The sequence below is a fragment of the Balaenoptera acutorostrata genome, chromosome 1, assembly GCF_949987535.1.
Source record: "Balaenoptera acutorostrata chromosome 1, mBalAcu1.1, whole genome shotgun sequence".
NCBI classification, from domain to species: domain Eukaryota; kingdom Metazoa; phylum Chordata; class Mammalia; order Artiodactyla; family Balaenopteridae; genus Balaenoptera; species Balaenoptera acutorostrata.
Genome location: NC_080064.1, coordinates 69,087,405 through 69,159,493, shown reverse-complemented (window position 1 = coordinate 69,159,493; position 72,089 = coordinate 69,087,405). Strand labels below are relative to the sequence as shown.

Sequence of the window (72,089 nt, the reverse complement as noted above, 5' to 3'; positions counted from 1 at the left end):
AAAGATGATCCAAAATCTTGGAAATGGAGAAAATACAAGAAACGTTTAACAAGGACCTAAAAGAACTAAAGAGCAAACAAACAATGATGAACAACATGATAAATGAAATTTAAAATTCTCCAGAAGGAATCAATATCAGAATAACTGAGGCAGAAGAACGGATAAGTGACCTGGAAGATAAAATAGTGGAAATAACTACTGCAGAGCAGAATAAAGAAAAAAGAATGAAAAGAATTGAGGACAGTCTCAGAGACCTATGGAACAACATTAAATGTACCGAGATTCAAATTATAGGGGTCCCAGAAGAAGAAGAGAAAAAGAAAGGGACTGAGAAAAAAATTGAAAAGATTATAGTTGAAAACGTCCATAATATGGGAAAGGAAATAGTTAATCAAGTCCAGGAAGAGCAGAGAGTCCCATACAGGATAAATCCAAGGAGAAACATGCCAAGACAAATATTAATCAAGCTATCAAAAATTAAATACAAAGAAAAAATATTAAAAGCAGCAAGGGAAAAACAACAAATAACATACAAGGGAATCCCCATAAGGTTAACAGTTGATCTTTCAGCAGAAACCCTGCAAGGCAGAAGGGAATGGCAGGACATATTTAAAGTGGTGAAAGGGAAAAACCTACAACCAAGATTACTCTACCCAGCAAGGATCTCATTGAGATTTGATGGAGAAATTAAAACCTTTACAGACAAGCAAAAGCTAAGAGAATTCAGCATCACCAAACCAGCTCTACAATAAATGCTAAAGGAACTTCTCTAGGCAGGAAACACAAGAGAAGGAAAAGAGTTATAATAACATACCCAAAACAATTAAGAAAATGGTAATAGGAACATACATATCGATAATTACCTTAAATGTAAATGGATTAAAGGCTCCAACCAAAAGACATAGACTGGCTATATGGATACAAAAACAAGACACATATATATGTTGTGTACAAGAGACCCACTTCAGACCTAGGGACACATACAGGCTGAAAGTGAGGGGATGGGAAAAGAGACTCCATGCAAATGGAAATTGAAAGAAAGCTAGAGTAGCAATTCTCATATCAGACAAAATAGACTTTAAAACAAAGACTATTACAAGAGATAAAGAAGGACACTACATAATGATCAAGGGATCAATCCAAGAAGAAGATATAATAATTGTAAATATTTATGCACCCAAACATAGGAGCACCTCAGTACATAAGGCAAATGCTAACATCCATAAAAGGAGAAATCAACAGTAACACAGTCATAGTAGAGGACTTTAACACCCCACTTTCACCAATGGACAGATCATCCAAAATGAAAATAAATAAGGAAACACAAGCTTTAAATGATACATTAAACAATATGGACTTAATTGATATATATAGGACATTCCATCCAAAAACAACAGAGTACACTTTCTTCTCAAGTGTTCATGGAACTTTCTCCAGGATAGATCATATTTTGGGTCACAAAGCAAGCCTTGGTAAATTTAAGAAAATTGAAATCGTATCAAGTAACTTTTCCGACCGCAACGCTATGAGACTAGATATCAATTACAGGAAAAAAATCTAAAAAATACAAACACATGCAGGCTAAACAATACATTCCTTAATAACCAAGAGATCACTGAAGAAATCAAAGAGGAAATCAAAAAATACCTAGAAACAAATGACAATGAAAGCACGATGACCCAAAACCTATGGGATGCAGCAAAAGCAGTTCTAAGAGGGAAGTTTATAGCAATACAATCCTACCTCAAGGAACAAGACACATCCCAAAAAAACAACCTAACCTTACACCTAAAGCAATTAGAGAAAGAAGAACAAAAAAAAACCCAAAGTTAGCAGAAGGAAAGAAATCATAAAGATCAGATCAGAAGTAAATGAAAAAGAAATAGAGGAAACGATAGCAAAGATCAATAAAACTAAAAGCTGGTTCTTTGGGAAGATAAACAAAATTGATAAACCATTAGCCAGATTCATCAAGAAAAAAAGGGAGGAGACTCAAATCAACAGAATTAGAAATGCAAAAGGAGAAGTAACAACTGACACTGCAGAAATACAAAGGATCATGAGAAATTACTACAAGCAACTCTATGCCAATAAAATGGACAACCTGGAAGAAATGGACAAATTCTTAAGAAGACACACTTCCAAGACTGATCCAGGAGGAAATAGAAAATATAAACAGACCAATCACAAACACTGAAATTGAGACTGTGATTAAAATAAAGGCCCTTCTGACAAATAAAGGCCCAGGATGAGGTGGCTTCACAGGCGAATTCTGGCAAGCATTTAGAGAAGAGCTAACACCTATCCTTCTCAAACTCTTCTAAAATATAGCAGAGGGAGGAACACTCCCAAACTCATTCTACAAGGCCATCATCACCCTGATACCAAACCCAGACAAAGATGTCACAAACAAAGAAAAATACAGGCCAATATCACTGATGAACATAGATGCCAAAATCCTCAACAAAATACTAGCAAACAGAATCCAACAGCACATTAAAAGGATCATACACCATGATCAAGTGGGGTTTATCCCAGGAATTCAAAGATTCTTCAATAGACCCATATCAATCAATGTGATACACCATATTAACAAACTGAAGGATAAAAACCATGTGATCATCTCAATAGGTGCAGAAAAAGCTTTCAAGAAAATTCAACACCCATTTATGATAAAAAAAAAAAAAACCCTCCAGAAAGTAGGCATAGAGGGAACTTACCTCAACATAATAATGACCATATATGACAAGCCCACAGCCAACATCATTCTCAATGGTGAAAAACTGAAACCATTTCCTCTAAAATCAGGAACAAGACAAGGTTGCCCACTCTCACCACTGTTTTCAACATAGTTTTGGAAGTTTTAGTCACAGCAATCAGAGAAGAAAAAGAAATAAAAGGAATCCAATTTGAAAAAGAAGAAGTAAAGCTGTCACTGTTTGCAGATCCCGTGATACTATACATAGAGAATCCTAAAGATGCTACCAGAAAACTACTAGAGTTAATCGATGAATTTGGTAAAGTAGCAGGATACAAAATTAATGCGCCGAAATCTCTTGCATTCCTATACACTAATGATGAAAAATCTGAAAGAGAAATTAAGGAAACACTCCCATTTACCATTGCAACAAAAAGAATAAAATACCTAGGAATAAACCTACCTAAGGAGACAAAAGACCTGTATGCAGAAAACTATAAGACACTGATGAAAGAAATTAAAGATGATACAAACAGATGGAGAGATATACCATGTTCTTGGATTGGAAGAATCAACATTGTGAAACTGACTATACTACCCAAAGCAATCTACAGATTCAGTGCAATCCCTCTCAAGCTACCAATGGCATTTTTCACAGAAGTAGATCAAAAAATGTCACAATTTGTATGGAAACACAAAGGACCCCGAATAGCCAAAGCAATCTTGAGAAAGAAAAACAGAGCTGGAGGAATCAGACTCCCAGACTTCAGACTATACTACAAAGCTACAGTAATCAAGACAGTATGGTACTGGCACAAAAACAGAAATATAGATCAATGGAACAGGATAGAAAGCCCAGAGATCAACCCAAGCACATATGGCCACCTTATTTTTTATAAAGGAGGCAAGAATATACAATGGAGAAAAGACAGCCTCTTCCATAAGCGGTGCTGGGAAAACTGGACAGCTACATGTAAAAGAATGAAATTAGAACACTTCCTAATGCCATACACAAAAATAAACTCAAAATGGATTAAAGACCTAAGTGTAAGGCCAGACAGTATAAAACTCTTAGAGGAAAACATAGGCAGGTAACCACACAATCCAAAATGGTAGGAAGAGCTTCAGTCATCGTGTCTGAGTTGCAGAAGGAGGAAAGGTATAACGGGAAATAACGGACTCCAACTAACTGTAGTAACTCCTTTCAGTCAATTTTTCTCAAGTCCTACAAAACACTTCTACTGATATCCATGGACCAGAATTTACTTATAGGACTCCCACTAGTTGAAAGGAATTTGGGGCAGCATACTCTTTTAGTGAGTACTGCGTATTAATTTTGAAGTGATTGGCTAAGAAGCCAATTCATTCCCTTAATGAATCTGATACCATATTACTCTATTTTAGTTAGACCCTTTAGAATACAGCTAATGACATGTTTTAAATCCCACTGAACACTGAGCTTCAACAGCAGAAACATGAGAGAAAACAAAGTAATTATAGATCTGTACTTCATAGCCACTCTTTTATAAATTTACTGTCTGTAAAAAGATTCTGATGCCTGGGGAACTTTTCACTTAATTCATCATTCTTATTTACAGCAATATCACATATTTTATTTGCATTTAAAAAGAAGAGCTCAGTGGAAATTTCAGGTTTTTTTCTGGTACATTAACTTTTGTAACATGCATATTTTTGTACCACAGTTGTAGTTGGCACTATGGTTTATTTCACAATGGAGTCTTTTTTTTTTTTAACATCTTTATTAGAGTATAATTGCTTTACAATGGTGTGTTAGCTTCTGCTTTATAACAAAGTGAATCAGCTATACATATACATATATCCCCATATTTCCCCCCTCTTGCGTCTCCCTCCCATCCTCCCTATCCCACCCCTCTAGGTGGTCACAAAGAACCGAGCTAATCTCCCTGTGCTATGTGGTTGCTTCCCACTAGCTATCTATTTAAATTTGGTAGTTTATATATGTCCATGCCACTATCTCACTTTGTCACAGCTTACCCTTCCCCCTCCCCGTGTCCTCAAGTCCATTCTCTACATCTGCATCTTTATTCCTGTCCTGCCCCTAGGTTCTTCAGAACCTTTTTTTTTTTTTTTTAGATTCCATATATATGTGTTAGCATACGATATTTGTTTTTTTCTTTCTGACTTACTTCACTCTGTGTGACAGACTCTGGGTCCATCCACCTCACTACAAATAACTCAATTTCATTTCCTTTTATGGCTGAGTAATATTCCATTGTATGTATGTGCCACATCTTCTTTATCCAGAATCCTTTAATAACTTTTAAATAACATCAGACTAATGGAATTCTTAATAAAGGTTTCAATGTCCAGTCCTATAAATTAGGTAATTCATGTGGCTCTTTAATTATACCACCACATTAAAAATTATTTTTCACAGCAGCAATGTAGCCTCAATTTTAAGAGACTGGTGTTTTAATCCTCTCTCTGTGCTCTTAAGCAAATGGTTTCACCAAGCTATAGACTTTGTCTATTTAAAATGATGTAATAATATAATGGAATAATAATACCAAGTAAGGATCAAATTAAATCACTGATAAGCTTATGAATCTAAAATTTCAGGCAAGAGAATCCGATTTTCAGAACTTGATAAAGAGGTCTACTTGTGGTCAGATTCAATTAGTCTCAGAGTACAAGAATAGTTATTGGTAAAAACCTATGAAAATGATAAAAGGAGACTCAGAAATCTCAGCGAAGGGAGGATGGTTTATAGGATTGCTCAGACTCTCCAGAAAAGATCCACTATAGACAAGATAGTGAAGAGCTTTGTTTGTCATGCTAAGTAGTTTGGACCAAATTTGAAGGCAAAGACGAATGGAAATAATTCAAAAGCAGGTAGGTAAAATAGTCATAGTTATTTTTAGGAAGAAAATTCCACCCTCAGTGTAAATGGTCAAAGTGGTGACTCTTTGGGAAACAAAGTGTTTTAAAAAAAACCAGCTAGGCAGCTATAGATCAGGTAAAATGTGATACTTGACTTGCAGTGGTAATTGTAATGAAGAGCAAAATTTAAAAGCTTACATGTTGGGACTCAGCAGCCATCCACCCTCTCTTAATCATCAGAGAAAGAATGATTTATATCCATAAAGAAATGTGTCATTGGGCAAGTGAAGGTCGAACCACACAGGCTCAGATGGTATTAATAGTTACAAATTTAATAATGACACTCTTACCTACTTGCAAAATTTACTCAGCATTACAAGTGAAATGCTGAATTTCAGGGGGGTGGTCATAATTTTATAAAGAATTACTGGCAGTGCTTATGAGAGTTGAATTATTTCCAAGAGCAGTGTTGTAATGTGATGGTGCATCATCTTCCATTCTTGCAGATGTTTTTCTTCTGAAGCTAGAGACATTAAAATCATTCTTTTCCCCTCATGCTTACTCCCCACAAATCAAAATTATGGGAAGTTTCTAAACACGTACAGGTGAATGACTACAATGCCAGCCCGTAAGCTAAGTGGTTGATGCTGCTTCATTAGGTCAGATTGAATTGCTGAATCAGTTCTGAACTGAATCACAACCGATGATAGGTTCTCTTGCCAGGTAAAGGCAAGCTGGTCCAAAATGTATTACTATTTTAGTTGGACATAAGCTATATTGGGCTTAAATCAGTAGAGGGCCGACAACTTGCCCTCAAAGCCAGTTGATACCTCTTTATTATAGCACAAAACTACAACCACCACACAGGTCCAAACAGCTTTTCACCTCAAGGCCCTGGCACATGGAGTTCTTCTTGGAACACTCTTCCCAAACACCACAAGTTTCTGATTAGTGCAATTAATAAGGGCTGGGAGGTGTGTACCACAAACCAGAAAGAGGGTAGGATCCACAGGAGCCTCAGCTAGATCATCTGGCAAATGCTACCTCATGGGAAATGCCACTGTTTCTTAAGGCATTACTGAAAGCATCACTAAATGACAATTTTAATATCTGCCCAACCACAATTTGGAAAGCAAATAGCTATGTAGTGCTTCTAACTTTAGCTTCTTTAATTCTCAGGACATTTTTAAGCTCTCTGTTTTGCATTTTCTTTTCAGCATTGCTGTGAGGAAATCACTAATCTTATAAAACCAAAATAATAAAGTGATGACAAATGTCACAGTCTTCAGGAAACTATATCCAGTTGCTGTTTTCCACTCTTTTAATAGTCCAAGTTTTATAAATTAGTACATTTGGCACTGAGATTTCAGAATGATATATTTATTTAAAGAAGTAGCTACTTAAAACATTTTTATCTGTGTTTATGTTTGATATTCTTTGTAAGTCTCCCAGTAACCAATGATATATTATTCTTAAGAGGGAGAGGAACTTTCCTAGGTAGAACTGTGTTTTGAAAAAGCACAGCCTGGGCTTTTGCTTCTGTAGCTTTTTTCTCCTTTACCTTTGAAATACCATTTATTTGGACTTGTATAAAAGACCTTGTATTTTAATGCCTTTAGAATGAGATTTTGTGTTCAAGTGTTTTGGTCCATTTATTGTCTACTGTTATTCTAATTGTTTTTTAATAAAAACCACTCTAATAATTTACTTGACCCAAAAGTATTAATGTTATATTTTATTTAGAAATTGAAAAGTCTCAGTACCCCTCTGGGAAGCCAAAAACTGACTGAAGGTTTATTTTACCAGAGCAGGGAATTATTTTAAGATCAACTGGACTCAAGCAAGAGTGGAAAACACAAGGATCAGAGAAGATTATAAACACTGAAAGTGTGGGGAGGAAAATATAAAATTTATCCCAATAACCTTGTTAAACGCTTTTGGTTAGAATTAAGAGGTAAGCAATATTTTCAGACTATGGGAATTTTGCCAGTCTACAACATAACACAAAAATTCCTTTGACACCAGTAAGAAATGTATAGCCATCTAAACCGTGGCCTCACTTAGGTCTGCTTTGGCTTTTTGTATACAATTTTTACTGTCAATCTGTATTATCCCATGTTCTTCTAGCCACTTTCTGGATAGTTCTTACATTTTTCAGGTCAAATTTGTTTGGGGTTGGAGCAAAAAAAGTGTTTAGGAAAAGAATTAAAATGCCAGTACTAAAACAGTGGTACAGTTTTGCACTGTCAAAAAGCTTCATGGTTCTTTGTATGTTTCATATCATGCCATCTGTGGCTGGTTAGCCTAGTTGATTAGGCCAGTGGTTCTCAAAGTGTGTTCCTCAGACCAGCGTTGCCTAGGGACCTTCCCCTGGGATCTTGTTAAAAATGTAAATTCAGTGGTTCCTCCCAAGACCTACTGAATCAGTCACTGGGATGGGGCCTGGCAATCTGATTTAGCAAGACCTCCATGTAAAAGAGATGCATACTAACATTTGAGAACCGCTGGATAATAAACCTGAGGTAACAGATTCAACTCTTGTATGGTCCATCTACCATAACTTTATCTTAATGTCTCAGACTATACTCTTGTTGTGGGCTGAATTGTGTCCCTCCAAAATGCATATGTTGAAGTCCTAATTCCCCAGTCCCTCAGAATGTGGCTGAATTTAGAGATAGGGTGGCTAAAGAGGATCATTAAGGTTAAATGAGAACTCTGAGGTGGGCCCTAATCCAATATTACAGGTGTCCTCATCAGAAGAGGATATTAGACACAGACAAAAGACCATGTGAAGATAAAGGGAAAAGACAGCCATCTACAAGGCAGGGAGACAGACATTAGTAGAAATCAACCCAACTGACACCTTGATCTCAGACTTCTAGCTTCCAGAAATGTGAAGAAATAAATTTCTGTTGTTTAAGCCACCCAGTGTGTGGTCCTTTGTTATAACAGCCCCAGCAAAATAATACACCTCCTCATTAACCCACTTAACCTTAAGCTGCAAACTGTTGATGGTCACAGAAAACATATGGCAAACAGGAAAAATGGCATTACATAAAATTATATTCTTCACTGGGAAAACAATTGAAAGGCTGAGTCCTACTAGTGATAGGTCTTAGTGGTATTGTTGAATACTAAGGGTAGTATTACTTTTGTGTGGTTTAGACAACAGTTTTCCATCCTGAGTTAATAATAGAGGCCAGGTGAGCTGAGTGCAATATTTCAAAAAGCCTAATGGAAATCTACCCAAGATAAGACTTCAAGAATATAACTTTAAAAAAAAATTCTGAAATTGCTAGCATGATGTTGGATCTATTGGTTATACATCTGGGATTTAAAAAGAAAAGTTAGATACCCATCTCACATGACATAAAAATATAAATTCCATGGAAACTACACAATTTAAAGATAAAATACAAAACTTGAATTGTAGAAAATGACATGGGGGATATATTTATAACCTTTGAGGACAGAAAGTCTTTCTAAACAAGAAACAAAAGAAGGAATCCATAAAAGGTTAGTTCTACCTAAGTAAAAATGTAAAATTCTTGTATAGTGAAAGACACCGTCAATGCAGAAGAAAATGGCAGCCTTGTAGAAAAGTATTTGTAACATATGTAGAAAAGTATTTGTGACATATATAAAAAAAGTATTAATACCTGCTATGGACTGAATTGTGTCTGCCCACCCCCCAAAATTCCTATGTAATGGTATTTGGAGATGGGGCCTTTGGGAGGTAATTAGGTTTTGATGAGGCCACAAGGGCAAGGTCTTCATAATGGGATTAGTGCCCTTATAAGAAGAGACCAGACAATTTGTTCTCTCTCTCTCTCTCTCTCTCTCTCTCTCTCTCTCTCTCTCTCTCTCTGCCATGTGAGGATACAGCAAGAAGATGGCTAGGAAGAGAGCCCTCACCAGTTATCTAATTGACTGACACCTTAACCTTGGGCTTCTCAGCCTCCAGAACTGTGAGAAATAAATTTCTGTTGTTTAAGTCATCCAGTCTATGGTACTTCATTAGAGCAGCCCAAGCTGACAAAGATAATATCCTTAATATACACAGTCTTCCTGCAAGTCAAGAGGAAAAAATGAGTGTATTAAAAATGGATAAAGGTCAGGCACAGGAAATTTATAGAGGAAGGACAAATGACTAATAAATGTATGAAAACATGCCCATCTTCATTAGTAAAGTGAAATGCAAGTAACCTAAAGGGTGACTTAAATATGCGTTATTTTTGCCAATAAGATTGGTGACAATAAAAAGATTGCTGGAATACACAGTAGGTGATGTCAGGAATAAGGCATCTTCTCTTAGACGAGAATGGCTGTACACACTGCACAATTTAACAATGCATATGAACATTGAAAATGAGCATGTCTTAAGCCAGCAATTCCACAACATACACACACACAAATTATAAAGGTGTGCATATCAAAATAGCATTGTTTGAAAAAGGGAAATAACTGGAAACAAAAACAACTCTCCTTCAATAGGAAAATTGTTTAAGTTATGACACATTTATATTATGTAATACTATTTAGCTGTTAAAGAAGAGTATTCTGAATATATTGACATGGACAATTGAAATTAAGAAGTGCAGAACACAGTAGATGTCTCATATGATCTCATTTTTTAAAGCTAAGATGATGTTGGTGTATACTAGTGTTGAATTGCCTCCTTTAACGTGGGAAAGGTAGCACTGTAACAGCAGGATGCACTTTGTTAATTTGGACTTTGCCAATCAGACATTAAAAATAATTCAAATGAAATTAAATACGAAACTCTAAGACTGAGTTTACATCCTAAGTAAAAATGTAAAGGGCACTTCAAATCCAAAATATAGTTCCTTTAGATTTCAATAATTCTACCTTTCCTTTTTATGAATAAGATGTATATAAAACAGTATTTTCATTATTCTTTCATAAACTATCTAGATTATTAACTAAAAAGTATACTTTAACAAATATGAGATTTTTGATAATGTAAAAACCTTCCAACTACTTTTTCATAATTGCATATCATAACTTTATCATATTACTTTCAGTTGATATTTTTGCAGGGCAGAAACACAGCTCTGCCGGAAATTCTTTGCAATAACTCCCTACAGAATCTTTGAACAGGACACTTAGTATATATGAACTTACATCTCAAGATTCCTAAGATTTAAATTTAGCCAAGTTTCTGATTCATTTCATATACTGTCATGTTTGGGTTCAAAATGAAGAGACTTGGAGAAAAAGAAAAGAAATGTAGTTTAATCTTGTTCTAGTGCTATTATACTACTTTGGGTTTTCTGACAGTTTGATAAAATTCAATGGCAAAGAGTATATCAAGGTATCAAGATATTCAATTATAAGGAGACTGAAAATGCAAAGGCAAAAATAAATTTCAAATATCCTCATTTATTAGAAAAGCAACCATTTCAGACAGTGTTGCAACTAAGCTATTCTTAGGCATTGTACACAAAAGTCCCACTGCCTGCATTTTTTTTTTTTTTACTTCTTTATTGGAGTATAATTGCTTTACAATGGTGTGTTAGTTTCTGCTTTATAACAAAGTGAATCAGTTATACATATACATATGTTCCCATATCTCTTCCCTCTTGCATCTCCCTCCCTCCCACCCTCCCTATCCCACCCCTCTAGGTGGTCACAAACCACCAAGCTCCCTGCATTTTTAAGAACCAAGTTTTTCTCTTTTTATTCTATGGTGTTTTGTTTTGTTTTGTTTGTCATCTAAAATTTCTATTAATTGCAAAAAGCTTGTGGAATATATAATGGCATTCATTCTGTCTTATCTTTATAGATTACAAGATTCTTAGGTGAATGAGACCTAAATGTTTTTAATCCCACGGTGTTTCTAAATTAAAAAAAAAAATTTTTTTTTTAAACCTGGTTCCAGTTTGAATGCCATTAGAAAGGCAATAATGAAAAAAAATTACCTAATGTGGAAATCACTAGTGCTATCTACCAATTATTTTCAGTTCTCCTCCTGGACATTTTATAGTATTGCATTTACCTGCCCCGCTTGAAGTTAGTGGGGCCATATTACTTGCTTTGGCCAGAAATGTGTGAGCAAAAGTAATATGTATCACCTCCAGGTGTAAGCTCTAAGAGCCAGTGCATGATTCACCAGGCTGTTGTTCCCTTTAGCACTGCAGACAGCAACATATAAGATGATGGCTGCTTTGTCCCCTGAGGTCTCTGAGTGGTTACAGTGAACAGAGCTCCCCTTCTGAGTGGACAGCATCCACAGGTGAGATACAAACCTTTCTGGGTTTATGGCACTGAGATTTGCAGGTTGTTTGTTATCACAGGTATACTTGGGCCACTGTGTTTTGGAAATGATCAGATTCCCATCAGAATTATGACCTACCTACATAAAATGAGGCACAGGAAAAAGAAAGAAAGCAGATGTCACAGAAGAGTGGACAGGAAAGGGATAGCAAAAGGTAATAATGGAAAACAAGCTGAAATTCTTCCCATCTAATAGCAGGTAACAATGGAAGTTTAGGTAGGTTCAAGAGTTCCAAGTTTTATATGATCTTCCTAAAAATAACCACTCTTGATAAACATCAGTCCAAGTTTATTTTTTAAAAATCATTTGTTTAAAGCTTTAAACTAGTCAAAGCACTAAAATTACATGAGTTGCATACTGATGGTAGCCACAAAATACACATATCACTCTTTACTCTCTTATGCAATCCAACAAGTATGAAGAGAACAAAATACATTTATTCACGTAACACATTTCATCTACTGTTAAAATATGTCAATAACAAGTTGAAGTCCAACACTATTCTTTACCAGGTGGTAAAATATTCTGACCTCCAGATGAAGAAGGAGGAAAATATACACTCCCATCCTTTATACTCTCACCTTAGACAATTAATTTAGAGCAATAATGGTGATATAGGTGACGCTAGCAATAAGTTTCACAAAAAGTTCACTTTATTTATTTAACAAATAATCTTATTTGGATTCTAAACTCAGATTAGCACAAAACTAAAGTAGGTTTTTCATTTTAAGACTGAAAATGATCAAACAAGACCATCTGTTTTACAAGACAGATATATCTATGTATATATATATGTGTGTGTGTGTGTGTGTTAACTTTTAAGTATTTTCCACTTCAGCAATACAGATAGTTAGAAGCAGCTTTCTGCCTTTAGAAAAAATGTTTAAAGAACATATTTCTATCATCTAGTTAAATCCATCAGCAAAAAATCTGATGTTTTGGGATACACTTACAGGTAATTATGAATCAGCATTACCTGTCTCTGCATTCACAAGCATAAAAACCCATGTGCTGTTGGGGGTTTTCTGGTCTCATTTTTTTTAAAGTTCACTAACATCAGGAAAAGTCTGGTATTTTCAAGTAATTTGCCTAGAGTAATATAATTCCCCAGAAATGATTTGATCAAACTGCATGTGAAGTTGCCTAGCTACTACTTTATCCAATGAGAAGGGAAATTCAATTACTCTGATGGTCTAATGATAAATTTTAAAATAGAGTATAAAACTTCAAAACTGGTAAACTTGCTGAACACTATTTACTTCCAGTACTTTGAACAAATATATGAAAATTATTGGTAGATGCTCCATTTATTATTCCTTATACAATAAATTGTCAAACTACACTGAAATACATATAATAACAGAAATACAATTAAGTCAGATATGCATATTGTTGTGTTCACTTTATTTCACTTTCTGTGGACAAAAAAGCCTAACACAATGTAAACACACATATTCTTTGACTAATTTTTTTTTCAATTTTTGGTGTTTATTTTTTGAGTTTAACAGCATCATAAAACCAATTTAGTTACCCTAAACCTACTCTCAGATAATAGAGATAACCCTTCCAGGTTGTGCAGAGAATGACCACCCTGTCACTCCCCAAAATCTTGCATGCTAAGCTCATACTCTCCCACACATGGTCATGTCACAATATCTCCTCAAGGCAGACACACATGGCCAGAGTGACATCATGGCAATAGAGCAACAATTCTGTCATTTGAGTAGAAGCCACAAGGAGATGAGGCCTAAAACTCTGAATGAGGGTTTCTCCTCCACATCTCTCCCAGATCAGGCTCTATGGGAGTGTTCGCTGCAGCGTGCTACCCAGCCTGAGGAGAAAGGATGGAGCTTTGGTTCCTTGTGCCTCATCTCACAATATGTCAACACTCTCTCAAGCAACTGTAGGAAATACATATCTCCTCTAAACCGTCTACAAGTTCTTTTAGTCTCTAAGTGCTCCTAAAACAAACACATGAGAACATTTATGTAATACAACAATGATAACAAACTGCAATGGCTTTTTTTTAAGTATATACACTGAAGATATATATATATGTATATCTTAAAATAACCAGTATGTAGTTGCCAGTTTAAAAATGCACAAAAACTTTGCACATCCATGCTCATTTGCACCAAGAAATTCTTTCCAGTTTTGGCAAGTATCAAGCACCTACTCTGTACTCTATATATGAGAATGACCTGCATTTGTATGATTCATCATTTACTGGTCATAAACTAAGAATATCATATGCCAGTGTGTATATGTATGTTGCCCTACTTTAAATTCATTGGAAAAAAAGATAGTTGTCTTTAAATCTTCACTGAGGCTATTTGCTTAATTTCTTTTAATGTATTCATTAGAATTTACCAACATTGACCAAAGTTAACAATAACTTCCAACGTAAATTACCAGTCAAAAGCAAAAATTTGTGAAAATAATAATTTAAGTCTAATTGAACTGCACAGATTTCCTAGAGAATCTAAAATCAGTCTCACAGGGAAGATTAATTTTAAAACAGACCCCAGTTAATGAAGGGACTCTTTTTACAGAAATGCATTTCCCTATTATAAAGCAGAACTAGCTACCCTATGCTGTGATAGACCCATGACATTTTGAATGATTGCTAAAATTCTTTGGGTTAAGTTACACAAACAAGCAAAGATAAAGTTTAAAATATCACTGAGAAATTTGGGGAAAGATTTCAACCCTTGATCTCTTGGTTAGCCATTATAAGGGTCTCAAAATGCCTGCTAATTGCCAACCCTCTCCTTGGCATTGGTAGCACAGGCTTTAGAAGATGCCACATTACAGATTTAAGGAGCCCTCTTCAACTGAAATTTCTGATGTTCTTTGTGTGTGTGTGAGAGTGTGTGTGTGTGTGTGTGTGTAAGTGGAAAGAACCACACTAGCGGCAGATGGTCTTTGAATATTATTCTCTAGAGGTTGTGTTTCTTTTGTTCCCTGACATAGAAATGACACCGTGTCAATGACTCTGAAGGTAAAGCTCATTTGCCAATGTTCTTTGCACCTATCACTTGGGGTTTAAGTTCTACTTGCTTGCATTATCCATGGCAGAGCTTCTTAGGAACTGATATAATGCATGTCACCTATACACGTGCTCACAGAGCCTTTGTTTCTCTAAAAATTATTGACTATACGCTAGAATTTTCAGAGGAAATGGTGATTACTTGAAAACTATGGCTTAACAAGAATATCTTCAAACAACACTTGACCTCCGTAATAATAAATGCAAGCAGTCGTATCTGTCAAATATGACAAGGATAGGCTCATTCTAAACAGGCTCACAAGACCAGGCAAACTGACAGCCACACCTCACGTACGTGGAAGTCATTATAAAAAGCCACAGTGAATCCACTGTGACGTGACAACACACTAATTGAGGCTACATAATCTGGGGTAAAACAGACCAGATCAAAAGAGGGCGCTCCGCTTCACTGTGCCTAGTCTATAAGGAACTGCTATAGAGCAGTGACACCCCCAAATAGCCATTTCACTGCACAGGTAGTAGGCCAAGTAAATGCTACAGGCTTCAAGAGAGTCACTTGTTCCAAAAGCATCAATAACACAGATAAGCCCAAAATTGTTTTCAGTTTGACTCCTGTGGCATTATTTCATCACGTTTACCTCCGGTTGACAAAAACATGTGAAAATGCGCAATTATACAGTTAATTTAACAAATTTCGAAAGCCAAATCTGACAAAAGTGCCCCCCAGACTATCTGGCTGAGGGTTGATTTTTCCAGTTAGGCTCTCTATATTTATACATTAACTGAAATATTGCCAAAACTTTCCTTAATTTGGTCCTAGACCTACACTGATTTACCATCCTACTGAACTAGGTGCTTGTTTGCTGAGTTACTTTCTCTGTAACTGGTGACTCAGAAATAGCAGCAACCTTTAAGGAATTTTTAATGGAGCTGAGCTCCCAAACATGTAAGCTGATGATATGTACTCCACAACAGCGTCTGGTAAATGTGTAGAGACTCTTAAGGACAGCCTTCCGTAGAAGAATATACACCCAGGGATCTAAGATTTGATTCCATGTTGCCATTCGAAGAGTAAAAAGGGTTCTTTCACAGGCACCCATAAAATCTTGCCTATTCATTCCAATGCTGGCCATTGTCACCTGCAAAACAAAATACGGAAATCAGCTGAGAGACATTTTCTCAGTCCTATAGTTTTGTGGGGTTTTTTTAACATCTTTACTGGAGTATAATTGCTTTACATTGTTGTGTTAGTTGCTGCTGTATAACAGTGAATCAGCTATACGTATACATATATTCCCATATCCCCTCCCTCTTGCGTCTCCCTCCCACCCTCCCTATCCCACCCCTCTAGGTGGTCACAAAGCTCAGTCCTATAGTTTTTTAACTGAACAAACTGCTTTATGCTATTCATTTCACTTTCCACAAAGTGATGTTATTTTGCAAAATACTGAGAAAAAGAAATGAACAGTCACAGAAACATTGATGTAGACATCTGAATCCTTTGAATTCAAATTGACATCAGAACTACAAAAATTATAACTTATCTGGCAAGTCAAATGTGCACAAATAGAATGACCCAAGAGAGGACAAACACTGATCCTAGTAACAGACCTTTTCTTACTTCTGGGAAAAGAAAATTCAAAACCAACACACATTTGTAAATTTCAATGAAAAAACTAGAGTTTATTTATGCAAATAAAGTATAGATAAGCTAAAGTTTGGATAAACTATAGAGTTTTTAAAAATTTATTTAGAGCATCTGATACTAATTTGCACATGGTATGTTATATTGTTCTGGAATGTTACTTTTAGAATTTTCTGCTTGGTAACTACAATGATACCAATGTCTTTTCTTTCATATTTCCTTTCCTTCGTCTCTTACCCTAGCCTTAACTTGGCTAAAATATTCCAAAATGCAATGGGATTTCCTAAGGGCTTTGAGGAAATGGGTTCCCCTCTTCATTACCATTGAGACTTAACAATAACAATGTAGATTTTGGTCTCATGCGTCCATTTCCTGACCACTCATGATGTTAAAGAGATCATTTTGTAGAATAAGTTCCATAAATGGTCCCAGCTATAGGTTAGAACTGGTCTAATCACTGAGCCCAGCTTTAACTTCTAAACGAACAACTGCAGAGCAAACAAGATATCTTTGAAAACACCTTGGATATAAAAACAAATAACAAATAAATGAACAAAAGGTAAAACTGCAAACTTAAGGGAAACTTAGATTATTATGTCACCAGGATTAAGAGAAGATGTAAAAGCCTAAAACCCAAATGAAAAGAAAATCAAGTCTTCTTGGTCTTCTTGATGGATCATTATCAAGAAGAAATATCTTAATTTGGCCTGGTGATACTAATGGTTGAAGGAAAAATGTCCCTTACCAAAACCTTCATTATCTACACAACAAAGTAGAAACTCCTTAATTGCCTTCTTGATGATGCATCTGAAATCCTCCTCTATAACCTCATCTCTCCTGCCAACACCCTCTGCTCCAACCGCTGTAAAGGCCTCATCTGTCCCAAATGCACCATTCCCTTCTGAACTTTGGCTTGTGTAAGTCTCTTCATTTTGAACTTCTACTCCCCCTTTCTCTGCCTGACAAACTCCTACCCATCCTTCAAACCCCATGTCAAAATGGGCTCACCTCCATGAAACTTTCCCCGACTTCACCGAGATGAATTAGCAAGTTGTGCTGCCCCAGCACCCTGTCTATACCCAGTTGTATCACTTGCCACACTGCCTGATAATTATGTATTATCCTGTATATCTATGATCATCTCTTCTTTTTATTTTTATTTCTAATATCTGGTACAAAGCTAATACCTAAGATGTTCTTAGTAAGTGCTGAAATGAATAAAATTGTATTATTTTTTATTCATTGAGGCTATTTCTAGAAGCACAGCAACTAGTCATCAGAGAAACATCTGCTCATCCATCACAGAGGTCTAATATTTCGAGGCTTAGAGTGCTTCTAAAAGTTTTAACACAACACCATCCGCTAGAAAGGATTCCAAGGTGGTTTGTTGCCACTAAAAGGAACAAGATCTTGCAGTCCACACAGATCCTTTGGGAAATGGTTCTTTCCTTTATGGGTCCTTCTGTAGGGGAAAAATGTATCAAAGTGCAGGCTTAATGATTCTCTAGCTAAGTAAGGCCGGCCAAGTTTCAACACAGAGAAAATTAGTCCCCATACAATAGTACCTGGGTCAGGTCCAGAGTCCTATGTCCCTGCTCCCCAAGTTAGCCAGCAGGATTGAAGAAATAAGCCTATATGAGCCCTGTTTCTCTCAGAAGAAAGCAGAGCCAAGCCCCAGTTGGCTATCGGATTGAAATATTGGGTTGGCCAAAAGTTCGTTCAGGTTCTCCATAACATCTTACAAGAAAACCTGAACAAACTTTTTGGCCAACCCAATATTTTCACTTCATGTTTTTTCTTTACTCATCAAATATGTGTTGATTATCTGCTATGTGCCAGAAAATGTGCTAGGCACTGAGGACACAGTGACAAACAAAGCAGATATTTCCTGCCCTTATGGAACTTAAAATCTATTTGCTGAGTTTTGGGAGGGTTTTTTTGGTTCAAGAATGAAGGAATCAATCTTTCTCTTGCCTCATGAATATTAAGTGAATGCATTTCTTATTAATGACTAGGTGTGTTCCTGAAGATCTCAGAGCCCAGTCAAGACATGGCTTTGTGTAGTCAGGAACAAAGATGCTTGGTGCAATTGCATGGAACAGCTGGGCCTAGTTTAGAAGCAACCTGAAACTAACACAACATTGTTAATCAACTATACTCCAATATAAAATAAAAATTTAAAAAAAAAAACGCCTAAATTACATGACACACACTTCTCTGACTTGACTCTCCTCCCTCCTTGCAAGCAGCAGTGTGGTCACCAGCTGTGAAAAGCCATTGAGTCCTCTGCTGAGGGCAACCAGTACACAGGCTTCTCTCCAGAACACCAGGGCAGTGGCCAGGCACACCCTCTCTCTCCCTCCCTTGACCCCCAGCCCCAACCTGGAAGAGAGGTTGCTCAAGGGCCTAGCTTGGGAGAAGCATCAACCACTTACCCACCAATAAAGATGTGGGTGGAATATTCATGTAAAAGAAAGATCATAGTATATTGTTGACAATAGTATATTATGGAAAATTCAGGACAACCAAGTATGCAACAAAGGATAAATTATGGTAATTTCATGTAATGGGAAAAAATGCAAGCATTCATGTTTGTGATTCAGTCTTAATTTTTTTTAAAGCAAGTTACCAAACTTTGCCGTACGACATGTGCGGCATCTTAGTTCCCCAACCAGGGATCGAACCCATGTCCCCTGCAGCGGAAGCAGAGTCTTGACCACTGGACCACCAGGGAAGTCCCGCAAGTTACCAAACTGTATTCACTGTATGATCCCAATTTTGAAAAAAAAAATACATAATTTTGTGCATGCATAGAAAAAAAACCTGGGGTGTATTTCAATGTTTTCCTTTGTTAACTCCAGATAGTAGAACTACAGAAGATTTTGATTTTCTCCTTTGGTTTGTCTCTAATTTACTAATTTGTTAGATAGATTGTGCATTGCTTTTGTAATCTGTATCTTTTTTTCCCATGTAATTTGTTGAAATATACAGGCGTACCTTGTTTTATTGTGCTTTGCTTTATTGCACTTTGCAGATACTGCATTTTTTTCTTACAAATTAAAGGTTTGTGGTAACCTTGTGTTGTCAGATGATGGTCAGCATTTTTTTTCGCAATAAAATATTTTTAATTAAGGTATATACATTGTTTTGTTAGACATAATGCTATTGCACAGTTAATAGCCTACCATATAGTATAAATATAATTTTGTATGCCTTGGGAAACCATAATTTCATGACTCATTTTATTGCGATATTCAGTTTATTGCAGTGGTCTGGAACCGAACCCACAATATCTCCAAGGTAAGCTTGTACTATGGTACTAAAGAATCAGAGCTATTGTTAATCATTTGTGAATGTCTATGTGTATGTGAGAGAGGTGCTGCAGAATTGCTGGGGAATTTCAGCCCTGATAAGCCTGGTAGAAGGTTGGGAGTTGGGGTAAGAACAGGAGTGTCTACCATTTTCCCTAGGCTCCATCAGCAGTCACCTCACAAGCCCTGAAAGCATTCTTCTCTAGCCAGCCCACCAGAACTTGGATTCCAGAGAGCCGTGCACAGATTCTCATCACACACGCAGCCTTTCATCTAGTTTCCAAGAGCTACCTGACACATAACTATTATGTGTTATTTTCTAAAATATTTTCCATTGGACCTTGGCAGGTTACAGTTGGTCATCTTTGTTTATGATTAGGATTCTAACTGAGAAGTGAAAAGGCCAAATGTTTGGATATTCTATGAAAAAATAAATGAATTAACCTGATACTTCTCAAGACACTCAACATTAAGACAATAGAGAAATGATGAAATCAAAGACGTGTATGGGCCAGAGTGTTTATGTTCATTGCTAGCTGCAAAGAGCAAAACAGACAGATGATACAATAAAATCTCCATTTATTTGGGCCCCATAGTACAATTATATCAACTGTTAAGGTCACCAAATTAATGAATCTAACAGGCTACTTTACTCACAGATAATAGAGCTCATGGTCACTAAAGTTTTATTCTGGAAGTTACTCCATCATCCCCTACCCTAAGTCTGTATATTTGTTGACTGGTATCAGCACTCCAGTGGCTGTTCACAATTAAAAGCAATGGTAAATTCAAGAATTATACTTCTGTTCCTTTGAGTAATCACGAAAGTAAATCAAGCCAGCAGTGAGTAGTTTGAGTGCCTACTATGTCCCGGCCTTGTGGTAGATGCTAGTGATGCAAAGAACAATATTTAGAGAAATCCCAACATATGATATATTTTGCTTCTTTATCTAGTTTTTACTTCTGTCTCTGCCACTAAAATATCACCTTTAAGGTATATATTTTTATCTGGTTCTCTGCTGTATCCCCAGCACCTGGCATAGAGTAGGGCAGGTCAGTATTTGTTGAATGAATTAAATGAATGAAGTCCCTATGATGAGAGACTGATGAGAAGGCAAACAATTATAGTTTGTAAGTAATATAATAAAGACATATAAAAGGTACCACAGGCAGAGCTATTTGCTGGTACATGATCACAGATGCAGTAATTAAAATGATGAGTTTTTGCAATTTTTCTAGTACATCAAAACTTCATTTATTCAGACTTGACTAATTTTGAATTTTGTTTCTGCTAGAGTTTGTCTGTATTTCTCCTTGGCACCATTTTTTAAAGGAAATTTAAATGAATACATAATCAAAAAACCATTTCTGGTAGAATGTCCAACTTCCTTAGATACCAAGCCATTTTCTAGCATTTTATTAACATCTATTTTCATATGAACAATGTCTATGACAACTATACATGGTTCTCATCTAGTCACGAAAGCAGGTATTTTCACACATAGCTTTCTTATTCCAAGAAGCAGACCATTCCTGTCCTCCTTTCTGTCATCATAAAAGACTTAGTTCGGGGACACTTTCTTTAGGGGCTGAAAGCATACACAGAAGTACAGTTCACTGATTTGCAAGTTCTTGTCCCTCATAGCATGGTCATCCAGAGACTGATCTTTAGGGTTGGCACTTGAATAACCACAGAGATGGGGGCTAATTGTGATTATGCGATTACAGTCCAGTCTTACCAGATGATGACAATAGCCCATCTGGAAGCTTTACCAAGGAACCATTTCATTACACCTCCAAGTCTGAGAAGCTCAATCTATGTGTTCATTTGGATAACTAGTGAGTAAAGAACCAGGTATAGATGAATGATTTTTAAATGTCACAGCACCTATGAGTATTGCAAATTAGAAATTTCATTTAATTTCATTTCATGTTCATTTAAATTGCCTTAATGGCAATTTTGGAAAAGGTACATTATATAAATCACTGAATCCATCTCAATGCAACAGGTAACTTTTAGAGTTGAATATATTTGTGGTGGTTTAACTCTGTAGCATTTATTCTTAAAATAGAATATTTTACCTCTGCAACAGTGACTACAAGAACCTTGAGAAAAAAACCTACTCTAGTGTAACTCCCAAATAATAGATTTTTTTTTAAGTAACAAATTGAAATGTAGAGGCTCTAACAGGATATATCTTTCAACTATGAACTTTTCCCATACCTGAATTTTATAAACTTCTACATTGTTGAATATAGAAGGTAATATTTCAATCATTTCCTATTTATTGAATACTCATTAAAATTAAGACAGTATTTGCACATGGTGAATGATTCAGAGATAAGTAAGACAGAAATATTATAGCGCAGGGAGAAACGGACAAAAACATGTGGTATTTCTTATATCACAACTCTAGAACAGCTGTGAAACGTGTGTACCCCTAAAGTATACATCAGTGCTGCAAAATACAAACACTTGTACAATAATTTTTTTTTCTGTTTGATTTGATAGAGGATTAACCAGTGGTCCGATTGACAGCGCATTTTTGTCTCTGCCTAAAGACATTGACAGTTGCAAAGAAGTGAGAAAACAGGGCATGCTATATCAAGATAGCTCCCCCTAGAATGGGACTGTCCTAAATCATAATATTTTGTATGCATCTTTGCTGCTTCATGCCGGCTGAGGAAATCAGGTGCAAAATGAAGAGTGGGAAAAATTTTCAACTGAACAGTACATAGAGAAGAAAAAAAGTATAATACTTGAAAAAACAAAATATTAATCTTTCTAGAGAAGGTTCATTTGTAGAATCCGTGTATTTTCATTTTCCATTCCAGTATCTTCTCCCAGGCCTGCACTTTTTTTGAGTCTGTTTAGAGGGAAAATTTGTGCCAGAACTCCTAGGAATAATCGTCCACGTGGTCCCCTGCTGCTAGGCCTTACAAAAAAAAAAAAGTTGTATTTTTTTTTCTGACACTTTTCAAAGGAATAAAATAGAGTCATTTACCCCAGAATACAAAATACAACAAAAATTTTAAATAAAATGTTTATACACACACACACACACACACACACACACATATACATATATATCACATGTGATTTCTTTAAGGAAAAAAATATAGGAAATGTGAAATGAATACAATCAAAAGATATGTTCTACAAACCAAATAGAGATTGTATTGAGCTACAATGAGAGAAACTTACTCATAAATGAATGAGAACAAATTATACAGTTAAGAGAACATCTTTATTACAACTGCAGACTCTATCATAGAACTGGACCACCATCAAAACACAGGCGAGCATCAGGACATAAGAACTGGTCATCCTGGCAGTTATGGGATCCTAAATCATGGGAAAGGCAGAAAGTCTTCTGTAAACCAGAGCAACATGCTATGCCACCTACGAGTGAGAGATACAGCCACGAATAATAACTAAAATTAGAACTGAGTACTGCCCTGTGCTAGGAAAGCTCTTTTTATGTATTAGGTCAAATAAACCTGAATGAAAGCATGTCCAGGGCCTGTCCCTTCTAATTACTACACCAGACTGCCTAAGGGCCCTGCAATTTACTTGCTCAATATTCTTACCAAACTTCACTCAGGAGAGTAAACAAAGCTTCCTAGGGAGTGGGAGACACTGAGAGAGACACGCCTGAGGGCACAGAGCTCTCACCGCAACCAGGCCTAGAGAAGGCAGCCCTTGGAACCTGCTGCTCCAGCCCACCTCTCCATCCACCCCGAGGCAGTGGTGGGGATGGAAGAAGACAGCCTTGCAGGATTGAAGCCCTGCTCCAGTTGTAAAAATGCCTGAAGAAGCCCTTCTCTTTTTCCCTTCAGATTAACACAGATATATCCAACTTGCCCCTGTGAGAGGCCAAGAATAAGGCAGAGGCCATAAAACAAGGGTTGGGATTGATGTCTCTGAGTCAGAGGGGTCCGAGGAACTATGCTAAAGTTTCTCGGCCCAAATCTAGTCATGAGCTACAGTAAATGATTATGTGTTTTTGTGATCACTACCACTAAGACCTACATTCGTGTTTCAAAGAAAGCAAAAATATAATTTAATTGATCCTGAGAGAAGGGAAAACAAAATGTCCTTCATTTATTACGTACACATGGACCTGTCTACATCACTTCACCTGAGAAGACAGAATCACAAAATCTTAGTGAACACAGGAAAGTTTCCTTTATCTAGTCCAGTCTTCTCCACAAAGCACAAATTCCTTGCAAGTGTCCTTAAGTAACTAGAGGGAAAGACTCAGCACTACTCATGAAAGAATCTCTGCCATTTTAACTGTGTGAGTTGTTGAACATTCTCTATTATCACAAGCTAAAATTTATTCTATGTATCTTAATTTTTCCTCTCCGGAGCATCATGGAATAAGTGCACTTGTTTAATGTCAGCCTTTCACATACTTTAAAGATAACGCTGGTCTTATATTTTCTTCATTTCTTCAACTGCTCTCCATACAACACAGTTTGCAAACTCCTGGCTGTCTACCTCTTATACCCTAGTTTCATTCTTCCTTTTAAAAATTGCACCGGTCAGAAATAAAATTAACCTTCTATAAATGGTCCAGTAAGTACAAAGCTCAATGGAACAATCATTTCCTGTGATCTGGACAAACTACCTACCTGTGCTTCCAGGAGTATGTCAGCTAGTTTCTCCTTGGCATGCAGCCTATGAATGGATCCTAACTCCTAGCACATTATAGGAAATAAGCTTCTTACTTATTAATTGTACTCTTAGTGAATATGTAGAGTAAGATAACCTTCACTTTTCCCTGCTTGTTTCCAAATTATTCACACTTAGATGTATGAATATATAAATATGCATCAATATATTCATACATCTAAATATATGCAGAGTTAGAGTCACAGATTTATGACTCTGTCAGTGGATTTACTTCATGGTATAAACATCCAGTTCCAGAGCCTCATATGTCAAACCTGAGGCAGCATCAATGCATACGCTCTTTGATCCACTTTGATGATGTCCCTCAAACCCACATCCTGCTCCCTCTTCAGTGTCTTATCACTTAAAAACCAGAACATTATATTACAGGTTCCTAACTGGTCTTCCAGACACAATTTTTTTATTTATTCATTTATCTTATTTCAACTTCTTTATTCTTTTATCAAATATTTCATAAATGCCAAAAACATGTCATTTTCCTGTCCTTCCCTCACTAGGAATGACCTATCCTTCTATCCTTCCTACCCCATCTTCTCCAGGAAGCCTTCCCTAAACTCTCTATAGCTTGGTAATCTCTCATTCTAAATACATTCCCATCATGCTTGGCACCACTTCATGAGCATTGACAGACATAGTATCAGTGTAATATGAAAAATATAATGAGATAATGTCAGTATATGTATAATAGTCCTTCAATTATATTGTAAGTGCCTTGAGGATAGCAATTCTGTCTTTCACTTTCTCAAATCCTTCTCCGCCACCTTACACAGGAGAATAGGGAAAAGACTCCCACAGCTTAGGTGAGAAAGACAAGAAGAAACAGGCAATTTCAAGAACAGAAGTTCAGAGATTTAAGCAGAAAGCAGGCCTGACAACCACAGATCCAAGTCAAGGATTCAAGGTGAAAAACAACAGACATAAAAGAAAGCTTATGTGGACATGTGTTTCAAGGAATGCCTCAGATATTTGAGACCATTAAATTTTAGTCTGCCCGAAAGTGCTTATTTACTTAAAGGGACCTGGTTAGTTACACTGAGCTTTAAATATTTAATTTTTTTAAGGTTAGAAATCAAACATCTCCCCAGAAATCTTTCTTGTCCTTAGGGAAGGGTCATAATCTCTGGTCAAAACTGAGAATGATTTGGGAGGGTGAAGAGGAGAGATACAGATGCAGAGATTTCCGCTGGCCAGATCCCAGAAGGACTTGGGAGCTTGGAAATGGGAGGCAGGGGGAATGGGTACATTCAAGGTGCTACAACAGAGACTTCTCTGTCTTAGAGGTTAAAAAGCTTGTGCCGATTATCATACTAAGTGAAGTAAGTCAGACAGAGAAAGACAAATATGATAGCACTTATATGTATCTAAAAAGATGATACAAAAGAACTTACTTACAGAACAGAAATAGAATCACAGACATAGAAAACAAACATAGTTATTAAAGGGGAAAGGGGGAGAGGGATAAATAGGGAGTTTAGGATTAACAGATACACACTACTATACATAAAATAGATAAACAACAAGGACCTACTGTACAGCACAAGGAACTATATTCAATATCTTGTAATAACCTATAACGGAAAAGAATCTGAAGAAAGAATATATATAAGAATATATGACTGAATCACTTTGCTGTACACCTGAAATATTGTAAATTGACTATACTTCAATTTAAATCAATAAACGCCAAAAATACAAACGAAAAGGAAACATTGTATATCTATACAAGAAAGTACTGTAAGAAAAAAAAAAAGAAAGATGCGAGACACTCTTGATATATTCTAATAGGGCTGTCTCCATGGCACATTGTTAAGGGTAAAAAAGCAAGGTGCAGGAAAGCATATATTACATTTTGTTTGAAGGGGAAAATAATGTATACATATATTTATGTTTACCTGCATATTCATAAAATGTCTTTGGAAGAATAAATAAGAAACTAATATCAGTGGTTGCCTGTCAGGGATGGGACAAGAGTGAGAGAGACTTACCTTTTTAAAGTTTTTGAATTTGAACCAAATCCAAACATAATGCAAACAGTAATTCCAAAGGAGACAAAACAAATAAAACTGAAAAAGTCAAAATGAAAAACTTTTTTGAAACCCTGATAAAATAATTTTTACCTTCATTCAGATAAATTGTATAATCTTTAAAAATTGTGAATCACTGTATTGTACGCCTGTAACTTACATAATATTGTACATCAACTATAACTCAAAGAAAAGATTTCAAAAATTGTCTAAAAAATTATCTCATTCTTTGAACAAGAATGTAATGTTTACTACCATTTAAAAAAAAAGAGAGAGAGAGAGAGCTTGTGCCATTCCTGCACTTTCTACATAATAAGCTGTTAGATTCAACCACTGTTAAATCAAACTCACTGGTAATCAGTTTGATTTAATTTTAGAGAAGCCACCTACTGCTGGCCATTGGATATTCCTTTCAGTGTCTGACACCTCCAGTCACAAGAGTGGTACAGGAAGACCAGGCCCACTAAAGTGGCTTGAGCATAGTGGGAATAATGGAATTCCTTTACCCCAATCTGTCTTCAATGGAGGGTAGAAAGGGAAAGGAAAAGTCATGTTGGCACTTGATGTATATTAACAAAACTCCCAACGGTAGTTACTATTTTTCTGATACTGCAGATCACAAAGACATTAACTTGCCTAAGTTTGCACTGCTGGTAAATGGCAGAGGCAGGATTTAAATCCAAGTCTATCTGGCTTCTAAGCCTGTGATCTTTACCATTCCCAGTAATGAGACCAGTAGTGCTATGTTACATTCATGAACAAGAAGATAAAAAGAAAATAACAGTGAACATTTAGTGAGTAGTCACTATGTTCCAGGCACTGTTTTAACACTTTATACCTAATATCATTTTTAAACCTGTTAGCTCTTTGAGGAAAGCAGTATTATCCCTATATTAAGATGAAGGAACTGAAGCACTGAGAAGTTAGGTAATTCGCCCCAGGTCACCCAACTAAAATGTGGTGGAGTCAGGATTTGAGGAGAAGGAGATGGTGAATAAGGATTCATGTACTGGTCTCCCTGGCGTTGGTAGGTCTCATTTTTAAATCTCTAGGTTTCTATTTCTGTCTGCCGATGTCTAGTTGTCTTTCTATCTGATTCTAGCACTCTCTCACCCGGTATTTCTTTTAATATACTTTCACTAGTAACTTTTATTTAAATCGGGAACATATGCTTATAAATGTATTGCTCCAAATCTCTTGTGCCATAACAGCAGATGTAACTAACAGGTAAGTCACATGAGTTGGGTACCAACTGAGGCTCAGAAGGACGGTTGTCAAAAAGCTGCAAGGGCAGAAGAGAGCTATTTATCCAGAAGGGAAAGGTATTTTTTTTAATATTAACTAATAGATGTAAAGTGATAGAATAGACAAAGCTCAGCATCATTTTTTTTTCTTCTTCTTCTTATCTACCCCATGATAAATGGCATGATTATCATTTTATTAGTCTCTTTCCTCTCATCCTTTTGACTGGTCTTCAAATACCGTTTTGGATCCTTTTTTTTAATTACTTTTTTTATCCACACTTCTAATTGTTATCCTTAGTCGATCATTTCTGTTCTTAGGCAACATTGAAAATAAAAAATCGGTAGGAAAAAATTTTAGGTCTTAGAAAAAGAAAATGTGTATGAAAATATGTATGTTTCTCTATATGTCCTACCTTGTTATAAAAGTGATTTGAGGCATTTTATTTTGAATTATGCTTTTAGCAGTATTGTAAACTCTGTTTTTTTCTAGCTATGATTATCTACCTTAAACCCATAGTTAGGCTAAAGAAATATTGGTTATGCTCTAAACATTAGCAATGAGAGATGCATAAGATATTTTCATCCTAATCAAGAAATGTTTATCTAAAATGTCATGACTAAGATAATTATTAACAACTCACCTATGATTAAAAGAGAGAACAACTAGTTGGAAATCAATTGTAGTATTGGAGGTGCACTGTTTTGGGAATAAAAGACTACTTTGTTTGACTGCTGGCAACACTTTTTTTAACATCTTTATTGAGGTATAATTGCTTCACAATGGTGTGTTAGTTTCTGCTTTACAACAAAGTGAATCAGCTATACATATACATATATCCCCATATCTCCTCCCTCTTGCATCTCTCTCCCATCCTCCCTATCCCACCCCTTTAGGTGGTCACAAAGCACCGATCACCCTGTGCTGTGCAGCTGCTTCCCACTAGCTGTGTATTTTACATTTGGTAGTGTATATATGTCCATGCCACTCTCTCACTTCGTCCCATATTACCCTTCCCACTCCTCGTGTCCTCAACTCCATTCTATACATCTGTGTCTTTATTCCTGTCCTGCCCCTAGGTTCTTCAGAACCTTTTTTTTTTTTAGATTCCATATATATGTGTTAGCATACGGTATTTGTTTTTCTCTTTCTGACTTACTTGCTCTGTTTGACAGACTCTAGGTCCATCCACTCACTACAAATAACTCAATTTCGTTTCTTTTTATGGCTGAGTAATATTCCATTGTGTATATGTGCCACATCTTCTTTATCCATTCATCTGTCGATGGACACTTAGTAGCAACACTGTTTTAATAGCAAAAGCATACTGTAGCAGTAAGGTGTTTCAGGACGGATGTTAAGGTGTTTCAGTAAAACATCTGCCCTGAAACACATTATGTTTTTCCAAAGAGGAATTTCCTACAGGCAAAGTCGGTTTATTACTACAGAAGTTCGGAAAGATTTTCTAAAGCCTTCTCTAGGCTCTAGCACAATAATTTATTATGTAATGGGAATTTTTAATGAAATCAGTGTCCCTTTAAAGAGAAAAAAACATCCACCATTTTTAAGAGAAAATAAGTCATTGAAAAAGGCAACCTAAGCCCACAGACCAAATGCAAAGGCTCTCAGCAACCTTATGGGTAAGTTTGTTACATACTCTTTTCAGATGAACAAATTGAGACACAGAACACATAACTAGGTAGAGTCTGGGTCAGGATTATAACCAATGTCTATTTAAATCTAAAGCATAATATGAGTATAGTTCAAAATGAAATCAACATATACTTCTGGTCAGGAAAAAAAAAATCAGACCTTGCAGATTATCCAGTCAATTTAATTAAAAATAATTCCATTTCATGGCAGCACTTGAGTCAATCTGGTTGTTAGGTCACCAAGATAAGACAACTCGTTAATCAATGAGATTTCTTTTTTTACTTTCTGAACTTAATTCTCTGGAGTGATGTAGTTACACTTTTAATTTTTCTTTGGGGTATCTAAGTAGCAAACTGAAATTCGTCTTCCTTAGTTGTAAGTCAGTGTATATACTAGCATTCTCTAGACAACAGTCTACTGGCCTAAATCCAAACAAATGCACTCTCTCCCATGTGATTTTCAACACTTAGCCATAAAGCTCTGTTCCAGATCTGTTTCCTCTATGAAACAATCTAGTGCAATCATTATACTTCACATGGTTCTCTCTCATCACACTTTGTTATGTATTACCCAATTTTCAGCTGTTTCAGAAGCACATATCATGGCTCCACTAAACAGTAAATTCTATCAAGAAAAAGACTTTGTCTTGTGGACTCCTTTATCCCAAGTGCCTTGTTCAGTGTGCGGTACACAACAGGTGCTCAATAAATACCAAATGAAAGAATGAATGAGAAGAAATTTTATGGTCCATGGAGGCCACAAACCATGACTCTTATTTTACAATGCGCTGGGCACATAGTGAGTGCCTAACTGTGAATTGGTATACAGTCTTCTCAGTAATGCAGAAAACCATCGCAATTTGCTGCAATGGCCGCATCATATCATAAATAAATGAATAGCCAACATTCATCAAGTTCATGATACTTTTATGTTCAACATCCAATAGAAGCAGAATTAATGGGTTGTAGGGTTTGGGGAAAGGGGATCTTTTTAAATTTATTTTATTATTTTATTTTATTTTAGGTAAGAGACTCAGTTATTTGAACTGGTAAACTTAGACCTTAAAAGTTTGGCATAAGCATGTCATTGATGTGTCTCTTTGGCATGATTTTGGGAATGCAATTAAAATGACATTTTTGCATGCCATTAATCATCACTTCCTTAAGAGCTCAGAAAGGCTGTCATTTACTTGTGTATTAGCATCATCATCATCATCATCATCAAAAATTACAATAAATTCTTTGGTTAGTTTAAGATACAGTTAAGACTCAGAGGCCAGCAATCATTGTCTAAAAACTAAACCATTTTACAACAATATGAAAAATTACTGCGTTTATACCATTTAAACCTTTAATCCCATAGCTTTTTTAAAAGTCATAAAAATTCAACTTTTAAATAAAAACAAAAACTCTACAATGCAGTATATACAATTATTAAGTTGAGTTGATGTTCTTTCTGAAATAAAGTACTGACTGGTGGACCTTCAAGATGGCAGAGGAGTAAGATGTGGAGATCACCTTCCTCCCCACAAATACATCAGAAGTACATCTACATGTGGAACAACTCCTACAGAACACCTACTGAACGCTGGCAGAAGACCTCAGACCTCCCAAAAGGCAAGAAACTCCCCATGTACCTGGGTAGGGCAAAAGAAAAAAGAAAAAACAGAGACAAAAGAATAGGGATGGGACCTGCACCAGTGGGAGGGAGATGTGAAGGAGGAAAGGTTTCCACACACTAGAAGCCCCTTCGCGGGCGGAGACCGCAGGTGGCAGAGGGGGGAAGCTTCGGAGCCACGGAGGAGAGCGCAGCCACAGGGGTGCGGAGGGCAAAGCAGAGAGATTCCCGCACAGAGGGTCGGTGCCAAGCAGCACTCACCAGCCCGAGAGGCTTGTCTGCTCACCCGCCAGGGCAGGCGGGGGCTGGGAGCTGAGGCTCGGGCTTCGGAGGTCGGATTGCAGGGAGAGGACTGGGGTTGGCAGTGTGAACACAGCCTGAAGGGGGCTAGTGCGCCACAGCTAGCTGGGAGGGTGTCCGGGAAAAACTCTGGACCTGCCGAAGAAGCAAGAGACTTTTTCTTCCCTCTTTGTTTCCTGGTGCGCAAGGAGAGGGGATTCAGAGCGCCACCTAAACGAGCTCCAGAGATGAGCGCGAGCCGCGGCTATCAGCGCGGACCCCAGAGACGGGCATGAGACGCTAAGGCTGCTGCTGCCGCCACCAAGAAGCCTGTGTGTGAGCACAGGTCACTATCCACACCTCCCCTCCTGGGAGCCTGTGCAGCCCGCCACTGCCAGTGTCCCATGATCCAGGGACAACTTCCCCAGGAGAACGCACGGTGCGCCTCAGGCTGGTGCAGCGTCACACAGGCCTCTGCCGCGCAGGCTCGCCCTGCATCCGTACCCCTCCCTCCCCCCAGCCTGAGTGAGCCAGAGCCCCCGAAGCAGGTGCTCCTTTAACCCCGTCCTGCCTGAGCAAAGAACAGACGCCCTCAGGTGACCTATATGCAGAGGAGGGGCCAAATCCAAAGCTGAACCCCAGGAGCTGTGCGAACAAAGAAGAGAAAGGAAAATCTCTCCCAGCAGCCTCAGGAGCAGTGGATTAAATCTCCACAATCAACTTCATGTACCCTGCATCTCTGGAATACCTGAATAGACAACGAATCATCCGAAAATTGAGACAGTGGACTTTGGGAGCAATGATACATATTTTTCCTTTTTCTCTTTTTGTGAGTGTGTATGTGTATGCTTCTTTGTGTGATTTTGTCTAAATAGCTTCGCTTTTACCATTTGTCCTAGGGTTGTGTCTGTCCTTTTTATTTTTTTATTTTTTTAGTATAGTTTTTAGTGCTTGTTATTATTGGTGGATTTGTTTTTTGGTTTGGTTACTCTCTTCTTTCTTTTTTTTTTATTACTTTTTATTTTTTTAATTTTTAATTATATTTTATTTTTTATTTTAATTATTTTTTCCTTCCTTCCTCCCTTCCTCCCTTCCTCCCTTCCTTCCGTCCTTCCTTTATTCCTTTCTTTCTTTCTTTCTCCCTTTTTCTCTGAGCAATGGGGATAACAGGGTCTTGGTGCTCCAACCGGGTGTCAGGCCTGTGCCTCTGAGGTGGGAGAGCCAAGTTCAGGACATTGGTCCACCAGAGACCTCCTGGCTCCACATAATATCAAACGGCTAAAGCTGTCTCAGAGATCTCCATTTCAGTGCGAAGATCCAGCTCCACTCAATGACCAGCAAGCTCCAGTGCTGGACACCCTATGCCGAACAACTAGCAAGAGAGGAACACAACCCCACCCATCAGCAGAGAGGCTGCCTAAAATCATAATAAGGTCACAGACACCCCAAAACACACCACCAGACACGATCCTCCCCACAAGAAAGACAAGATCCAGCCTCATCCACCAGAACACAGGCACCAGTCCCCTCCACAAGAAAGCCTACACAACCCACTGAACCAACCTTAGCCACTAGGGGCAGACACCAAAAACAACGGGAACTACGAACCTGCAGCCAATGAAAAGGAGATGCCAAACACAGTAAGTTAAACAAAACGAGAAGACAAAGAGATATGCAGCAGATGAAGGAGAAAAGTAAAAACCCACCAGACCAAACATATGAAAGGTAATAGACAGTCTACCTAAAAAAGAATTCAGAGTAATGATAGTAAAGATGATCCAAAATCATAGAAATAGAAAGGAGAAAACCCAAGAAATGTTTAACAAGGACACAGAAGAACTAAACAGCAAGCAAACAATGATGAACAACACAATAAATGAAATTAAAAATTCTCTAGAAGGAATCAATAGCAGAATAACTGAGGCAGAAAAAAGGATAAGAGACCTGGAAGATAAAATAGTGGAAATAATTACTTCAGGGCAGACTAAAGAAAAAAGAATGAAAAGAATTGAGGACAGTCTCAGAGACCTCTGGGACAACATTAAATGCACAAACATTCGAATTATAGGGGTCCCAGAAGAAGAAGCAAAAAAGAAAGGGACTGAGAAAATATTTGAAGTGATTATAGTTGAAAACTTCCCTAATATGGGAAAGGAAATAGTTAAGTCCAGGAAGTGCAGAGAGCCCCATACAGGATAAATCCAAGAAGAAACATGCCAAGACACATAATAATTAAATTATCAAAAATTCAATACAAAGAAATATTAAAAGCAGCAAGGGAAAAACAACAAATAACATGCAAGGGAATCCCCATAAGGTTAACAGCTGACCGTTCAGCAGAAACTCTGCAAGCCAGAAGGGAGTGGCAGGACATATTTAAAGTGATGAAAGGGAAAAACCTACAACCAAGATTACTCTACCCAGCAAGGATCTCATTCAGATTCAATGGAGAAATTAAAACCTTTACAGAGAAGCAAAAGCTAAGAGAATTCAGCACCACCAAACCAGCTTTACAATAAATGCTAAAGGAACTTCTCGAGGCAGGAAACATTAGAGAAGGAAAAGACCTACAATAACATACCCAAAACAATTAAGAAAATGGTAATAGGAACATGCATATCAATAATTACCTTACATGTAAATGGATTAAATGCTCCAACCAAAAGACACAGACTGGCTGAATGGATACAAAAACAAGACCCATATATATGCTGTCAACAAGAGACCCACTTCAGACCTAGGGACACATACAGACTGAAAGTGAGGGGATGGAAAAAAATATTCCATGCAAATGGAAATTGAAAGAATGCTGGAGTAGCAATTCTCATATCAGACAAAATAGACTTTAAAACAAAGACTATTACAGGAGACAAAGAAGGACACTACATAATGATCAAGGGATCAATCCAAGAAGAAGATATAACAACTGTAAATATTTATGCACCCAACATAGGAGCACCTCAATACATGAGGCAAATGTTAACAGCCATAAAAGGGGAAATCGACAGTAACACAATCATAGTGGGGGAATTTAACACCCCACTTTCACCAATGGACAGATCATCCAAAACGAAAATAAATAAGGAAACACAAGCTTTAAATGACACATTAAACAAGATGGACTTAATTGATATTCATCGGACATTCCATCCAAAAACAACAGAATACACTTTCTTCTCAACTGCTCATAGAACATTCTCCAGGATAAATCATATCTTGGGTCACAAATCAAGCGTTGGTAAATTTAAGAAAATTGAAATCATATCAAGTATCTTTTCCGACAACAATGCTATGAGACTACACATCAATTACAGGAAAAAAACTGGAAAAAATACAAACACATGGAGGCTAAACTATACATTACTTAATAACCAAGAGATCACTGAAAAAATCAAAGAGGAATTCAAGAAATACCTAGAAAAAAATGACAATGAAAACACGACGACCCATAACCTATCGGATGCAGCAAAAGCAGTTCTAAGAGGGAAGTTTATAGCAAAACATTCCTACCTCAAGAAACAAGAAACATCTCAAATAAACAGCCTAACCTTACACCTAAAGCAATTGGAGAAAGAAGAACAAAATACCCCCAAAGTTAGCACATGGGAAGAAATCATAAAGATTAGATCAGAAATAAATGAAAAAGAAATGAAGGAAACAATAACAAAGATCAATAAAGCTAAAAGCTGGTTCTTTGAGAAGATAAACAAAATTGATAAACAATTAGCCAGACTCATCAAGAAAAAAAGGGAGAAGACTCAAATCAACAGAATTAGAAATGCAAAAGGAGAAGTAAAAACTGACACTGCAGAAATACAAAGGATTATGAGAGATTACTACAAGCAACTCTATGCCAATAAAATGGACAACCTGGAAGAAATGAACAATTTCTTAGAAAAGCACGACCTTCCAAGACTGAACCAGGAAGAAATAGAAAGTATAAACAGACCAATCACAAGCACTGAAATTGAGAGTATGATTAAAAATCTTCCAACAAACAAAAGTCCAGGACCAGATGGCTTCACAGGCGAATTCTATCAAACATTTAGAGAAGAGCTAAAACCTATCCTTCTGAAACTCTTCTAAAATATAGCAGAGGGAGGAACACTCCCAAACTCATTCTACGAGGCCACCATCACCCTGATACCAAACCCAGACAAAGATGTCACAAAGAAAGAAAACTACAAGCCAATATCACTGATGAACATAGATGCAAAAATCCTCAACAAAATGCTAGCAAACAGAATCCAACAGCACATTAAAAGGATCATACACCATGATCAAGTGGGGTTTATCCCAGGAATGCAAGGATTCTCCAATATATGCAAATCAATCAATGTGATACACCATATTAACGAATTGAAGGAGAAAAACCATATGATCATCTCAATAGATGCAGAAAAAGCTTTTGGCAAAATTCAACACCCATTTATGATAAAATCCCTCCAGAAAGTAGGCATAGAGGGAACGTACCTCAACATAATAAAGGCCATAAATGACAAATCCACAGCCAACATCATTCTCATTGGTGAAAAACTGAAACCATTTCCACTAAGATCAGGAACAAGGCAAGGTTGTCCACTCTCACCACTATTATTCAACATAGTTTTGGAAGTTTTAGCCACAGCAATCAGAGAAGAAAAAGAAATAAATGGAATCCAAATTGGAAAAGAAGAAGTAAAGCTTTCACTGTTTGCAGATGACATGATATTATACATAGAGAATCATAAAGATGCTACCAGAAAACTACTAGAGCTAATCAATGAATTTGGTAAAGTAGCAGGATACAAAATTAATGCGCCAAAATCTCTTGCATTCCTATACACTAATGATGAAAAATCTGAAAGAGAAATTAAGGAAACACTCCCATTTACCATTGCAACAAAAAGAATACCATACCTAGGAATAAACCTACCTAAGGAGACAGAAGACCTGTATGCAGAAAACTATAAGACACTGATAAAAGAAATTAAAGATGATACAAACAGATGGAGAGATATACCATGCTCTTGGATTGGAGGAATCAACATTGTGAAAATGACTATACTACCCAAAGCAATCTACAGATTCAATGCAATCCCTATCAAACTACCAATGGCATTTTTCACAGACTACAACAAATAATTTCACAATTTGTATGGAAACACAAAAGACCCTGAATAGCCAAAGCAATCTTGAGAAAGAAAAACAAAGCTGGAGGAATCAGGCTCCCTGACTTCAGACTATACTACAAAGCTACAGTAATCAAGACAGTATGGTCCTGGCACAAAAACAGAAATATAGATCAATGGAACAGGATAGAAAGCCCAGAGATAAACCCACACACATATGGTCACCTTATCTTTGATAAAGGAGACAAGAATATACAATAGAGAAAAGACAGCCTCTTCAATAAGTGATGCTGGGAAAACTGGACAGCTACATGTAAAAGAATGGAATTAGAACACTCCCTAACACCATACACAAAAATAAACTCAAAATGGATTAAAAACCTAAATATAAGGCTAGGCACTATCAAATTCTTAGAGGAAAACATAGGCAGAACACTCTATGACATAACTCACAGCAAGATCCTTTTTGACCCACCTCCGAGAGTAATGGAAATACAAACAAAAATAAACAAATGGGACCTAATGAAACTTAAAAGCTTTTGCACAGCAAAGGAAACCATAAACAAGACCAAAAGACAACCCTCATAATGGGAGAAAATATTTGCAAATGAAGCAACTGACAAAGGACTAATCTCCAAAATTTACAAGCAGCCCATGCAGCTCAATATCAAAAAAACAAACAACCCAATCCAAAAATGGGCAGAAGACCTAAATAGACATTACTCCAAAGGAGATATACAGATTGCCAACAAACACATGAAAGAGTGCTCAACATCACTAATCGTTAGAGGATTGCAAATCAAAACTACAATGAGGTATCACCTCACACCAGTGAGAATGGCCATCATCAAAAAATCTAGAAACAATAAATGCTGGAGAGGGTGTGGAGAAAAGGGAACACTCCTGCACTGTTGATGGGAATGTAAATTGATACAGCCACTATGGAGAACAGTATGGAGGTTCCTTAAAAAACTAAAAATAGAACTACCATACGACCCAGAAATCCCACTCCTGGGCATATACCCTGAGAAAACCATAATTCAAAAAGAGTCATGTACCACAATATTCATTGCAGCTCTATTTACAATAGCCAGGACATGGAAGCAACCTAAGTGTCCCTCGACAGATGAATGGATAAAGAAGATGTGGCACATATATACAATGGAATATTACTCAGCCATAAAAAGAAATGAAACTGAGTTATTTGTAGTGAGGTGGATGGACATAAAGCCTGTCATACAGAGTGAAGTAAGTCAGAAAGGGAAAAACAAATATCGTATGCTAACACATATATATGGAATCTAAGAAAAAAAATGGTTATGAAGATCCTAGGGGCAGGACAGGAATAAAGATGCTGATGTAGAGAATGGACTTGACATGGTGAGGGGGAAAGGTAAGCTGGGATGAAGTGCAAGAGTGGCATGGATATATATACACAACCAAATGTAAAATAGATAGCTAGTGGGAAGCAGCCGCTTAGCACAGGGGGATCCTCTTGGTGCTTTGTGACCACCTACAGGGGTGGGATAGGGAGGGTGGGAGGGAGAGGCAAGAGGGAGGAGATATGGGGATATATGTATATGTATAGCTGATTCACTTTGTTATAAAGCAGAAACTATCACACCATTGTAAAGCAATTATACTCCAATAAAGATGTAAAAAAAAAAAAAAAGTACTGACTGCAACATTTCTCTCTTTTATAAAGCATTTTATCTTACCTAAAAATTCATAGTTGATAATATGAATTCTATCAGCTGCCTTTGTGGCTGAAGTGTATGGCTTGTGGTAAAGTATAAGAAGAAGACTTTGAGAATTTGCCAAAGTGTTCTACTAGAAAAGAAACATGAGCCATGCTATCATTAATCCTTAACAAGAGCTACACGGCCTTGTGAGATCTGCCTTTTATGAAGCAGATTGAGTCCTCCACCTATTTTATGGGTAAATCCTGGTTATCTCTACAATGAGCACAAGTGCATTCTATCCCTTTTAATGGGTGACTGCATTCCATCCATGAAACATCTCCTTGACTCACTACTGACCCCAAACGTTTGCTCCGCCAAAGACACTTCACCCACATTACTCTCATGAATCACGGTGTTTGTTATGAGCATTTCCTTGCCATGCTACTGACTGAGGTATTGCTTACTGCCTCACTGGTAGCTTGCCAAAGAATGACATAGGTGGTGACCCCATTCTTTCTATTTGTCCCAAATGAGGATCTACATCATAAAGAGTATACGAAAATGCTGGTGACCTGGCTTCATTCCAATAAAATCACTGGTGTTCTTGTCGTGCCCCTCAGTGTTCAGGAGGACCTATAGGTGAAACTGTTTGGGACTCTGGATGTCTGTGGCAAACTGGATGTTAGTGCTATCTAGGCTACCTCTACTCTGTCCACTCATACCACACATTTCTATCATTCCTTGCTGACAAATGACGTCAAACAAAGCAAAAGGCAAGAGCACTAAGGCATGCCTAGCAGGATTCAGTCACCTCATTTAAGACTATCTATAGAAATGAATCATGCCTATAATGGAGGTTCAGGAATGTTCCTGCCTTCTCCACTCTCAGTGTGGTGTTAAACTTGATGCTACATCAACCCTACACTTCAGCAGCCTCTCGGAAAAATGTATTGGTTGTGTTCAATTGTTTATCACTGAATAGGACACCACTTTGAAATAAAGATCTAGCAATAAGTTTTTAGTTCCAGTGAATAATTTAAATTGTGTATAGTTCTTGCAGTATGGGGCAGGACCTGGGATTTTTTGTTTGTATGTTTTTGCTTTTAAAGGCATATTGCCAATCTAATATAAATAAGTCTCAGTAATAGACCAAAATCAACAATAGTACTCCTTGGTGCGATCATTATGTAGATTTATTACATAAGCCTATCACTAATTTCAGAAGATTGCTTACAATTTATAACTAGTCAATTGAAACAGTTTCTAAGATTTCAAAACAGCAAACAAAATATTGTAATACCACCTTTGGTCCTGTAATATAAAAAAGAATTTGGGTGGCCATTGTCCCCTGGTTCCTGGGCAGGAGCCTCTAAGCCCTTAGAATTTCCCAAATGATAGATGTGTCTTTATTATTCATGATGGGCCCCTGGAATCAGGCCTGAGTTTATGCTAATGAAGTGACTCATGGTGGACCCATAAATAATTTCAGGATGAGGTCAGGCCATGCCGGACCACTCATGAAATTAGTGGGTTGGAGCTTGGAACCACATGAGATCAGCCTGACCTCCTGGAGATTGACAGGGTCAATGATTCAATCAATCATTACTAGGTAATGAAATCCAATAAAACCTCTGGACATCGAAAGCTTGGGTGAGCTTTCCTGGTTGGTGCTGCACCTTGATGTATTGGGAGGGTGAAACATCCTGAAGACATGTAAGCTTGGTGTTTAGGACCCTCCCTGATTTTGCCCTATGGGTCTCTTCCTTTGGCTAGCCTGATTTATATCCTCTACAGTAAAACATTAAATGTAACACTTTCCTGAGTTCTATGAGTCATTCTAGAGAATTATCTAACCTGAGGAGGTAGTAGGAACGCCTGACTTTATTTCCAGTTGGTCAGAAATGCAGGTGGCCTGAGAATCCCCAAGCTTGCAGTTAGTGTCTGAAGTAAGGGCAGTCTTGCAGGGGACTGTGCCCTTAATCTGTAAAATCTGAAATAACTCTGGCCAGTCAGCATCAGAATTGCATTGCAGGTCCCTTGTTACATCTTCAAGCACGTAAGTGTGATAAAGGTTAAGTAAGGCTGGAAATATTATAATAGCCCTGGACTGCTTCATTTTAGGCATCCTGATATTGATCTTACATGTTGGAACTGGTGACTGGGATACCATTTTTATACCATTAAAAAGCAGTCGGAGCATATACATGAACTTTTCAATTAAGTCGTGGTGGATACCCTAGGCATAACTAGTAGCAAAAAAAATTCTTGCATTTGTTCAAAGTATAGAGCTTTATATAAAGTTATTATGATCCCCTTCTGATTGACATAAGACAAATACTTTATTATAGAAAAGTATAAAAGGTTAGAATTGGAAAGAACCTTAAAAATCATGTAGCTTAAATAGTTCATTTCACAGGGAAGAAAATAACTGAGGCCAAGGAGATAAGTGATTTGCCCAATAGCTATTTAGTGTCAGAGCTGGGACTAGATCTGCAACATCTCAAATCATACTGTGATTCCCAAGCTCCTTGTGGCAAAACATATTCAGTTACTGAGACAGATCTATTTTAGTCTAGTTGTCTTGCCAGTGAGAGAGAGAGCAAAAAATAGCATGCAGGATACAATCACATGTTTTGCCTTTCTTCTATGATCATTAAAGTAGCCCTTTTCATGTCTTCTTTACATTTCTGCTGACTTACCTAACAAAAGAGGTAGCCAATGCAGAAATTCACTCATTTCATAAGCATTTATAAAGCATCTATTATAAATCAGTACTAGGTACTTAGAGATGTCAAGATTAATTATTAAGCCCCTCTTTTCTAGTGAGGAGAACTTCATCCTTCATTAAAAAATAAACACAGCTGTATAAAGTCCTGTGATCAAGGCCTAGAGAGAGAGCACAGAGAAGAAAGCTGGGGATAACATGGGTGGGTCTTTTCTGGCTGACTAAGGAATGTGGCCGTTATTCTGTAGGCCTGACAAACCATTAAAGGGTTTTAAGCAAAACAAAACAAAAAACAGAAAGAAAAAAAAAAAACAAACAAACCTTCCCTAAGGCATACTTGGGACATGACCTTGCCAACTTGCTTGAAGCTCTCAACAGAAATGCTTCCTTATCTTGTTGCTTTTCTTTCTACATGCCTCAGCAACCACAATGGTTTTGCCAAAACTGTGAAGATGGCCAGATACACTCTAACTTAGTATTGTTCAGCTCCTATTATAGAAGTCTTATAATAAAGAAGGTATAACCAATTCCTTGTCTGAACAGTTAAAACTCAGTTCTGTAATTCCTGGCTCAAGTGAGGGCCATGAAGGAATTTGAGCCAGATAGTAAAGGAATCAGGCACCCACTTGATCGTGTAAGCACATTTGAGATCCCTCACAGACCTCCAGCCCACTGAGTCACTGAGGCACTGTCTGGGGGGAAAAAAAGTAAGAGATTTCTGGCTGCAGGAGTCCTTCCAGCATGGAGTTCTCCAGTTCTATAAGAAACAGTGGGAGGCATGTTGCCACTTATGTAATCCTTGGGTTGCTTCTCAGGATTCCAGGGATGAAGAGTGATACAGTCCACCAAAACAAACACACAAGTATAAATTAATTATACAAAAAAATGAATTCAGTCTTTGTTAAGAGGCCTAGCAATTAAGACTATCAGTTTACTATCCAGAGGCAAAGCCAAATTGAGGGGCATCCTACAAAATAAAGACAAGAATACATCAAAACTGTCAAGGTCAAAAAAGACAAGGAAAGACTAAGAAATTGTCACAAAGACTAAGGAGACATGACTAAGGAGTCACTAAGCTGGATCTTGGATTGGACCCTGGAACAGAAAAAGGACATAGTAGAAAAACTAGTGATCCAAATAGAGTCTGTATTCAAGTTAATTATCTTGTACCAATGTGATTTTCTTAGTTTTGATAATTGTTCTATGGTAAAGCAAGATGTTAACATTAGGGGAAGCTGGGTGAAGGGGATAGGTAGATAGATAGGTAGATAGATAGATAGATAGATAGAAACTCTCCTTAACATCTTTGCAACTATTTAGTAAATCTAAACTAAAAAAAAAAAAAAAGCTTGTATAGTTTTTTTGGTTTTTTTTTTTTTTTTTTTTTTTTTAGGAATATAGGTTTTAGAGTCAGAGTCTTGGGTTTAAAACATAGTTCTATTTCTTACTAGCAATGTAGCCTTGGGCAACTTCCTTAATCTCTCTGTGCTTTACTTTCCTCATCAGTAAAATGGGAATAATAAAAACAAGTTTATAAGTGAATAAGGTTAAATAAAATATTTAAGCACTTAGTATTACATCAGGTACATAATAAATTCCTAAAAAGTTACATCTAGTATTTGCTTATGAGCATTAGCATAATTATTAAAGATGTCATTATTATTGTTGATATTATTAGGATTTTCTGGTTCTGGAGTCACTTCAAGAACTAATAAAAATGCAGTAATACTGTAGATAGCATGTGTTTACTCTTTTCCTCATTCTGTTGGAGTCAGATGGAGTAAACTGGCTCTAATACCTTCTGGGGTAAACTAACTCATCAAGCCTGGGTATGTGCAGTTGCTGAGTACTCCAAGTGTGGAGGTTGAAGAGGGCAAGTACAGGGATGGAGAAGGTTTCACCAGCCTCTAACAAGTGCTCTCATCAAGTTATATCATTCTTTTTCAATGAACAGATGATTATACTCAATAAGCTACTACACCAGCTGCCTGAAAGGCACCATCAAGATTAAGGAATCCATACACTGTTTTATGCTATCAATTACAACCAGATCTTTGTGTTCCAAAGAGCTGTTGAGATTTTGTTTCCAGAAATATGGTATTGATATCTTTGCAGAATTGGAGGCCACTTTTATACATGCTAGGAATACAGTTCCCAAGAGTTAGGAGTGTATCAGGACAACATTTGAACTAATGAGTGACCTGAGTATTTTAAAAACCCTCTGGATCACTTTTTTAAACAATGATCCATAGACAGTCCCTGATTTACAAACTTTTGAAATAGCATTCATTTATCAGTTACTTTTTAGAGCACAGAATACAGCTCACATAACAATGTAGAATCTACTTACTATATAAGCTTGTTTAAAATATTGTGCCATTGACACACAAAAAATTAAAACAAAATTCTGTTGCAATGTTAGTAATCCTCACACACACAAAAGAAGAGTTATTTTCTAAATGGAACTTTATGTCATATCTGAAAGCTATGTAGGGTTCTGACCCCTAGATTCCCAATTTCCTAGGTAGTCCAAAGGTACTTATACTTGTCTTTCACATGCTCCTTTTCCCCAGATGCTATTCTCCAACGCAGACTTCTATTCCTGACCACTTCCCCATGAGTTCTGAATTGTACTAATTCTCCTCCTTCCACTGCTTCAAGGTACTGACCACTCTGGGCTCACTCCCTAAAGATATTATTCCATAACTTTAAGTTTTTTAAAAAGTAAGTCAGACTTCTAGGAGAAAGGAGAGGGAAATGTACAAACTAGTTCAATCTTTCTGTAGGACAACTTGGCAAAATACCTCATACATCTTCATAAGATATTTCCCCTTGAAACTATCAATTCCATGTCTATGAATTTATTCTAAGGAAGTAAATAGAATTAGTGTGCAAAAATCCACAGGATGCACACCTCAATGTTGTTTATAAAACAGAAAAGCAGAAGCAGCCTCCAATAAGCAGGGATTTGTAAAATAGGTTATAGGATACCTACACAATGGAACAGTTTGTAGCCATTAAAATGATGTTGCCTTAGAATGCTTACAGATAAGATAAAACATTTATATTGTAGTTAAGAAAATAAAGAAGATTACAAAATAGTAGCATTTTAGTTTGATTACTATAATAATTATAATAGCTGAAACTTATTGCATAATTACTACATACCTTCTGAAATAGGTACTACTAATAGTCCCATTTTAATTATAAGGAAAAAGAGACTAAGTTAATTAACGTGCCCAAGGTCAAATGGTTAGTAAATATAATCTGGCTCCCAAAATCACACCCTTAATACAGCCTCTCTAATACCTGTGTATATGCTTTGAGAAAAGCATGGAAGAATATCAACAGTACTTAAGAGAGGTTGGGTATGTACCTGTCGTAAGCAAAATTTTTACAATAGAATGACTCCCTAAAGATGTCCCAACCCAATCCCTGAACACAATGAGATATGTCCCCTATGATTATGTTATATTAAAAGGCACAGTGGACCTTAACACAGTGCAACTATCACAGGTGGACCTAATCTAACCACAGGAGCTCCTCTAAAAGCAGAGAATTTTCTTCAGCAGGTAGCGCAAGAAGCCAGCGAAGATTCCAAGTGTAAGGAGGATTCAGTACACCATTTCTGCTTTGTTGATGGAGGGGACCACATGAGAAGGGAGTTCAGCTGCCTCTAGGACCAGAGAGCAGCCCCCAGCTGACAGCCAGCCAGGAAATGGGGACCTCAGATCTATAGCTGCAAGGAGCTGGATTCTGACAACAACCTAATCAGCTTTGCAGAGAATTCTTCCCCCAAGCCTCTAGGTTGGAGCCCAACCTCACTCTTACCTTGATTTCAATTCCCTGAGCAGAGAACCCAGTTGAACCCACCCAGACTTCGGACCTACAGAACTGTGAGATAATAAAGTGGGCAATTACACACTGCTAAGTGTGTAGGACTTTGTTATCTAGCAATAGAAAACTAATACAGTACTTATGAGGGACTTACAATTAGGAAACTAAAATTTGTGTATTAAAAACCTACAACAGCATTATACTTGATGGAGAAAATATAGATGCATTTTAAGATCTGGAACAAGATAAGAACATCTATTATTACTACCATTGCCTAACTTAGTATTATAATTCCTGGACAGTGCTATTTTAAAAATGAGGTATATAAGACTTAGAAGAAAAGGGATCAACCTTTGTTGTCTAGAAATGATTAGAATCAATAAATGACCGAAACCAATAAAAGAGTTCAGCAAGTTGCTGAATACATGACCAACTCAGAAAAATTAAAAACACTTCTCCTCACTAACATTAGCAGCCACAGAGTATAAGAAGAAAAATATAAACATTCAAAATAGCATAGAAATTATAAACTATCTAGGAATTTACTTAATCAAGAAATAAACAAGCCCTTTAAAGGGGCTTACATTTTTCAATTCTCCTTTTTCTGTATTTTCCAAACCATATTTAATGAACACATATTATTTTGCTAATAAAAATATACCATATCAATGGTGATATTCAAAACGTTTAGAACATTGGTACCAATCAATTAGAATGGCACGGGCAATAAAGAAGTAGTTCAGCCATACAGGTATATGCCAGGTGAAGAAGAGCCTCACGACTTATAATTATTAATTAAGTAATTATTATATTTCTCTCCCTGAATTGGCTGGGAAGAACAAACTTCAGCCTTCCACTTTCTTTGAAGAATTTCTCTCAATTATTTTTTCCTGTACTTACAAAGAAAGGTAAGAGAGTGCAATGAGATCAACAAGGCAAGCTGGTTTACTTAAAAAATGCATGAAACAAAAAACAGAACTGGCATAGAAGGGAGAAGGACATGTCTACAGGGATGGCAAATGGGAAAGTAAGAAAGCAAAACCAGGAAATTCCCTGGCGGTCCAGTGATTAGCACTCAGCACTTTCATTGTGGTGGCCCAGGTTCAATCCCTGGTTGGGGAACTAAGATCCCACAAGCTGCACAGCTTAGCCAAAAAACACAAAAGAAATCAAAACCAGCCCATGTGGCCTGCACATGACCAGCAGGCTGACCATCCTATCCTGCCTGAGGGGACAGAGTAAAAACGTGTAGCTCAAATTACATCTCCTCACATGAACTCAGTCTTCAGAGAATGCAAATGCTGGGGACCTTGCCATTACCTGCCTTCAAATTATGAAATGACCAGGGTAAAAATCCTTGGAGCTTGATTTTCAGACCCCAGAGGCAATCAAAAGATAGTAATTAAAGCATGTCAACATACTAAATAAGTACTTTTACAAAATCCACCAGTGGTAAGTAAATTTAACATAAAAAGCAGCTTAAGAGGTCAAATTGGTGGGTTTTTTTTAAAATCACAATCCTGGTCTCCCCAACAGATAGTTTGTTTCTCCTCTTAACATAGAATTGTTTTAGAAATGTCAAGAAATGACTTCTAAAAAATACTATCTCAGAATTTTGCACTTACTCCTTTCCATCTTCGGATAATTTTTGAAATATTATTTGTGCAGCTAGTTCACTATCACAACATCAGTGGTGCCTAACTAACAATAGTTGGCATTGCACAAAGCCATAAAATATTTAAAACTGAGGAAATGCGAAGATCCACTTTACAAAACAGAAACAGACTCACAGACTTAGGGAACGGACTTATGGTTACTGGGGGGGCGGGGGGGGATTGATAGATTGGGAGTTTGGGATTGACATGTACACACTACTATATTTAAAACAGATAACCAAAGAGGTCAAGTTGTTTTCACTTTATAAACACATTCAAAGAAGGCAATAGAGACACCCTCTGTATACTTTAATCATGATTGATCCCAAACTGAAGGCAGTTTGTTGCCAGATTGCACCAATGATTCATTCATATCACTAAGAAAGGTCTAGTAGGTCTGAAAATGACCATCAAAGGTATCAAGACTGGGCTTCCCTGGTGGCGCAGTGGTTGAGAATCTGCCTGCCAATGCAGGGGGACACGGGTTAGAGCCCCGGTCTGGGAAGATCCCACGTGCTGCGGAGCAGCTGGGCCCGTGAGCCACAATTACTGAGCCTGCACGTCTGGAGTTTGTGCTCCGCAACAAGAGAGGCCGCGATAGTGAGAGGCCCGTGCACCGCGATAAAGAGTGGCCCCCACTTGCCACAACTAGAGAAAGCCCTCGCACAGAAACGAAGACCCAACACAGCCATAAATAAATAAATAAACAAATACTTAAAAAAAAAAAAAGGTATCAAGACTGTTCTTCCCACTATCAAACTCTTAGAGGAAAACATAGGCAGAACACTCTGTGACATAAATCACAGCAAGATCCTTTTTGACCCAGCTCCTAGAGAAATGGAAATAAAAACACAAATAAACAAATGGGACCTAATGAAACGTAAAAGCTTTTGCACAGCAAAGGAAACCATAAACAAGACCAAAAGACAACCCTCAGAATGGGAGAAAATATTTGCAAATGAAGCAACTGACAAAGGATTAATCTCCAAGATTTACGAGCAGCTGATGCAGCTCAATAACAAAAAAACAAACAACCCAATCCAAAAATGGGCAGAAGACCTAAATAGACATTTCTCCAAAAAATATATACAGATTGCCAACAGACACATGAAAGAATGCTCAACATCATTAATCATTAGAGAAATGCAAATCAAAACTACAATTAGATACCATCTCACACCGGTCAGAATGGCCATCATCAAAAAATCTAGAAACAATAAATGCTGGAGAGGGTGTGGAGAAAAGGGAACACTCCTGCACTGTTGATGGGAATGTAAATTGATACAGCCACTATGGAGAACAGTATGGAGGTTCCTTAAAAAACTAAAAATAGAACTACCATATGACCCAGCAATCCCACTACTGGGCATATACCCTGAGAAAACCATAATTCAAAAGGAGTCATGTACCACAATGTTCATTGCAGCTCTATTTACAATAGCCAGGACATAGAAGCAACCTAAGTGTCCATCATCGGATGAATGGATAAAGAAGATGTGGCACATATATACAATGGAATATTACTCAGCCATAAAAACAAACGAAATGGAGGTATTTGTAGTGAGGTGGATGGAGTTAGAGTCTGTCATACAGAGTGAAGTAAGTCAGAAAGAGAAAAACAAGTACAGTATGCTAACACATATATATGGAATCTAAGGAAAAAAAAAAAAAAGGTCATGAAAAACCTAGTGGCAAGATGGGAATAAAGACACAGACCTACTAGAGAATGGACTTGAGGATATGGGGAGGGGGAAGGGTAAGATGTGACAGGGTGAGAGAGTGGCATGGACATATAGACACTACCAAATGTAAAATAGATAGCTAGTGGGAAGCAGCCGCATAGCACAGGGAGATCAGCTCGGTGCTTTGTGACCACCTAGAGGGGTGGGATAGGGAGGGTGGGAGGGAGGGAGATGCAAGAGGGAAGAGATATGGGAACATATGTATATGTATAACTGATTCACTTTGTTATAAAGCAGAAACACACCATTGTAAAGCAATTATACTCCAATAAAGATGTTAAAAAAAAACAAAACAAAACTGTTCTTCCCTTAGGAGGCTGTCAGTAAATGCTCAGGAAATTTCATCCTTGCAGTACTGTCGAACTGGTTCCAATGCCACTCTCTTCTTTCCATTATATAAATTCTCTGTTATTTTTTCCATCAAGCTACCAAGTTTTGTGGTATTATTTGCAATACCAGAAAACCAAGCCCTTCTTCTGTGGTTATATAGAAGACATTGGATTCCTAAGCAGTTTTGCAAATAATACCACAAAAATGGCCTCGCTTAAAAGAACATGATTTTTCCCAGAAATAAACAAGAGGAGATAAACATATGTAATCAACAAGAAACTAGGCTTTGCATTCAGGTAAGTGTTTTGATAAAGAAGCGCTGAACTAGCCTTCAGATTTCCCTGGTTGGGTTAACCAGTGAAAGATACAAGATCCAAAACCCTGAATTGCAAAGGTCCAAAATCCCAAAAGGTGAAACGATGTCAGGTTGGCATCTTCGAGAAGAATTGACCTTATTAAATACATTCATATTAAGAAGCACATCATGAAAAGAAAGGAGGCGGTACAAACTGAAAATGGTGTTTACTACAAGTTTATGGAAAAGAAATCAGTGTAAGGAAAAGATGAGACCATTTAATCCAAGGAAGAAAAGAAAACAGAAAGTTTATAAATCAATGATTGAATCAAAAGACAAGAATTGCAATTCTAGAAGAGAACTCTGTCTCATGATTGGTAGTTAAGCGCCTATTTCACTAAACCCAAAGACCACCGGAGACCACATAAGCCTGAACTCAAGGGGGCTTTGGTCAAGAACTCTCTACCCTCTATTGTTTGGTGTAGACTAAACATAGATGAAGTTTCCAGCAAAGCTGCTCCTTGGAAGGTCATGGGCACTTGCTCACAGGGTTCTTTTGTAATAGAGCCAGTTCTGCTCCTGCCTCCCCCAAAAAACTACAAATTCCTTTGAAGTTAGGATCTCATTTTATTCATGTTTATATACCCATGTAGCACATATGCAAATAAGTGCCCATGGAAGGCACTTAGTGAATGTTTTTCAAATTACCACTGAGTTCTACTAGAGTATCATTTGGAATAATGGTCATAATAATAATCAAAACAATCACACAGCACCTTTCGCTGGGTGCCTACCAGATGTCATGTGAAAATTCACAGGTTACTTGATTAAATCAGTATATAGATATAATCAGTACTGTTAACCATATTTTACAGAAGTTAAAATTGAAGCCTACAAAAATCCTTAATAATTTGTCAAAGGAGATGTGGCTAGCATATCCAAACTTGGGTAGTGAGAAATTTCTGCAAAAGAATGTATATATATGTATAACTGAATCCCTTTGCTGTACAGCAGAAATTAACACAACATTGTAAATCAACTATACTTCAATAAAATTTTTAAAATTTTGAAAAAGAAATTTCTGCACACTACAATAGGCTATGGGAACTCACCTAATTAGAAGTAGAGATTCAAGTTTAGGCTACAGAGACTCAGTATAGTCATTCTGTTGTGGAGTCAACACTGATGAAGATGGTCATTGATGTAGACAACATAAAAAATCGAGACATCTTTGACTATAGTAGGTGCCTGCTAAATATTTGGTAAGTGAATGCAGAGCTAAAGTGGGAAACTCAACAATTTTTCCAAGTCAAAGAATTGTACTGAGGTCCTAACTATGCCATTCAACAGGGAATGAATACTGATCCTTTCTTCCCAGCAACAGAAGCTAGAGAATAGTTAAGCACCTTGACTCAGAAAACACAGCCTCTTCTCAAGTCAGAATTTTCTGAGGCTTGTTATGGTGGGGCTTGCTCTCTTTCTCTGCCCTTAAATACTTTAAGGCCCTGTAGAAAAGCTCTGTAAAATAAAAGGATATGCCCCATTCATGCTTTATACAGTTTAAACAATGGGAACTACAGTATTAAAATCAATAGTAAAAAAAAAAAAAAAATGTTTTTTATTCCAGAGTCAAAACCTAAAAACCCCAAACAAGGGATATGTAAACTCCTGGCCCATGGTCCATCTGACATGTAATACACACTCTCCTAGAAATGCATGTACATGTGTGTCCTTCATACTGTTATCATAGACACAATAATGGTTGAACATATTTCTTTTGTTGTAAAATAATTATTAGGGCATTTCAAAGCTGATTTCTCTAGAGCAGCGGTCCCCAACCTTTTTGGAACAAGGGACTGGTTTCGTGGAAGACAATTTTTCCATAGATGGCAGGGGGGATGGTTCAGGCAGTAATGCAAGCCATGGGGAGCGCTGGGGAGCTGCAGATGAAGCTTCACTCACTCGCTCACCTCCTGTGTATGGCCCGGTTCCTAAAAGGCCGCGGACTGGTACCGGTCCCCGGCCCAAGGGTTGGGGACCCCTGTTCTAGGGTCAAGAAACAGAAAACCATTTGTAACTAAAGCATGGAGCTATCAAATTTGTGAGTGTGAGAGAGTGTGTGTGTGTGTGTGTGTGTGTGTGTAGCTGTGCAAAACCAAAACCAAAAAAGATTACAATAATAAAGAGAATTAAAAGAGAGCCAAATAACCTCATCTCAAAAGCAAAATAGGATGGATAATCGCATATTTCAACCAAACGAATGTTCATCAAAATGCCCTTTGCTAAGGCAGCAAAGAAGATGTACTGAGATGATAAACCAAGTAGAATAGATAAGATGTAACTAAATGTTTCCTTTAAAACTTTTGCCACACAATATAATTGTATTTTAAGCCTTAAGGAGAATTGTTCTGAAAGTGTTTCCTTTGTTACTCACAAGCTAATCTTTATTTAATAGTGATTTATCATTTGCCTTACTTCCCAATATAAGTGCTAGAAAAGCAATGTATACATCACTTATATTTCAAATGAAATTTTTCAAACAACTTTCTGCTATATTCCTGCTCTGTTGTAATCCACTCTCTATGTAGCAGCCAAAATGATCTTTTAAAGCCATACATCAGATCATATCTTTCTCTTGTTAAGAAAGCATTTCAACCTAATTTAATCCAAACTCAGAGGGACCTAAAACGTCCTCGAAAATCTGACCCTTGCCTTCCTCTCCATCCTTAAATCCTACCACCCTTACCTGTGGTTAGGTTAACCAAAACAAATGGTTTTGTTTCTCATTACAAGAAGCTTATCCCACCACTGAGTTTTTTGTGCTGGTTGTTCCCTCTCCCTGACCACCCTGCCCATATATCTTCCTGTGGCTGACTCCTTTTTGTCATCCAGGGCTAACCTCATCATGAGGCCTTCCCTGACCATCCAACCTAAAAGAGCCCCAGCCCACCCTCTCTCATAGCACATACAGCTATATGAAGTCATTCTGTTAATTTCTTTGTTTACTTCTTCTTCCTCTCTCTCTCTCTCTCCCCCCAGATAGTCCCTACCCCTGGCTATCACCACCTTCAGAAGAATGTAACCTCCATAAAAGAGGGAATATTGCCTGTCTTATCCAGCACCATGCTCCTAGAACACAGAACAGTCTCTGACACATGAAAGGCTCTAAGAAAAATATTTATTGAATAAATGAACATTTCTAAACATATTATATTTACGGATGCATTTTAGGGTTTTTTTAGAGTGAATTTTCACTAAGGCCATATCTTCAGCTCTCTCTAAAAATCAAGGACGATGGCTTCTTCCAGCTGCAAACATGCCTGGTTATGACTGCAAGACATTTGGAACAAAGAGGCTGTTCACTGAGAGATGAACACATTTTCAGGATAAAAGTTTGTTTTGCTGTAATCAAAATTCTGAAACTGGCTCTTCATGGCATGCTATTCTTGATACTCAATACCAACTAACAGAGCTGCTATTATTTTTTTTTTAATTTACCCAGATAAATTAGGACCCATTTAGCTTGGGGACAGCAGGGAAAGGTAGGAGACTCAGGACATTATCAATAGGGAGAAGAGAAGCAATTTTTTTTTTTCTAATTTATTGAAGGCAGAGTTTTTTAGCAAATTTGTTCAAAGACTTACTCCCAGTCAGGCCTATGTCAGAAAAATAGCAGAGTACAAAAATAATCCTCCTTTTAATCCTGTTCATCTTTCTTCACAAATTACAACCATCTCAATGTCTTTGAGCTATCTTCATGTCAGAGCTCTTCTCTGTGAATCTTGACTTAAATCTGAAGATATTTTAATTTTAACTATATAAAATTTGCATTGTAATACATGGCCAGTGATGTTACAACTGCTCATGATGCTAAATGCAAATAACATCCAGCTAAATGCAAATAATGTCCAAGAATACGATTGTATTCTTTGGGTAAACCTTCTGAACATACAGAATCGTAAATAGTTTCCATGTCTGAAGAAATATACAATTGCAAAGGTAATAGGGATTCAGTGAGTTAACATCTATGAAGTGCTAAGAGCATTGTCTAGCATATGGCAGGAGCTATATAGATGAGGGGCTTTAATTAATTCTTATACTACAAAACAGAATTTCTAGGCAAAAACTTTGTTTAAAATGATCACCACAGTTACAGTTTCTAGTTACATTTCAAGAACTTTACTGCTTTTTTCCAAAACTAACATTTAAAAATAAAATCCTTATGTGACATCATATGCATTTAATAACCATCATTATAAGGATGTTGCTTCATTCACTAATTTCTTTTGTGATGAAAGGATTCTAATGGATGAGCTGCATTTTCCTTGAACCTCTCCAAGTAGTGTACCACGCACCACAAGAAATAGAGTAGAAACATATGGCCTTGACTCTGTCATTAGGGGCTCCCTGTCCATTGGAGATATTAGACAGTCACAAGACAAGTAGTGCAAATTTACAACTATATAGAGTTTGATGCTATACTTTATCCATAGAAAGAGAGATAAATGTGGGTTAGAATAATCAGAACAGGTTTCATGAAGAGAATCATTACAGATGTAAATAAAAACAAATCAAGACTTCCAGAATTGTAATTTCTCTAATAAAAAGAAAATCAGACTTGCATCAGTGTAACATGCTATAGCTACATATTCTCCTAGAGAGATGATCTTTAGCCACCAGCCATATATACATTTGACTATACTTCATGCTAAACCATGCAACTTCGGCATGTCATTTATGAAACATTAGACTTTCTTCAAGAAATTTTGGAAAGAAAAATACTTAAGTTACTTAATCAACATTCAGATATGAGTGTTCTGATTTTAATTATAAAAGCATTATTTGAGGAACTGTATTCACCTGTACTTAAAGTCATGCTAGCACATTAATTCCTCCATCCCCTCCTCAGGCTGGGTGGTAATCTGTCACTGAATAGGGAGGCCAAACTTCTCCCTCTACCTACCACAAAGAAGGCTCCTGTTTCCCACAGATGCCAGTGGCATTCAGTGTTCAGGAAAAATGAGCTTAATTCCAGAATACACACCTTCATCCTTCAAGCTGAAACGTTTTGGTTTTGGCTGTTGGAGAGGGGTGGGTAGTGGGGTGGAGGTAACAGAGAAACTCCTCAGGACTCATGAGGCTCTGTTACTCTGCTCAGGACCTGAATATACAGGGCATCCTTCAGAAATCACTGTGATGCGTGATTTTTAACTGATTGCTTACTTGTCTCATTATCCTGTTTAGCAGATAAATAAGCTCTGCGCGAGTTGAATTGACATGAACCTGAGCTTTCAGCAACCACGTAAAACAAACCAAGAGGTCCAAGAGAAAGGTGACTCCAATGCTGTGGTTACAAATTAAGTCAGTTCATACTCAAAGCAGGTATTCGAGACAAGGGCACCGATATAGGTAAAGCTGGTTATTCATTCATCGTAACAGCCAAATATAAAATGGCTTGCCAAATCAAACGTGAAATCCACGTCAATCTAAAACCATCGAAATAAGCAGGCTAGCTTTTGTATTACTACCATTTATCTTAGACAGACAAACCTAAAGTGGGCAATCAGGAGAAGGTCAATAGCACACAATGGAAATTACTCCGAGACAGACTGTTGTCTTCCCCATCATCCAGGAAAGCTTTTAGCAAGCTGGCCCTGGCATCCGTATCCACAGATCAGCCTGCTACAAGCTTAGAGAGATGAACTAGAAAGGCAAAGATGTCCTCTAAATGTCATGCATTTAGAACTGCTTAGTATTTTTGTTTCCTTGATGGAAAACAGCAATTCTTTATATTCCCTTGAAATAAGAAACAGTCTGCCTTAGCTGTCTTTGGACTTTCAATGGAAAAAACAATCACCACACATCCTATAATAGCTTTAAAACCACCTCATGCTAAGCGAAGGTTATAAAGGCTATGGAATTTTTTTTTTAGCTCTTTTGTATGTCAGGTCATTTTTTGATTCAGAAATAGTATATGAGAGAAACACTGAAATGGTCAGTCACAAAAATGTCATTATAGAAGCATATAAATATTAAACAGTATCATAAACTAATTTTCTGTTCACTGCACTGAACACAAGCGTAATGATAGAGATATGTGTTGTTACTTCTGTGTTGCAACTTGGAAATAAGCTTTCATATTAGGAAATGAGGAGAAAGAAGGCATTCACACAGTTTTTTTCTTTCTATATGCAATTCTAATCTGGCTTTTCCCCAAAGACTGCATTACTAATTTAAGCCTATCCACAGGATATGCTGAGTTGGAGAAATATTCTCAGAAGTTTCTTCCTAGTGCATAGGTCTTGGGCAATTCCAAACTACAACCTGGAGCAGGGACAGGCCAGTTACAGGTGCTGAGGTCCACTGTGGTCTGTAACAAATTCGTGGGAACAGGTAGAACTGAGCTACTTTCTAAACTGGAAATTAGCCATGCTCTTCCCTTCACTGACCCTCCTTCTTATTCAACTTCATGTTTCCCAAATTAGCAGAACTAAAGCATCCACCAGAATACAGACTACAGAATATCAGAAAATTTACTCCCCATGATGTATTTTCTTCAATGTCAGAATTCTAGAGCTCAGCCAAGTGGTATTGGGGGCATGACAGAGAGGGAGAGAAAAGCTTTTCTTGTTCTGTTTGAATGTTATGATGATGCTGTATTCCATTAATAAGAATGGCACAAAAAGATTCTTAGACTATCCCAATAATAGTAAATGCACAAACAAAATGCAAAATACCCAAAAAGTCTATTGCTTTCATTGCACTAATAATGCTCACCTTCAGTATAAGATAAAGACGAATTCAAGGCAAACTGTTTTAAAAGTGAGAGGGAAGGTTGCTTTATGTTTATAAAAGGAATAATTTACAACAAAGATATAACAGACATGAATTAACCCTGATGACATTACGTTGAAATCTAAATCATCGAAATCCAATGAAAACCATTAGAAATACAAATATAAACTAACAAAACACAAATATAATAAAATTCCAAGTTCTCATACACATTATTTGACAGAACAATTAGAAAGTAAAATAAGAAAACAAGATTCTATAACCCATAATCTTGATTTAATACCTATGTATTGAACTTTGTAACTTAAAAAAAGAGTGTAAATTCTTTTCAAATGCCCATGGGATATTTACAAAATCTGATAATAAGAAGTTAACTAAAAAAAGAAAAAAGAAAAAAAACCAAGAAGTTAACTAACTGGAAAACAGTAAGATTTGTAAGTTGATGTAAGGCATCTTTTTTTTTAACATCTTCATTGGAGTATAATTGCTTTACAATGGTGAAGCAACTGACAAAGGATATAAGGCAGTTTTAAACTGTTAAACTAAACATCCCTCTGGAAAGACTAATTTTAAAAGAAAAATTTCAAATTTTGTGTTATGACGAAACTACAAAATTATTATTCAAAACATGATTATGATCACAAAAGGGGACACTATATTGTAATTGATAAACTGAACACAAGTCTAAATAAAATGTGAAGAAAATGGTAATTGTACATAAAGTTAAAGTTAGATCAATAGGATGAAATAAAGAGTATAGAAAGATCCAAACACATTTAAGAATTTCATATATAATAAAGGTAGGAATTTAGAACAGCTGCAGAAACACCATTTAATAAATGATTTGGGATAACTAGCTAACCATTCAAAAGAAAATTCATGTTATTAACTTGCAAATTAAACCAACATAAACTATAAATGTATTAAAAACATAAATAAAAAAATGAAAAAGCAAAAGCGCTAGAAGAAAAAAGAAATGAATACCAATGTCATCTTAGCCTGAAAAAGTATTTCTTAACATGAAACAGAAAGCAGTAACTACAAAAGAAATTATTGATTCCTTCACTGCTTGTATAATTAAAATACTAAGTTAAAAGGCAAACAATGAATATGGAAAAACAATTGCTTTTATAACAATTGATTTTATAATTATTTTTATATATTAGCATTATCTGGTCTTTGTTATCCAAAAAGTTCTTGAAAATCATTTACAGATACCCACACATTCACAAAAGAAAGAAGATAATGCCCAATAATATAAGAAAAAAAGTTCACTCCGTTAATCAAAGAAATTAAACTAATATGTATTCTGTATCAGGTGAGTAAAAGGATGCACCCAGTATGTTAATAGTGTTTATCTCTGGGTAGTCAGATTTGGAAGATTTTTTTAAATTTTAATTTGTAGTTTGCTGTACTTTCTTACAATAAAATTTTACAGTTAAAGAAAACATTGCATTTTTTAAAAGTAGCTTGAGGGACTATAACACATGAAATTTAATATTCCTTAATAAGGGTAAGATGCCTGTGGAAATAAAGGGAGGTCTTTCCTTTCCAACAGAGTTCCTATAACATGAGAGCGCCTCTCCACCCTCACACCTATATATGCCAGCTTTCTGCTGTCTTCACTGCTTCATCCCTGCTTCGCTCCCCATCCTGCATTCTGTCTCTCTGTCATTTGTGTGGTTTTTATTTTCCTTGTTTTCTGGTCCTCTGCCGTGAACAAAAATGTGAGAAGCAAAATAAGGGAAGATGTAATCAAAGTAATAACAACAATTACTGTTGCTGCTGCTGCTACAACAATGTTATTATTTACTATTTAATACTAATACACCTTTGGGCCCAGAGGTTCCTCCACAATTACTAAAGCAATTAACCCTCTACCCTCCTCCCAGGCAAGGTCAGAAAAATACAAATAGTTTTATTTATGTCATACTAAAAGAAGAAAGAGAAGGAAAAGGAGGATACACATAAGAGATATTGGAGGAGCAAGCACAAAGACTGTGGGTAAATTGAAGGAGCTAGAAAATATGATTCCTAGAATTTGGCTCAGGAATATTTTCCCAGGTAATGTCTCTGTCTCTATGCTTTACTCTCCACCTGGAGAGACACCCAGCCTTTTGTTCAGTAAAAACCTGCTCAAAGAATAAATCAGTGAATAAATTAACAAGTAGATTAAAGCATAAGTGTTTTTTTTTTCTTCATTTATATTATTAATGTTCATAGCAACTTGTTTTTCTTTATTTTCAGTCCTTGCTAACACTTTCTTAACCTAAATTCTTGGAAGGAATTAGTGGGTTTTGTGATGCTTCATTTCACCAACATTTATTTCTCTTCTATATCCTGAGTCACTTCCCTTGTCAAAAGATAGTATAAAATACTACTTTGAATTATGAAATTTTTATTATCTGATTTAATTTTTCTACTACTCATATTTCATTACTTGAAAAATCTTCTAGCTTTTAATATTAATTTATTACAACCTGCTGTATTCTAATCTTGTTCGAGCCTGTCCCAAATACTAAAGAGTTTATTTGTACACTTTTATATCTCTAGAAATTATATACATTATTATCTCTTTTCTCTTGTTTTACCTTACAATTTACATTACTTGACTTTGGATCACAATTTTTTCCAGTAATTTTTCCTTCTAAATGATATGCTATAGATATTTGTAAGTTATCAAAAATAATCTCATCCACTACATTCGTAACAGTATGCCTGCTACTCTTTTTTTTTTTTTTTGCCATATCTATTTTATTGTATTTTTTTCAAGCAAAAGCATTTATTTGGTTTTCCATTTTAAACATAGCAGAGGGATAGTTAGGGAGTTTGGGATTGACATGTACCTGCTATTTTATTCTAACATAAAGTATAATCAAATATCTTCATATTTCAATTTTCTATATATGTCTTCCTTTTTCCTTTTCTATACTGTTAATTAAGGCCATAGATATAGTGACCAATTAAATCACAGAGATTGTTATTCTGCATCTAGAACACCGCCTGGCACCTGGCAGGTGCTCAATAAACATTTGTCAAATAAGTAGACAAAAAATTCCTTGTGGACCACCAAATTGGAAGTAATGGCTTCCTAGTATAGCACCCTTATTCATTTAATAACTAATTAAAAAGTGTCTTTGATCAGCTTGTTGACAGATGATCTTTTGTTGGCTTTTATTGGTCGGCAGCCTTAATATTTACCAGTAATAGCAACATAACGATAATAGTATAATAACTGAAGCATATGGTACTATGTCAGGCACTATTTTAACTTACATCTATTCATTTATTTAGTCCTCACAACAACCCAATGAAGCAATACTATTACTCTACCTATTTTACATGTGAGGAAATTGAAGCATAGAGTGGTTAGGGACACACAGGAACCGGAAGAAACAGGCCGTGAACCCAGGCTCTTAACTACTACACGACACTGAGCTAATATTTTAGCTCCTCGAGTACATCTTTTACTCCAACTAAGTTGTCAGCTCTTTGAGGAAAAAGCTTTATCTTTTAACTCCTGGAATGGGCACAGCCCCAATAGTAGTGCTTTATACATAACAGTCTCAATAGTTTTTTGCTAATTTTAGCTTGGTTCAATAATGTATAAGTTAATGTCTAATACATAATTATAATTATAATACTACATTATTAGATTATTTGAATTCAAATAAGATGTGAAAGATTAAAACGAAACATCTTTACTTCTGGTGAGACAGTGAAATGAGGCACAATAATCTGAACCTTCAAGGGAAATTGTTCAGGAACGTTTTCTGATCCCAGCGTGACCAAACCTTCTTAAGAGAGGAGAAATGGAAACCATCTGGACTGAACACAGATGACTATTTCTAATTGAGATGGCAGGTGGCAATAACAGCAATAGAAGCTGGAGGATCTGGGGATTGCGTTGAGCATTTACTGTATGCCAATCACTATGTTATGAGATTGTAAGGAGGACAAATCATATTTTCCAGTGGTACTTTTAAGTAAGATCTATTATTATAATCAGTTCACGGATGTACAAAATTGGCTTAGAGTAACTCCAGGTCACAGCTAAGAGATGGTGGGGCTGGGACCCTGCCCCCGGCCTGTGCTTAAATAACTAGAGCATTCTAAAAGGAACGCTTGATTTGGGACTGTGCACTAAAAGCTAAAGGGAATCTTTTACACAATCCAGTTGTCTCTGTCTCCTTTGCCATCACACCGCAGCCATATTCTGTTTTGGCATTTCACAGTCTGAATTTAATTTGGGGGTTCAATAGCTTAGCAGGAGTGAGAAAAACCACCTCCCTGTCTGTATAAAGCCACAACTGTACCCACTCCTCTGTGGCATTACCACCCTGACACCCAGGACGGAGGAATGACAGAATGACAAATTTACACAAGCTTTGAAAGGTAATATTTGCAAATATCAAAAGACAAAATTCTCCTATTGAATGAAATCCTCTCTAAATACAGATAAATGGCATTGAAATAACAGGTAAACTCTGGTGTGGCTATAAATGATTTCCAAAGCAAACATAAATGCAATGCATTTTATATACCTCCTGTAAGGATAAGACTAAGCAAATAAAGTTAAAACTGGCAACCCAGAGAGATTTGGGGCAAATCAACATCTTGAATTGTTCTTGAAATGTTTGGGGGCTTAATTTAAAACCCCAAAACACATTAAGCCAGAAGAGTTTTAGATCCATGAGGGTATAAATTTAATCCACATGTTTCTGATTCATTTACACTTGAATCATTCAAGTCAGGTTTTGTAAGTGCTGTCTCAATGTCTGATATCTTTGGGCATTTTTATGTCTCTCTCCTTAAAAACCGGAAGCCATATTTTTGCCAAGAGTAAATAAACTTAAAATACCTAAGTATTCCAGACAACCGTGCACAACTAAATCAACAGACTTTTGTGTAAATTCTCCACCTAGCAGTGTCTTTTTTTAATTGATTGACTTTTGCTGGTCCAATTTTGCACCATACTTTTCCATGAAGGGAGATCATATACTCAAATGATTTCAATTCCAAAGGCCTATACATAACTCAATATATTTACCAAATCACACTGTAAACCTATGTGTAATATACTTTATATTTAGATAATGTGTGAACAAATGGACTTCTAGAAGATGGTCCTAAACCGGATTCTGCGGGAAGCAGACATTGAGACAGAGATCCACATGCAGGCATTTTTCTGAGTACAGTGAGGTGATGAGGAAAGCAGGATTTGGCACAGGAGGAGCAGAGCTGGAATGGGGTTACAAGCTCTGAAGCACATATGACCCTTCAGAAATGTCCCAAATGGGGCAAGGGGGTAAGTGCTTTGGATCCCCACACCCACCTGTCACTGTACACAGAATGACCAAAGAGAGGGGGGCACAACCATGGGCAAGGCAGCTCCCTTGGCTGAGGGTACTTTCCCCAGGGGCAAAACTCACCCCAAAGGGGATCTGGGTGGGGCACCAGTGTCTATTAAACAGGTCTGTTGGAGTTTTCTGAGAATTAATCCTCCATGAATATAAGACCTACTCAATCTTTTAGTCTGATTAGCAATACAAATTGAGCCATGTAGTCACTCAATCAGCTGGCAAAGGCTTGAGGTAAGCAAGCCCATTTTACAGAGAAATTTCAACATTTACTATGGAGATTTTATTTATGACAATGTACAACCAGTATCTGCAGGTCTTTACTCAAAGAAATTTTTTCCTTCTGTCTCCTGAAGTGACCCCCTCAAAGATAAAACACCAATGAAAAATACATACATTTTGGGAGAAAAAAATGTGTGCATGTAGAGAAAAAGGTGGTGCTAAAGGTAATAATGGGGCAAAAATAACTATGAATAAGTTATATCACCTAATTGTTTCCTTTGCCTTCAATACTTTGTATTTAATACTTGGTTCCTTAGTTCATTCATTCAATAAACATTGGTTTATGACCTACTACTTGTAGAAACTAAAACACAAACCAGTAATATAGCTCCTAGCTACCAAGGACCATTGAGACTAACAGAGGAAATTGGCATGTAAACATCATAACAAAATAATATCATTCCTAGTTTATCCATGATGCTGACAAAATTCCTAAATTATAGCACCAGATTCAAATTGTAGAATGTTCAGGATTCTCCAGGACACCATTTCCAACTAATACTCCTGGGGAAGCTCTGAACACACGTTCCCCTCTCGGACTTCTCCAATCCAAATCCCAATTCGAAGTATTGGAAGTATTCCTGGGGCTGACCAATTAAGTCCTGACCTCATCAGCAGACTGGGTCCAAAGTGGAAATGAGGGCCATTACCCACTGAGCTCTCCTTTATGTGAGATTCATTTAGCAAATACTTACTGAGCTCAACTCTGGGCCAGGCACTGGTCTCAGAACTGAGGACACAGCAATAGTCAAGGTCCCTTCCTTCAAGGAGCTTACATGCTAGAGGCAGAAGCCAAAAAACAACCAAATAAACAGAGAAATGTACCCCATGTTATCAGATACTGCTAAGTGCTATGAGAGTAAATAAAGCAGAGCAATGGAAGAGAGAAGAGAAAGGGTACTTTTTAAGATAGACTACCTAGACAACATGATATTTAAGAGAGGAGTCGGGGGAGAGCCACATGGATGTCAGGAGGAGAGTACTCCAGGCAAGAGAACACCAAGGCTTCAGGGACACGAATGTGTTCCCAAATATCTCAGAACTGCTCCTCTGCCAGCTCCTGTCGCTGACCTCACACCACGTGCTCCATGTCCACCCAAACACAAGAGCAGTCTGAATTCCCATCATAGAAACTACATTTAACGTATCTCTAAAACATACCTTTTCTTCTGGATATGAATTTTGAGCTGCATGTGTCTGAGTTGTTTACGAATTTCCTAAAAGTAGAAGCTAAGTCTTACCAGTCGTTTCTCCAGACATCATCATTGCTGCTTCCACATTCCAAACCAGGGAGCACTCCCCCTTCACAAAGGAAACCAGCTAAAACAATTTCTTACAAATCACCTCTAAGATCAGCATCAATGCAAGAATAACCAAAAAGGTCTGACATAAAACTATATGAGAGTGAGAGTCCATTTTGGTTTTAATTTTAGAATGAAACCCATTCGAAGCCCTTTTTATTTGGTACAATTAGATCCAATGTTGGATCTAATTAGTTAAATTTTTTAACTAATTTAAAAATTAGTTAATTTTTTTAGTTTGGGAAATAATTCAAACATGTACACATTATGTATATACATATTTATACATTTTCCGTATTTTTCTTTTCACTTGAAGCATGTAACTATACATCTGTTCACCATCCTTTTGGTGCAGAGGCAGGTGCACAAGACACATACACACACACAGATTTCCAAGACACAGGTCTTACATACGATAATGAGAGCCAGCCTCTCAAAGAAAGCAATCTTCACTAATAGTCAAAATGTTCTATTCTGTTGTGTTGTTCCATCATTTGCCACTAGCCCTGTAAGACCTGGTCATTATGATGCCAATACCTTTAGTAATTCAGTAGAATTCAATTAACCATTCATTTTTTAATTTATATCTGACAAACATCTTAGTGACCAAATGTTTAACTATATGACTAGAAATGCTAGCAGAAGAGTAACAACCTTAGAAAAATCAAATTCAAACTCTACCTACACAAGAAAACACATTTCTTGGGTAAACTCACCTACACAATATCATTTTGCTCTTCATATACTTTATACTTCTTTTCCCAATTCAAAATGAACCTCTACCCTTGAAGAGAAGGTAAACAAACTAAACAGCCTTCCAGAAAAGATCCCTGAAGTTTAATTGTGTCATAATTCGACAGTTGCCGACTTAAGGAACAGATTAAAAATTACCATTTGGTTTCAATATTTGCTTAATTAACGCTCACCTACAGAACTCAGAATCCACATTCTGGTCAATCATTTCCAATCTCTTGACATTCATACTACTTAAGTTACAGTCAAGCAGTCAACAAGTATTTAATACTCTGCCAAACTAGTGAAATAAGCATAGCAATAATAATAAATTCCTTTTAGGACTACATATTCTAGAAATGGAACATTAAAAAGAATCAGTACCTGTGGAAAGACAGAAGCAAAGACTATTAAGGAAATGTTACTTAGAAGTGCTGTTAAATGTCTTCTTTTTCTCCGTCACTCTAGAAACATCAGAAAAAATCTTCAAGATTTATTTATTTGGAAAAAGTGATTACCTAGAATGCACGCAAGACAATTTTATAATTGCCATTTGACTCTCAAAGATTTTTGTATTAACTTGTTGCTAAATGGAATTGTAAGCTAATAAGTACCTATTGTATTTTCCTGGATTTTTCAGTTGGGATTGTAATTAAATGAATTTATATGAGTTAACCATGTTTAAAACTATAAAATTCAGATACTGAAAATTTTTTAAAGTCATTAACAAGTTATATTTTAAACTAATATTACAATTGTACTACATTTCTAAATTTCAGTTCCTGAAAATACACATACACACACACACACACACACACACTTCCCCCTTTGTGGGAAAAAAAAACATTAAATTAAAAAAAAGCACCATAGGGGATTTTTAGGGCGGTAATACTATTCTATATGATACTGTAATGGTGGACACATGTCAATATACATTTGTCAAAACCCACACACTGTACAACACAAGGAGAACCCTAATGTAAACTACAGACTTTAGTCAATAATAATGTACAAGTATTGGCTCATCAATTGTAACAAATGTACTACATCAATGCAAGATGTTAATAATAAGGATGACTGGGGGTGGAGGGGTGGAGACATGAGGAGCTATATGTGAACTCTGTGTTTTCCACTCATTTTTCTGTAAACCTAAAACTACTCAAGAAAAATTAAGTCTATTAAAAGAGAGATTTCTAACAAACATCATGATCATCTTACCTTTGTATTAAAGTCAATCATCAAACTTAACAAAGTATCCCCCTTTTCATCAGCTACAAATTTTAAAAGTTTTAGAAATTATGCCACTATTGATGTTTTGATGCAGTAAATCCTGCCAAACCCAGACACCATCATCCGCATTACTCACTTCCTCCTTTTAGTGTATGCACCTGTACCCCATTCCAGTTTGAGGCTTGAAAATGACAGTGAACACAGGTCAAAGAGTGTCTTCAGATGTTCATTCAAATGACAAATCCAACATTTCATCCTCATCAATCAGAGAGAAGGCACATGGTGTAAAGTAGGGCATTGACATGGAAGATGTCACAATTATAGTGCATCTATGGGAATTTAGAAGCTTGGTTTCAGAGATATTTTTTAAACTAAGAAGCTTTTAAAATATACGGTGGAGAATAATGGCTCAGTCATTAATACCTATGCAGTTCCTCCTGGGCACTTAGGTGGTAAAGGAGAAATGGTTCAACAGAGGAATCAGTGTTGGGTGTTATTTTGGCATTCCCAGGCCTGGGTTTTTCACTCAGGTTCCATTTAGAGCTGTCTGGGGGTCTTAATGTAATGTGCAAGGCACTTATGCCCAGGCCACAAGTTATAAATCCTTCAGCCAGAACTTGCCTTGTGAAGACCCAAGACTCCACAAGAGAAACTGAAAATAATGCTTGAATCAACTTGAAACATCAGTCCAGCAAGGGGTATCTGTGGTAGACCTACTACACATCTAATGCAGAAATAATTTTGCACACTAAGAAGCATTTTAGAAGTATTGATACATTGGTGTCATAGGTGGAGCAATAATTCACAGTTAAATAGAACGCAGACCTCAGAAAATGTTTCACAAACATAAAATTATATCCACTAGGAAATATGTTCAAAATATGAATTAAATTGTAATATATATTTTAACAGTAATGAAAACCAAAAATTCAGGAAAAAAAATTAGAGAAAAACATAAATTCAAAATATCCATGGCGAGGATGAAATTTTGTTACTTTCCATTCCCTTACAGTAGTTAACCTATAACTCCTATTTCTCAAAGTCAAAAGCCAGAACTAAGTAGAATTTTAAAGGTGACTCAGAACAAGCAAAAACCAAAACACCAGTGATTAGCCCAGTTGCCAGATCATCTGTCTCTCATTAAGTTCACTATTTCATGGTTTTCAGGTGTTCTCCAGAGCTAGGACCTTCATTTTTACATTTTCTTTAAATATTTTCAGCTACCTCTTTTCTCCCTTTCTTAGTATTCCCTTTCCAACCGTCAAATTAATTTCGTTTTTGCTCAGACTCACTGTTTATTTTAAAAAGCTACTCTATTCAAAAGTTTAAGAAGAAGAGGAGCATTATTCTAAGGGAATTTCCTTTGTCAAGTAGCATAAATTAAACTCTCTAAGAATAAACACTGAAATGACTCGAAGTGTTGATAGAACTCGTCTCTGCTATTCAGATTCAAACAAATAAACTATGAGCTCAGGTGAGACCCCTAACTGGGGTCACCCAAGGCCTCCTGAATTGACAATAAGGCAGCCTCAAAATATTGACTTGCCATTGACAGATGTAGCCTATCCTCTCCTCGGTTGGGCCCCTAGGACCAGTTCTGGAACATCACGAAAAAAATATTTAAATGATACAAAAATTCCAGAAGCCAAATTCAAATTGTGAGGAAATAACAGGGATAGAAATAAAGAAATATTTTAAAAGTAGAAATCTTTTTGCAGAATAAAATCAACTACCATAGGATCTGTCTGCAGCAACAGCTCTCAAAGAGTTTTCTGTTCACCAGGACCATCAGGATTGTTCATTAAAACTCTACTGGCAACAATTCTTGGACAATGCACCTAAGGGGGCCTAGAAGAACTGCATTATTAACAAGCACCTGCATAACACGATGCAAGGTATGACCATGACCTTTGTGTTATGTCTACCTTTGTCTCACCCTTTTGCTTTACCTCTACCTGGATATCACCTGTATTACTATCTTTGAATACCAATCTGTTTCTCCACTGGTACAAAAAAAGGGATGAAAATAATCTTTACTGCCATCAGGAGCTACATACAGAAGGATGTTTTCTCTTTCGTTGTATGCTATCACTTTTTCCATCATAAAGTAAACTGTTGGAGAGAGTTATGGTTATACTTATCAATCATAAGTATTTTGTCTTCTACCTAGAAAGTCATATAAGTGATTTATGTTTGTTGCTAATTCTTTAAACTTAGCCGTCATTTCCAAATAAAAATACCAAGATGTTAAATATAGCTGCTGGCTAAATTGAAAAAGAGGAAGGAATGAAATGATAAGAGAAGAATCCCTGGCTCTCCGGCCAATCATACCCCTCCCTGCATTACTATCATCCTGGGTTAGTGAACTAGTGATTCTTTACCTTATCTACCCATCTAGTTCACCTGCACTATCCAACTATCTCAACTCATCACCTCCCTTTGCAAGCTGAGACCTGGTCATTTTGTGTTGAGAAGCAGCCTGTCTATAAATTACAAGTCCATGTGATTTTCTATCAAGACTTACTGGAGTCCATTCCAATATTGTTTTATAGCCATTTTTTTTCACATTTTAGAAACTAATCATATTCAGTATATTAAAACTATGTTACTTCTGTGAAAATTACTTTATACCACACTGCAACAGGTAACACTATGGTTAGAATTGTTTAGGGAGATATTTCTTTTAATTCTGGGCTTGTGGGGAAATAACCATCTATGTCATAAATAGCTTAATTCTAAGCCAGAGCTGAGAACTAAAGTAAGTTCTGAGTAGAAGTAAATTCCAGCATTTAAAAGATGAAACAGCATTGCCCATCAAGACTACCAACTTTGAAAAGACAAGAAACCTTGTATTGAATACCGATTAACTGAACAAAGCAAAAATTGTCAAAACCATAGGTCCTTACCAGAAACGGACTCCAGCAAACGCAGGAGACACACATTATACCCAGGAGCTGGATGACCATTTCAAAATGATGAGACCTGCCTTGTCTGTGCTGCTGACTTTTAAATTTAACTCTTAAAAGTGAAATTCCTGTGATGGCATTGCAAAAAAATGAAATACCAAGGGCTAGGAGTCCCAGAAAAGAAAAAAGTAAAAGATAAAACCTATCTTCCCAGTCTTTGATGTGATCTGTATTGTAGAAACACCAGGTCTTCGACGCTTGAATTTTATAGTCACGATGCCCAAGGATGGGCAGCAAAGCTACGAAAACAGCAAAAAAGCACACTCCACTCAACATCATTTTAACATGTTTGGATGTAATTTTCGTAGAGTGAAATATTGGTTGGGTGACTCCAATACATCGCTCAATGGCCATCACACTGCCTAGAAAAAGTGGGCACAGACCAGAGAATACCATGCAGATACCAAAAATACTGCAAAGGACGTTTGATTTGTCAAAATGGATCCAGTCTTTATCAGAAGCATATACAAAGACTGCTATAGCTCCATTGATGAGGTGCCCAAAGAAATCTGTGATTACCAGAGCACTAGCCAAAAGCAAAAACGATGACTTGTACTTCTGTCTAAATCTCTGGTATGCCTTCATGAGAATAGCAATAGCAAGGCTGTTTGATAAGATTCCCACTGTCATGAAGGTTATCGAAAAAGATATTGAAAGCTCTTCTTCCATTTGGCAAGTCGTATTTGAAAGGAGCCCAGCTGCAGGAGACACTGGCTGTTTGGAATTGTTCGTGGACATTGTTGTGGAGATAAGAGCTGGCCACTCAAGTCATCTCCCTCTCAAAACAGTGCAGGCTTGCGGTCCAGAGATCTGCAGCATAAAGACAGAGAAATTATGAGCCCTGGATAACTGTTCATCTGACATTGAAGGCCAAAGCACCCCAGCACCCTGTGGTGGGAATCAGATTTATCTGGCCTGTCATGAGCAAGGTTGCATCATACTGAAAACAGCACACATCTGCCTGCAGTTCCACATTTCATTTTCAAGGTAAAGAAGCTTCCAGAATTGAGACCTCTTGGTTAACCTCTATGGCTACTCTGCCACTGGACACCTCCTAAACTGCCTCCTGACACTTCACTGACACCTTAAAACTCCTAAGGTTTACGAAGTCGCTTAACAAGGCTAGATTTAAACCCAGTTGAGTTTTGTGGGTTTTTTTAACATGTTTATTGGAGCATAATTGCTTTACAATGGTGTGTTAGTTTCTGCTTTATAACAAAGTGAATCAGTTATACATATACATATGTTCCCATATCTCTTCCCTCTTGCATCTCCCTCCCTCCCACCCTCCCTATCCCACCCCTCTAGGTGGTCACAAAGCACCGAGCTGATCTCCCTGTGCTACGCGGCTGCTTCCCACTGGCTATCTATTTTATGTTTGGTAGTGTATATATGTCCATGCCACTCTCTCACTTCGTCCCAGCTTACCCTTCCCCCTCCCCATATCCTCAAGTCCATTCTCTAGTAGGTCTGTGTCTTTATTCCCATCTTACCACTAGGTTCTTCATGACCTTTTTTTTTTTTCCTTAGATTCCATATATATGTGTTAGCATACTGTATTTGTTTTTCTCTTTCTGACTTACTTCACTCTGTATGACAGACTCTAGGTCCATCCACCTCACTACAAATACCTCCATTTCATTTCTTTTTATGGCTGAGTAATATTCCATTGTATATATGTGCCACATCTTCTTTATCCATTCATCCGATGATGGACACTTAGGTTGCTTCCATGTCCTGGCTATTGTAAATAGAGCTGCAATGAACATTTTGGTATATGACTCTTTTTGAATTATGGTTTTCTCAGGGTATATGCCCAGTAGTGGGATTGCTGGGTCATATGGTAGCTCTATTTTCAGTTTTTTAAGGAACCTCCATACTGTTCTCCATAGTGGCTGTATCAATTTACATTCCCACCAACAGTGCAAGAGGGTTCCCTTTCCTCCACACCCTCTCCAGCATTTATTGTTTCTAGATTTTTTGATGATGGCCATTCTGACCGGTGTGAGATGATACCTCATTGTAGTTTTGATTTGCATTTCTCTAATGATTAATGACGTCGAGCAGTCTTTCATGTGTCTGTTGCCAATCTGTATATCTCCTTTGGAGAAATGTCTATTTAGGTCTTCTGCCCATGTTTGGATCCCAGTTGAGTTTTTAAAGTATAATAGTCTATTTTAATAACTAGGTGACTTTCTAAAGTTTCTGCTTTTTTCTCTGATGAGCTTTGTCCCCAAAGTGCAGATTATTCCTTTGGGACCCATGACTGTCAGGCAGACAAAATCATCTTCTGCAAACTTTGGGAGGGTGCAAAGTGGAGCCACAAGCCCACTGACGCTGCGTGGGGCTTCTCTGAATAAGTTCTCAAACTATTTAATTAGGTCAAATAACAGCAAACCACACGCATCAGTGACCCCTGGAAGGCTCAGCGTTGAGTCTCTAGGAAGATTTTCTGGTCCAGCTATCACCTGTGCAGAAATGTTGGCTGAAGAGAGCAAAGAAGGCGGGCCGCCCTCACTGTGGGCGCATCTGCCTAGATGCTGTCGATCTAAGTTACAGCTTCAGGGTAGCTACATCCCAGGCGAATTATTTATTTATCTCTCTTTCCCTAGTGAGTTGAGGCCTGAGTCACAGACCCTCTATACCCGCCACCACTGCCACCCCGCCCCGAGCTATTTCCGCCGGCGTTTCCCCAGCAGCTTTCCGGGAGGCTAGGAATTCCGGAGCCAGCCTTTCCTGGGACCTGCCCAAGTGGGGCCGCCCGGGGCTGCCCGGAGGGCAGCCGCCTCCTCCGGGTCTTACTCACAGCTCGACTTTCGATCACTACTACCCCACTGCCCCCAGGCCTCTGCTTGCAACATCCTTCCCGAACCTCTGAACTGCCTGAAACTTTCTGCGATTGCTCAAACGCCAGAGGCCGGTTTCCCTCCCACCCCGGGGGGCGCCACAGGCCTGCGCTGGCCCGGATGCCGGAGTCGAAGTGTCGCGGGCGGGGAAGCAAGGAGAGGGAAGGGGATCTTTTCCTTTACCCGTTTCCCTCCTCTGAGATCCGTTCTACCCGGTCCCCAGGCGCGCACCTCAGACTCCGGACGGATCAGACATTGCTCTGCGGGTCTCCCCAGCTTGGGGCATCTGGTCCAAACTTGTTGGCCAGCTCAGGCTAAGGTGCCCTCTGGTGCCGCCGGCTGCAGCTGCCGCCGGGCGTCCGGGGTAGGGTGGCTAAACCTCAGTCGGGTTGAGCAACCGGAGGCCAACGCGTGGGAATCCAGCCGCTGAAGGGGTGTTTACCTTGGCATCCCGGGCCGCGGGCAGGGCTCTAGGTGGAGCGGAAGAGCGCGCGGGTCCGTGGGCCATCCCGCGCCCGGCTCCGCTCCGTCGCTGCCGCCGGTTCCTGGGGCGCTGCGCCGCGCTCTCGCTCCGACTCCGGCCCGCGCTCCGACTCTGTCTCGCCGCGCGTGCGTCCGCGCGCTCTCCCAGCGCGGAACCTGCCGGGTGCGCTGGGCTCCTCCGATCCTTTAGCACCTAGCGGCGCTCACCGCCTGGGCGGGGTGGAGGGCGCGGTTGACCTCCGCCCCTTCCTCTCCGCCCCTTTTGCGTTGAGCCCAGAGCCGGACCAGGAGAGACTTGAGCACCGCGCTCGGATGCTACGTCCCCCTCCTCAGCATCAATCAGAGCGGCCCTCTCAGCTGCCCGACCACTTAGGGGAAAGTTTTGTTTTAAACTCATTCTCCAGCTAAAGGCGCCATCTCTACGGCTGTAAAATAGGAACCAGGAGAGCTGAGGCAAGCCTGCAGAAAGCTGTCGTGACAGCGTCTTGAACTGTCAGATTGTAGTCTGCAGACAGTTCATCCCAAATCCAGCTCAAAAAGGGTAAAGAAACCAGGTAGAAGGAAAGAGATGGTGTATTGGAGCTTAGGGACCGATATCCCCAGGAAGTTAAAAACAGGTATTCGGGCCACGTGTTGTCAATGGAAAGTCACTGCCTTAGGATTCACTATCAGTTAGAGGACTGGACTGTTCCTAGCTTTCTAAAGAATGTGAGAAGGGAAAGGGATAAGCAGTATTCTCACAGGACACATGCAGATAAAGCATCAGTAACATTTTAATGATCAAAAAAGCCCAATGGTGAGAGAATTTCTAGTGGTATATTTACCGAAAGAGATGTGACTCCACAACTTTTGTGGAGATTATTTTATGATCAAGTAAAGAAAAATCCACTACTTCGTTAGGAATTATAATTTGAGCCATTTTAATGCTGTGACCACTTTTTGCTAATATTGTTTTGATCTGTACCTATTAACTATCTCATTTTTATAGCTAATCACTTATGGAAATCTATTACTGACCTTTGCTCTTTTTATCAGTAAAATATTGCCACAACTTTTGTGAAAAACCAATGCCACATGGAAATAAACCCTCTTTTCTCCATTCTAAAATCAGAAAGGGCCTCTAAATTCCTAGAAATTGGAAAGGATCATAAAGTGCTACAGTGAGATAAAATAAATTAGCCATTAACTATAGAAAAGAATGATTGCACAGCTTTCCCCTGTGGTAGATATTGAGGTTTTTTTTTTTTTTTATGATATGATCATAACTTGTAAAATAAACTGTTACTCAGGTATGGTCAGGGAATTGAAAAATTTGGTTAACCAAATATTCTGGTTAGTAGAGAAATATTACATCTGGATGACCAGTGTCCAAAAAACAA

At 37.5% G+C, this 72,089-nt stretch overlaps 1 protein-coding gene across 1 annotated transcript; it reads right to left on the bottom strand.

The window, feature by feature from the left end:
* Window positions 1–12,129: 12,129 nt before the first annotated feature.
* On the bottom strand, window positions 12,130–70,907 carry PTGFR (prostaglandin F receptor). Its single transcript, XM_007191791.2, has 3 exons — window positions 70,670–70,907; window positions 67,322–68,191; window positions 12,130–16,007 (listed from the first exon to the last, which is right to left on the bottom strand). The coding sequence occupies exons 2-3, from the start codon at window positions 68,117–68,119 to the stop codon at window positions 15,717–15,719; spliced, it is 1,089 nt and encodes a 362-aa protein (XP_007191853.1). The 5' UTR covers window positions 68,120–68,191; window positions 70,670–70,907; the 3' UTR covers window positions 12,130–15,716.
* Window positions 70,908–72,089: the final 1,182 nt, after the last annotated feature.

What these genes read in the sequence shown, in the direction of transcription:
- PTGFR (XM_007191791.2), bottom strand. Translation starts at nt 68,119, where the DNA reads ATGTCCACGAACAATTCCAAACAGCCAGTGTCTCCTGCAGCTGGGCTC. An exon ending in TTTGCTGGAGTCCGTTTCTG is followed by an intron (nt 16,008 to 67,321) that starts GTAAGGACCTAT and finishes TTTGTTTTGCAG; the next exon opens with GTGACAATGGCCAGCATTGG.